This window comes from Triticum dicoccoides, chromosome 5A (genome assembly GCF_002162155.2).
Source record: "Triticum dicoccoides isolate Atlit2015 ecotype Zavitan chromosome 5A, WEW_v2.0, whole genome shotgun sequence".
NCBI classification, from domain to species: domain Eukaryota; kingdom Viridiplantae; phylum Streptophyta; class Magnoliopsida; order Poales; family Poaceae; genus Triticum; species Triticum dicoccoides.
Window position 1 is genome coordinate 63,115,150 of NC_041388.1, and position 72,089 is coordinate 63,187,238.

Genomic DNA, 72,089 nt, shown 5'->3' on the forward strand with positions numbered 1-72,089 from the left:
CGGCCGCTATCCAGCATGCATCTAGAGTATTAAGTTCATGAAAACAGAGTAATGCCTTAAGCAAGATGACATGATGTAGAGGGATAAATTCATGCAATATGATAAAAAACATCTTGTTATCCTCGATGGCAACAATACAATATGTGCCTTGCTGCCCCTACTGTCACTGGGAAAGGACACCACAAGATTGAACCCAAAGCTAAGCACTTCTCCCATTGCAAGAAAGATCAATCTAGTAGGCCAAACCAAACTGATAATTCGAAGAGACTTGCAAACATAACCAATCATACATAAAAGAATTCCGAGAAGATTTAAATATTGTTCATAGATAATCTTGATCATAAACCCACAATTCATCGATCTCAACAAACACACCGCAAAAACAAGATTACATCGAATAGATCTCCACAAGAGAGGGGGAGAATATTGTATTGAGATCCAAAAAGAGAGAAGAAGCCATCTAGCTAATAACTATGGACCCGAAGGTCTAACGTAAACTACTCACACTTCATCGGAGAGGCTATGGTGTTGATGTAGAAGCCCTTTGTGATGGATGCCCCCTCGGGCGGAGCTCCACAACAGGCCCCAAGATGGGATCCCATGGATACAGAAGGTTGCGGCGGTGGAATTAGGTTTTTGGCTCCGTATCTGATCGTTTGGGGGTACGTAGGTATATATAGGAGGAAGGAGTACGTCGGTGGAGCAACAGGGGACCCACGAGGGTGGAGGGCATGCCTGGGGGCGTAGGCGTGCCCCCTACCTCAGGGTTCCCTGTTGGTTGCTTGGCGTAGGGTCCAAGTCTCCTAGATCTTGTTTGTTCCAAAAATCATGTTCCCGAAGGTTTCATTCCGTTTGGACTCCATTTGATATTCCTTTTCTTCGAAACCCTAAAATAGGCAAAAACAACAATTCTGGGTTGGGCCTCCGGTTAATAGGTTAGTCCCAAAAATAATATAAAAGTGGATAATAAAGCCCAATAATGTCCAAAACAGTAGATAATATAGCATTGAGCAATCAAAAATTATAGATACATTGGAGACGTATCATAAACCATGGAACAAAATGATAATATTTGGAACACTAAGGTTTCCACAGTTTCCATGACCAATTAAGCAACGACTAGCAAATATTGCAAAGTAGCGTAAAACAGGAAAATGTATGCTAGTGATTCTTGCATCAGAAACTTTCCTAGTTTCCCCTATAGTAATAGTGTCAATAAACCCATCCACATCTCTATGACGTGGTTCCTCTAAGCTACCCTCGAAAGGTATTTTACAAACCCTGAAAAATTCATATAGTGACATCCTCTTAACCACATCATATAAATGAAACTCTATTGAAGGAGGTGATTCCTTAGGATAATAGTAGAAGTTTTGCACAAAAGTATTGGTGAGTAAGAAATACTGTTCGCGTTGGTCGCGGAGGAAGTCGTGAAGCTTGCATTCTTAGCCAACTCATAAAAATCATCATAAATCCCGGCTGCTCTCAAGAAATCATCGGAAGGCCATTCACACGGCCGAACCTCCGTGGTGCGAGGCAGATTATATTTGGGCCTCTCTGCTTCTTCATTTTGCTTTTCCTTCGAGCTTCGACTCGATGAGCCCCTCAAACACCTCTCATTATTTTCTGAAAAATTCTGAAATTTTTGGTAACTTCAAATAAAAGTGAACCAAGCTCAACAAAATTGATAGCAACTACTCCTACAAGTGCCTAGAGCCTATATCATGCATTAGAATTACTTGGAACCATATAAATTTGACATGCAAGCTCAAGAACATGGTCACCTAGGCAGCACAAATTTGCAATGAATAAAGCACTAGAACAAAAACTAATTGGACCAATGGAGGAGTCACATACTAAGGAACAATCCCCCAAAGCAGTTTTGTGAGAGGTGCTATGAGCAAGGAGATCGAAAATCGCAGCAAAATGAGCTAGAACTCGTGCTTGAGCTGGATGGTGATTTTTTTGGGAGGAAGAAGAAGTGTGTGGGTGCAGGAATAAGTGGAGGGGAGCCACCATGGGCCCACGAGGCAGGGGGCGCGCCTAGGGGGTGGGCGCGCCCTGGACCCTCGTGGCCAGGTGTCAGCTCCCCCTGCTGTGTTCTCAGTGCCAAATATTCTCAAATGTTTCAGAAAAAAATCATATTTAAATTTCAGGGCATTTGGAGAACTTTTATTTTTGGAGTATTTTTTATTGCAAGGATAATTTAGAAAATAGACATAAATTACTATTTTTGCTTTATTTAAACTAAATAACAGAAAGTAAAAAGAGGGTACAAAGAGTTGTGTTTTCTAAATTCATCCATCCCATGCTAATCAAAAGGAATCCACTAACAAGGTTGATCAGGTCTTGTTAACAAACTCATTCCGAATAACATGGAACCGAAGAGTTTTCGAATAACACTAGGTTACCTCAATGGGGATATGCACATCCCCAACAATAAGAATATCATATTTCTTTTTGACAGTAGGAAGAGGAAATTCAAAACCTCTAAAAATAATCGATGGAATTTTCCAATAGAATTGATAATGTGGACTTGAGGTTGTTTCCTCGGAAAGTGTACCGTATGCTCATTACCATTAACATGTAAAGTGATATTGCCTTTGGTGCAATCAATAACAGCCCCTGTAGTATTCAAAAAAGGTCTTCCAAGAATAATAGACATACTATCATCCTCAAGAATATCAAGAATAACAAAGTCCGTTAAAATAGTAACGTTTGCAACTACAACAGGCACATCCTCACAAATACCGACAGGTATAGTAGTTGATTTATCAGCCATTTGCAAAGATATTTCAGTAGGTGTCAACTTATTCAAATCAAGTCTACAATATAAAGAGAGAGGCATAACACTAACACCGGCTCCAAGATCACATAAAGCAGTTTTAACATAGTTTCTTTTAATGGAGCATGGTATAGTTGGTACTCTGGTATCTCCAAGTTTCTTTCGTATTCCACCCTTAAAAGTGTAATTAGCAAGCATGGTGGAAATTTCAGCTTCCGGTATCTTTCTTTTATTAGTAACAATATCTTTCATGTACTTATCATAAGGATTCATTTTAAGCATATCAGTCAAACGCATACGCAAAAAGATAGGTCTAATCATTTCAGCAAAGCGCTCAAAATCATCATCATCCTTTTTCTTGGATGGCTTAGGAGGAAAAGGCATGGGTTTCTGAACCCAAGGCTCTCTTTCCTTACCGTGCTTCTTATCAACAAAGTCCCTTTTATCATAACATTGCTTGTTTGATTGTGGGTTATCAAGATCAACAGCAGGTTCAATCTCTACATCATTGTCATTACTAGGTTGAGCATCAACATGAACATCATCATTAACATTTTCATTAGGTTCATGTTCATTACCAGATTGTGTTTCAGCATCAGAAGTAGAAATATCATTGGGATTCTCAGGTGGTTCAGCAATAGGTTCACTAGAAGCATGCAAAGTCCTATCATTTTTCTTTTTCTTCATTTTAGAAGGACTAGGTGCATCTATATTATTTCTCTGAGAATCTTGCTCAATTGTCTTAGGGTGGCCCTCTGGATACAAAGGTTCCTGGGTCATTTTACCACCTCTAGTCATAACTCTAATAGCATTATCATTTTTCTTACTATTTCATTCATTGAGCAAATCATTCTGAGCTTTAAGTACTTGTTCTACTTGAGTGGTAACCATAGAAGCATGTTTACTAATGAGTTTAAGTTCACCTTTAACTCTAGACATATAATCACCCAAGTGTTCAATCATATAAGCATTTTGTTTCAATGGTCTACCAAAATAAGCATTGAAGTCTTCTTGCCTAACCATAAAGTTATCAAACTCATCCAAACATTGGCTAGCAAACTTAGTAGGAGGGATTTCAGCTTTATCATATCTATAGAGAGAATTTACCTTTACTACCTGTGTCGGGTTATCAAGACCATGTGTTTCTTCAATAGGTGATGGATTAAAACCGTATATTTCTTCAATAGGCGGTAAATTAAGACCATAAATTTCTTCAATAAGAGGTAAATTCTTAACATCTTCAGCTTTAATACCCTTTTCTTTCATGGATTTCTTTGCCTCTTGCATATCTTCTGGACTGAGAAATAGAACACCCCTTTTCTTCGGAGTTGGTTTAGGAATAGGCTCAGGAGCTGGCTCAGTAAGTGTCAAATTATTTTCATTTGTCAACATATTATTCAATAGAATTTCAATTTCATCCGGTGTTCTTTCCCTGAAAACAGAACCAGCACAACTATCCAGGTGGTCTCTGGAAGCATCGGTTAGTCCATTATAAAAGATATCAAGTATTTCATTTTTCTTAAGAGGATGATCAGGCAAAGCATTAAGTAATTGGAGAAGCCTCCCCCAAGCTTGTGGGAAACTCTCTTCTTCAATTTGCACAATATTATATATATATCCCTTAAGGCAGCTTGTTTCTTATGAGCAGGGAAATATTTAGCAGAGAAGTAATAAATCATATCCTGGGGACTACGCACACACCCAGGATCAAGAGAATTAAACCTTATCTTAGCATCACCCTTTAATGAGAACGGAAATATTTTAAGGATATAAAAGTAGCGAGTTCTCTCATCATTAGTGAATAGGGTGGCTATATCATTTAATTTAGTAAGATGTGCCACAATAGTTTCAGATTCATAGGCATAAAAAGGATCAGATTCAACCAAAGTAATTATATCAGGATCAATAGAGAATTCATAATCCTTATCAGTAACAAAGATAGGAGAAGTAGCATAAGAAGGATCATATTTCATTCTAGCATTCAGAGTTTTTTGTTTAAGCTTAGCTAATAATTTCTGAAGATCACTTCTATCATTACATGCAAGAAAGTCTCTTTTAGTTTCTTCATCAATAACATAGCCCTCAGGCACAACAGGCAATTCATATTAATTAGGAGAGCCTTCATCATCACTTTCATCAATATTATCAGTTTCAATAATTTCATTCTCTCTAGCCCTAGCAAGTTGTTCATCAAGAAATTCACCAAGTGGCACAATAGTATCAAGCATAGAAGTAGTTTCATCATAAGTATCATGCATAGCAGAAGTGGCATCATCAATAATATGTGACATATCAGAATTAATAGCAGAAGCAGGTTTAGGTGTCGCAAGCTTACTCAAAACAGAAGGTGAATCAAGTGCAGAGCTAGATGGCAGTTCCTTACCTCCCCTCGTAGTTGAGGGATAAATCTAGGTTCTTGGATCTTTCAAGTTTCATAATGATAAGCAGATATAAATCCCAAGTGACTCAAAGAATAGAGCTATGCTCCCCGGCAACGGCACTAGAAAATAGTCTTGACAACCCACAAGTATAGGGGATCGTACCAGTTTTCGAGGGTAGAGTATTCAACCCAAATTTATTGATTCGACACAAGGGGAGCCAAAGAATATTCTCAAGTATTAGCAGCTGAGTTGTCAATTCAACCACACCTGGAAACTTAATATCTGCAGCAAAGTGTTTAGTAGCAAAGTAATATGATAATAGTGGTAACGATAGCAAAAGTAATGTGTTTGGTATTTTGTACTGATGATAACAATAGCAACGGAAAAGTAAATAAGCGAAGAACAATATATGGAAAGCTCGTAGGCAATGGATCAGTGATGGAGAATTATGCCGGATGTGGTTCATCATGTAATAGTCATAACATAGGGTGACACGGAACAAGCTCCAATTCATCAATGTATTGTAGGCATGTATTCCGAATATAGTCATACGTGCTTATGGAAAAGAACTTGCATGACATCTTTTGTCCTACCCTCCCGTGGCAGCGGGGTCCTAATGGAAACTAAGGGATATTAAGGCCTCCTTTTAATAGAATACCGGACCAAAGCATTAACACATAGTGAATACATGAACTCCTCAAACTACGGTCATCACCGGGAGTGGTCCCGATTATTGTCACTTCGGGGTTGCCGGATCATAACACATAGTAGGTGACTATAGACTTGCAAGATAGGATCAAGAACTCATATATATTCATGAAAACACAATAGGTTCAGATCTGGAATCATGGCACTCGGGCCCTAATGACAAGCATTAAGCGTAGCAAAGTCATAGCAACATCAATCTCAGAACATAGTGTATATTAGGGATCAAACCCTAACAAAACTAACTCAATTACATGATAAATCTCATCCAACCCATCACCGTCCAGCAAGCCTACGATGGAATTACTCACGCACGGTGGTGAGCATCATGAAATTGGTGATGGAGGAAGGTTGATGATGACGATGGCGACGGATTCCCCTCTCTGGAGCCCCGAACGGACTCCAGATCAGCCCTCCCGAGAGAGATTAGGGCTTGGCGGCGGCTCTGTATCGTAAAACACGATGAATCTTTCTCTCTGATTTTTTTCTCCCCAAACACGAATATATGTAGTTGGAGTTGAGGTCAGTGGAGCTCCAGGGGGCCCGCGAGGCAAGGGGGCGTGCCCAGGGGGCAGGCACGCCCCCACCCTCGTGGCTTGGGTGTGGGCCCCCTGGCCTTGATTCTTTGCCAGTATTTTTTATTATTTCCAAAAATAATCTCCGTGGTGTTTCAGGTCATTCCGAGAACTTTTGTTTCTGCACATAAATAACACCACGGCTATTCTGCTGAAAACAGCGTCAGTCCAGGTTAGTTCCATTCAATTCATGCAAGCTAGAGTCCAAAACAAGGGCAAAAGTGTTTGGAAAAGTAGATACAACGGAGACGTATCAGCGTCGGGAGGGGATAAGGCCACCACGCCCCCGCCTCCTCGGTTCCTTCTCCCACTCACCCCCGCTCTCCCTCTCGGTTCCTGCGCCTCCCCTCCCCTCAGATCCACCTCACCGCTCCTCACTCTCCTCCATGGCCGAGTGCCTTCCTCACCGCCGCTCGTAGTAGACGCGACCACCGTCACCCGTTCACCTCTCCGACGAGGCCAACAGCTCCGCCTCGCTCCTCTGCTTTGACTACATGGTTGGATCGAGCCTCGTAACCCCTCGTGCCGCCGCATTCCTCCTCGACTCTGGCTCGGCTTCTGCGTCGTCCTCGCCTTCGATCTACGCCGCCGGTCCTCCCCGAGCCCTATTCCCAAACCCCACGCTCCCCCGGTGAGCCTCTGCACAGGATGTGCCCTCTCCTGCCTCCTCTGGTTGCCTATAGCACCTGATCCACGCTCACCCGAACGTGTCGCCGCCCGTGTCGTCGCCGGCAAAGCTCCGGTAACCAAATGGCCCCGGGCTTATGTCCATCTTGCTCGCGCGTGCACGTAGGTCTTGCCTACCCTTTTACTTCGCCCATTTGCACGCCGTATCGTCGTGCCCAACCCCTGCCCGAGAGCTTCTCCGCTGATAAGCTCGAAACGCTCGACTCCGGCCACTGCAGCCTCCAGCACCGTCATAGATCGCTCTGTCATCGTCTTGTCATTCGAACGAGCCTGGCCGCGCCCAAAATGATGCAGTGTGGACTAACCTTGCCGCTCTCCCGATCGCTTCGCCATTGGAATGGTCGCCGGAGCTAACTTCGGCGCGATTTCGGCCGGCGCTGTCCTGGCGCTGGTGGGACCCGACCCTGTGCCACTGCCACTGGGCCCCGTTGACCTCGATCAGCGCTGGCATGGCTCCCCTGTGTCTATGACATGCGGGCCCCATGGCATAAATGAATAAAAATAAATAGATAAATTGCTAATTAATTAAATTAGTTAATTAAAACCTTAATCTCTCACTGTCTACTAGTCCCACCCGCTAATTAACCCATTTAGTTAGTCTAAATCCCACTATTAGTGCCCAAACAATGACATGTGGGTCCCACTGGACCCACCTGTCTAGTTTGACTGGTCAATCGACCAGTTGACCTGTTGATGTCACCCTGATGTCATGCTTACATCATCATTTGCTATTCTGGATAATGTTAGAATTAAATAGATAAATAAATTCAGAAAAATAATTAAAACTTTAGAAAAACATAGAAAATAAACCGTAGCTCAGATGAAAATGTTTTCTACATGAAAGTTGTTCAGAACGACGAGACAAATCCGGATACGCAACCCGTTCGTCCGCCACACATCCCTAGCATAGCAAACACACAACTTTCCCCCTCCGATTCATCTGTCCAAAAACACAAAACACCGGGAATACTTTCCCGGATGTTTTCCCCCTTCACCGATATCACCACCTACTACGTTAGGGCACACCTAGCACCGTTACCTGTCATGTCATGCATCGATATGCATCTGTTTGCATTGTATTCATTGTTTCTTCCCCCTCTACTCTCCGGTAGACTATGAGACTGACGTCGCTGCTGGTGCCCCGATCGACTATGTTGTTGGCGACCCCTCCTTCTTGCCAGAGCAACTAGGCAAGCCCCCCTGATCACTAGATATCGCCTATTCTTCTCTCTACTGCCTGCATTAGAGTAGTCTAGCATGTTACTGCTTTCCGTTAATCCTATCCTGATGCATAGCATGTCATTGTTGCTACAGTTATTGATATGTTACCTGCAATCCTAAATGCTTAGTATATGATGCTAGTTTATCATCAGTGGCCCAACATTATTGTCTATCTGCCATGCTATACTATCGGGCCGTGATCACTCGGGGGGCGATCACGGATATATATTTATATACATAATATATGATACTTGTGGTGACTAAAGTCGGGTCGGCTCATAGAGTACCCGCGAGTGATTCATGGATTGGGTCCGAAAGGACGTTTGTCCCGACGGATACTTGTGGTTGAGATCGCCTAGGAGAGAGGTGGGCCTGGCCCTGGTCGGCGTCTGTGGTTAATTCAATTAACACGCTTAATGAGATCTGGGTATTTGATCTGAGTCTAGCCATTGGCCTATACGCACTAACCAACTACGCGGGAACAGTTATGGGCACACGACGTCGTGGTATCAGCCGAAGCCTTCATGATGTCAACGACTGAGCGGCGCGCGCCGGATTGGACTGGAATGCCTGCTCTTGTATTAGGGAGGCTAGGTCTGCTTCCGGCCGCCCATGCAACATGCAGTGTGCAATGCGCGATGGGCCCATACCCCTGTGCCATAGGATTTAGACCGGCGTGCTGACCTCTCTGATGTGCCTAGGTGGGGCTGCGACGTGTTGATCTTCCGAGGCCGGGCATGACCCAGGAAAGTGTGACTGGCCAAAGGGGATCGAGCGTGTTGGGAATGTGGTGCACCCCTGCAGGGAAGTTTATCTTTTTGAATAGTCGTGTCCCTTGGTAAAAGGACGACCAAGAGTTGTACCTTGACCTTATGACAACTAAAATCGGACACTTAATAAAACACACCCTTCCAAGAGCCAGATACAACCGGTGATCACTCTATCACAGGGCGACAAGGGGGGATCACCGGGTAGGGTTATGCTATGCGATGTTACTTGGTGAAATTACCATCTACTCTCTTCTACATGCTGCAAGATGGAGGTGGCCAGAAGCGTAGTCTTTGACAGGACTAGCTATCCCCCTCTTATTCCGGCATTCTGTAGTTCAGTCCACATATACTACCCCCTTTCATTGATACCAATGCATATGTAGTGTAGCTCCTTGCTTGCGAGTACTTTGGATGAGTACTCACGGTTGCTTTGCTCCCCCCTTTCCCCCCTTTCTATATCCGATTGTTGCGACCAGACGTTGGAGTCCAGGAGCCAGACACCACTGTCGATGACGACTGCTACTACTCGGGAGGTGCCTACTACTACGTGCAGGCCACTGACGACGACCAGGAGTAGTTTAGGAGGATCCCGGGCAGGAGCCCGTGTCTCTTTCGATCTGTATCCCAGTTTGTGCTAGCCTTCTTAAGGCAAACTTGTTTAACTTATGTCTGTACGCAGATATTGTTGCTTCCGCTGACTCGTCTATGATCGAGCTCTTGTATTCAAGCCCTCGAGGCCCCTGGCTTGTAATATGATGCTTATATGACTTATTTTACTGTTAGAGTTGTGTTTTGATATCTTCCAGTGAGTCCCTGATCTTGATCGTACACGTTTGCGTGTATGATTAGTGTACGATTGAATCGGGGGCGTCACAAGTTGGTATCAGAGCCGACTGCCTGTAGTAATCCCCTTCCACACTCCTTGCCCGAAGTCGAGTCTACACATTGCAAAACTTTTACTAACATGGACGTGTGTCTTACGGGCCCACATCGCCATTTGGGTGGTATTAAGATCTTTTACTCCTCGATCCTTACTCTGGGACTCTAAACTCTCTTCTACTCGGGTTAAACGAATTTACTAACTCTAACATTAGGATCCCATGACCACATTCACCCCAAAGTTGGATAAGCCCCAGCTATTCCTTAGAGTAGTATATTGAACATTATCCACACTGTCATTTGACTCCTTTGAAACATCTTTGTTTTCATATGGAACCCACGAGGCACGTCGTGCGCCACACGGCGGCCATTGGTATCTCAGGATCACCTGTTGTGTTAGCTGAGATGATGACCTATCTGGGTTATCGCTGGCACCCTGAGTACACCGTCTATGAGGAGTACCAGGACTTTAACCAGGAGCAGTACCGAGCCATCGCCCACCTCTACTCTCGGGAGTATGACTCCACTACTGTGATGCACACTGCTCATGGTGTTGGAGTGACTATCGACATGGCAGTCCATGATGCTGCTTATGCTGCTCTGACACGTCTTCGTGGGGAGTATAGGGAGTTGGACACCTCCCCTCTTAGGCACATTGCTATTGCATCTGATGTTGGTGTGGGGGGATACTACAGTGCTGCCTACTCCACCATCACCCGGGAGCCCTTCTACCATCAGAACCTGGTTCTGCATGCTGATGGACTGGGTAGAGCTAACCGAGCTCTTCGCCACGAGTTGTACACCACCCGTCAGCACCTTTACCATGCTCTGACGCTGTTGCACCCCTTTGTCCGATCTGGTGATCTGTCGCGTTCTGTGATCTACCCTGCCAGGACCGTGATGCCCCAGGGTGTCGGCTGGCCATATGTGGGAGGATACTCTCCCGCACTTGGTCCTCTTCTGCCACCTGCGCATCGGGTTCTGCACCATAGTATTCGCGGACCCCAGGCTACTAACATCGAGGACTTCCTGTCGCGTCACTACTAGCTGTCCGGCTACACCTACCTCCACAGTTCCTCCTGGGACTGATGTAGGCTTAGATGCATTTGATGCGAGCCTGCGTGCCACCTATGATGTTCTTAGTCTGTGTACTGAACTCTGTGTACCGAACTCTATGCATGATCCCTTTTGTAAGATATGCCAACTACTATGTAATATCTATCATGTTCCTTTCATTATGCATGTTTCATCATGAATGATTCTTGTCCTTGCAAATTTCTTAATGCTGAATTACCCATGTTATATATTAGCAGGATGGTTAGACCAGGTGGTCGTGGTCATGGTGGCTATGCCCCACCTCCGCCTGAGTACATGGCTGGTATGATCCAACAGCTCGAGATGAATCGCCAGTTCATGGAGAATATGATGGCTCAGTTTCCTCGTCCCAATATGAACCAGCAGCCAGCCCAAGTGACTGCAGGATTTCATGCGCATCAACCCAACTGTGTATCGCAACTCAACTCAGCCTCTGGATGCTGATGACTGGCTCCATGACATCACCTATGAGATGGAGTATGCTGATGTAGCCCCTGCAATCTATGTCACCTTTGCTTCCTTCTTCCTGATAGCACCCGTTGCTCAATGGTGGGACAGCCACGGGCGTACTCTGCCGGTTGGAACAATCATCACCTGGCCAGATTTCCAAGCTGCTTTCCGTGCCCGCTTCATTCCTCAAGGAGTCATGGACCGAAAGAAGCGTGAGTTTTGCAGCCTCACCCAGGGCAGCAAAACTATGGAAGCTTATCAGCAGGAGTTTCTAGACTTGTCCCGCTATGCTGAAGAGGACATTGCAACTGATGCACGCAGACAGGAGAAGTTCCGTGATGGCATTCAAGCTGACATCAAGGTCGCACTTCTAGTGCATGACTTTGCTGATTTTGCCACCTTGGTGAACAAGGCCATCAATGTCGAAACTGGTCTCCAGGAACACCAGAGCTCTCACAGGCGCAACCGTGACACGGGCTCATCTTCGGGCCCGTCCTCGCAGAAGCGTAGGATATGGATTCCCAACAGCATGTACCAGCCAACTGCACCTGCTCCAAGGCAGACCTATGTTGCACCGTGTCTGCCTCCTCCACCACCTAGGCAGCCAAGGCTTCCAGCTCCACCACCCCGAGCTCCTGCACCCGCTCCCAATAATGGTCTGTGCTTCAGGTGTGGTCAACCAGGACACCATGCTAGGGAATGCAACCAGAACCAGAATCAACTGGCCCTCCCTGCAGCTGGCCGTGGAAGCAACCAGCCCCGCAACAACAATGCCAAGTCTTATGGTCGTGTTCATGCCAACCACGTTGATCTCAATGTAGCTCAAGACCATCCTGCTACTGTGATGGGTACACTCCTCGCAAATTCAGTACCGACATCCATTTTATTTGATACAGGTGCATCGCATTCATTCATGTCAGAATATTTTGCATGCTTGCACGACATTAAATGTGAGGACATGAACGCTTTGCTTTTGGTACACACCCCTGCGGGCCAATGTCGGACCTCCATGATTTGCAACAATGTCCCCATTGAAATTGAAGGAATGGAATTCCTTGTCTCTCCCATCGTACTGAAGTCCTGTAGCATTGATCTCATTCTAGGAATGGATTGGTTGAAAGTGCATACTGCTTCTAAGTTTGCGCCACTAAGACCGTCCATCTGCTCCACCCTTCTGATGAAATAATTACTTACCTGGCTCATCTAGTTTAGAATGCCGAGGCACGACTTTATGCCTTGAATGCATTGAACACTACACCACTCGAGGGTATTGAAAACATTCCTGTCGTTCACAAATTCCAAGACATCTTTCCTGAAGAACTTCCAGGGATTTCCCCCGCTAGAGCTGTCGAATTCATCATCGACTTGAAACCAGGCACCACTCCTATAGCCAAACGACCCTACAAGATGCCGCCACATGAACTCGCTGAGCTTAAAGAGGAAATTGACAAATCTCTTCGCAAAGGTTTCATTCGCCCTAGTTGCTCTCCTTGGGGAGCACCTTCTCTCTTTGTTAAGAAGAAGGATGGGACAAACCGATTGGTCCAAGATTATCGACCTATTAACCAAGCCACCATTTAGAACAAATATCCCCTCCCTCGGATCAATGGTCTGTATGATAAACTGGCTGGATCATCAGTGTTCTCCAAACTCGACTTGAGGTTGGGCTACCACCAGATCCGTGTTCATGAAGATGATATCCCAAAGACCGCCTTCGTGACTCGATATGGATCATACGAGTACACCGTCATGTCATTCAGCTTAACGAATGCTCCAGCCACCTTCTCTCGTATGATGAACTACATATTCATGGATTACCTCGACAAGTTCGTCGTGGTTTATCTAGATGATATCCTTATATTTTCCAAGAACAAAGAAGAACATGTTGAACATCTTCGTCTTGGGCTGGAAAAACTTTGAGAGCATCAACTCTATGCTAAGTATTCCAAGTGTGAATTCTGGCTCCCCGAAGTAACCTATCTTGGGCATGTCATCTCCAAGGATGGTATTGCCGTCAACCCTAAACGAGTCCAGGTTATTATCGATTGGACTCCTTCGAAGAATGTCAAGCAAGTTAGAAGTTTTCTCAGACTCGCCAGCTATTGTCGTCGATTTGTCGAGAACTTCTCCAAGATTGCCAGGCCTCTGACTAACCTGTTGCATAAGGGTGTCAAGTTTCAATGGACAGACAAGTGTCAGGAAAGTTTCCAGGCGCTCAAAGACAAGTTGACTTCTGCACCAGTGCTTGCTCCACCTGATACTAAGAAGGACTTCGTCATTTACTGCGATGCTTTTCGTCAACGATTAGGCTGTGTCCTAATGCAAGAGCGTAGAGTGATTGCTTATGCATCTCGTCAACTGCGCCCTCACGAAGAGAACTACCCAGTTCACGACCTCAAGCTTGTTGATGTCATTCATGCACTGAAGCAGTGGCGACATTACATTCTCGGTAATCGTTGCGAGATTTTCACCGACCACCAAAGTCTGAAGTATCGGTTTACTCAGCCAGACCTGAACCTCCGTCAGTAGAGATGGATGGAGACTGTTGCAGACTTTAACGTGGGTATATCCTATACCCCAGGCAGGGCTAATGTAATGGTTGATGCCTTGAGCCGCAAGTCTTACTACAACCACCTCCAGGTTCACAAAGTCCAGCCCTCGCTTATTGAAGAATTCAGAAAGCTGAACCTCCATATAGTTCCTCCGGGTGCACTTGCTCCCCCTCCCCCCGAGTGCCGCAAGATGAACCTCCACATTGTTACCAAGGGTTCTCTCAATACCCTAGTTGCTATATCAGATCTCGTGAACAGCGTCAAAACGATACAGAAGTATGACTCTCAAGCCCACAAGATCAAGCGCTACCTCGTAGAAGGAAAGCCCTCATTCTTCACTATTGCTGATGATGACACCTTGTACTTCAAGGGCCGCCTAGTGGTGCCATGTTCAGAGAAAAGCCAGGACATGAGATAGGAGGTTATGCAAGAAGCTCATGATACGCCTTTGTCCATTCATCCTGGTAGTACAAAGATGTACCGAGACATCCGTCAGAGATTCTGGTGGTCTAATATGAAGCAAGACATTGCCTGTTATGTTGCTGAGTGTGACGTTTGCCGTCGTATCAAAGCAGAGCATCAAAGGCCTGCTGGAACTCTACAACCTATCACTATTCCTAAATGGAAGTGGGATCATGTTGAGATGGACTTTGTAACTGGGTTTCCCAAATCGCAGAAAGGTAATGATGCTATTCTTGTCGTCATTGACCGGCTTTCTAAATTTGCACATTTTCTGGAGGTCAAAGAAACAATCATTGCTAGTCAGCTTGCAACTCTCTACATGTCCAGAATTGTTTCACTTCACTATATTCCACTGGTTATCAGTTCAGACTGTGGCAGCTTGTTCACTTCAAGATTCTGGGAAAGTTTCCAAGAAGCTATGGGAACTCATGTGTCGTTCAATACTGCCTTTAATCCTCAGTCGTGAGGACAAGTTGAACGTGCCAACCAAGTTCTCGAGAACATGCTTCGAGCTTGTGTAATTTCCTTCGGCAAGAAATGGGAGGAATCTCTTCCATATGCCGAGTTCTCTTATAATAATAGCTATCAAGCTAGTGTGAAGATGGCCCCCTTCGAAGTGTTATATGGACGAAAGTGTCGGACCCCTCTGAACTGGAAAGAAACTGGGGAACGTCCACTCTTCGGTCCGGATATTATCCAACATGCCGAAGAACAAGTCCGCATTATTCATGAGAATCTCAAGACTGCTCAGTTATGTCAGAAGAGTCAGTATGACCGTCATCATAAAGACATGGTCTATCAACCTGGCGAAAAGGCCTATTTTCGAGTTACACCAATGAAGGGTGCTCATAGCTTCGGGATCAAGGGCAAGCTAGCTCCTCTCTATATCGGCCCCTTCACTATTCTCGAAAGGCGTGGAAAAGTGGCATATCAATTGGAGCTTCCGTCAAACCTTTCTCAGGCTCACGATGTGTTCCACGTGTCACAGCTCCATCGTTGCTTCAAGGACCCAATCCGAGCAGTGGATCATGAAGTGCTCAAATTGCAACAGGATCTCTCCTATAAAGAGCATCCAGTCCGCATTCTCGACCAAGCTGAACGTCGAACACGTCAGAAGGCGATCAAGTTCCTCAAGGTCCAGTGGTCGCACCATTCTAAAGATGAAGCCACTTGGGAGCGCGAGGACCACCTGCGTGATGAATACCCCACACTGTTTCCTTCTACCTCCTAAAATTTCGGGACGAGATTTTTGTAGTGGAGGAGTTTTGTAATGCCCGGATAATTAAGCTACAGTAAAACTCTGCTAATGATGCCACGTCACCTCCATTACTGTTACTAATCTCTCGTTCGTTCAAAACCGGTCCAAAAATCAAATTCAAAATATGGCAAACAATAAAAGTTTTCAAACATCAAAACTAAAATGTTTGGTGTGTGCCAATTAATATTTAGGTGTTTAAGGTGAAGGTAACACACTTTTACAGAATGCATACATATTTTAAATTGAATTAAAACAGAAAAGGAAAATGAAATAAAGAAAAAGAATAAAACCAGAAAACAAAACAAAAAAGAAAAGAGGAACAAAAAACCCAAACCCCCCTAGGCCACATGGCCCAGCTAGCCAACAGCCGGCCCGGTCCCCCTGCCGCCTCATTCCCTGTTCCCCCGACCCGGGTCGGGACAGGGGCGCGCTCCCGCCCGACCACCTCGCCGGCACCGGCGTCGGGAGGGGATAAGGCCGCCACGCCCCCGCCTCCTCGATTCCTTCTACCACTCACCCCCGCTCTCCCTCTCGGTCCCTGCGCCTCCCCTCCCGTCAGATCCACCTCGCAACTCCTCGCTCTCCACCATGGCCGAGCGCCTTCCTCGCTGCTACTCGCAGTAGACGCGACCACCGTCACTCGTTCACCTCTCTGGCGAGTCCAACAGCTCCGCCTCGCTCCTCTGCTTCGACTACATGGATGGATTGAGCCCCGTAACACCTCATGCCGCCGCATTCCTCCTTGACTCCAGCTCGGCCGCTGCGTCGTCCTCGCCTTCGATCTACGCCGCCGGTCATCCCCGAGCCCTCTGCCCAGACACCACGCTCCCCCGGTGAGCCTCTGCACCGGATGCGCCCTCCCCTACCTCCTCTGGTCGCCTATAGCACCCGATCCACACTCACCCGAACGTGCCGCCGCCCGCGTCATCGCCGGCAAAGCTCCGGTAACCAAACGGCCCCGGGCTGATGCCCATCTTGCTCGCACGCGCACGTAGGTCTTGCCTAGCCTTTTACTTCGCCCATTTGCATGTCGTATCGTCGTGCCCGACCCCTTCCTGAGAGCTTCACCGCTAATGAGGTCGAAACGCTCGACTCTGGCCACTACAGCCTCCGCCTCCGCCACCGTCACAGATCGCTCCGTCGTCGTCTTGCCGTTCGAACGAGCCCGGCTGCACCCAAAATGATGTGGTGTGGACGAATCTCGCCGCTCTCTCAATCTCTTCGCCATTGGAATGGTCGCCGGAGCTAACTCTGGCGTGATCCCGGCCGGCGCTGACCTGGCGCTGGTGGGACCCGCCCCTGTGCCACTGCCACTGGGCCCCATTGACCTCGGTCAGCGCTGACGTGGCTCCCGTGTGTTTATGACATGCGGGCCCCATGCCATAAACGAATAAAAATAAATAGATAAATTCCTAATTAATTAAATTAGTTAATTAAATCCTTAATCTCTCACTGTCTACTAGGCCCCATACGCTAATTAACCCATTTAGTTAGTCTAAACCCACCTGTTAGTGCCCCTGACAATGACATGTGGGTCCCACTGGACCCACCTGTCTAGTTTGACTGGTCAACCGACCAGTTCACCTGTTGACGTCACCCTGATGTCATGCTTATGTCATCATTTACTATTCTGGACAATGTTAAAACTAAATAGATAAATAAATTCAGAAAAATAATTAACACTTTAGAAAAACATAGAAAATAAACCGTAGCTCAGATGAAAATGTTTTCTACATGAAAGTTGGTCAGAATGACGAGACAAATTCGGATACGCAGCCCATTCATCCGCCACACATCCCTAGCATAGCAAACATGCAACTTTCCCCCTTCGGTTCATCTGTCCGAAAACGCAGAACATCGGGAATACTTTCCCGGATGTTTTCCCCTTCACCGGTATCACCACCTACTACGTTAGGGCACACCTAGCGCTGTTACATATCATGTCATGCATCGATATGCATATGTTTGCATTGTATTCATTGTTTCTTCCCCCTCTTCTCTCTGGTAGACTACGAGACTGACACCGCTGCTGGTGCCTTGATCGACTACATTGTTGATGACCCCTCCTTGCCAGAGCAACTAGGCAAGCCCGCTTTGATCACCAGATATCGCCTATTCTTCTCTCTACTGCTTGCATTAGAGTAGTGTAGCATGTTACTGCTTTTCGTTAATCCTATCCTGATGCATAGCCTATCATTGTTGCTACAGTTATTGATACCTTACCTACAATCCTAAATGCTTAGTATAGGATGCTAGTTTATCATCGGTGGCCCTACATTCTTGTCTGTCTGCCATGCTATACTATCGGGACGTGATCATGGGTATATATTTATATACATAATATATGATACTTGTGGCGACTAAAGTCGGGTTGGCTCGTAGAGTACCCGGGAGTGATTCACGGATTGGGTCTGAAAGGACGTTTGTCCCGACGGCCCTCTGAGTGGATCTTTGTGGCGGAGCGACAGGGCAGGTTGAGACCACCTAGGAGAGAGGTGGGCCTGGCCCTGGTCGGCGTCCGTGGTTAATTCAATTAACACGCGTAACAAGATCTGTGTATTTGATCTGAGTCTGGCCATTGGCCAATATGCACTAACCAACTACGGGGGAACAGTTATGGGCACTCGACGTCGTGGTATCAGCCGAAGCCTTCGTGACGTTAGCGACTGAGCGGCGCGCACTGGATTGGACAGGAACGCCTGCTCTTGTATTAGCGAGGCTAGGTCTGCTTCCAGCCACCCACGCAACATGCAGGTGTGCAATGGGCGATGGGCCTAGATCCCTGTGCCATAGGATTTAGACCGGCATGCTGACCTCTCTGATGTGCCTAGGTGGGGCTATGACGTTTTGATCTTCCGAGGCCGGGCATGACCCAGGAAAGTGTGTCCGGCCAAAGGGGATTGAGCGTGTTGGCAAATGTGGTGCACCCCTACAAGGACGTTTATCTATTCGAATAGTCGTGTCTCGCTTGGTAAAAGGACAACCTAGAGTTGTACCTTGACCTTATGACAACTAGAATCGGATACTTAATAAAACACACCCTTCCAAGTGCCAGATACAACCGGTGATCGCTCTCTCATAGGGCGATGAGGGGAGGATCACTGGGTAGGGTTATTGAGGGAGTCCTGGATTAGGGGGTCTCCGGACAGCCGGACTATATCCTTTGGCCGGACTGTTGGACTATGAAGATACAAGATTGAAGACTTCCTCCCGTGTCTGGATGGGACTCTACTTGGCGTGGAAGGCAAGCTAGGCAATACGGATATGGATATCTCCTCCTTTGTAACCGACCTTGTGTAACCCTAACCCTCTGCGGTGTCTATATAAACCGAAGGGTTTTAGTCCCTAGGACGAGAACCATAACATACAATCATACCATAGGCTAGCTTCTAGGGTTTAGCCTCTCCGATCTCGTGGTAGATCTACTCTTGTACTACCCATATCATCAATATTAATCAAGCAGGACGTAGGGTTTTACCTCCATCAAGAGGGCCCGAACCTGGGTAAAACAGTGTGCCCCCTGCATCCTATTACCATCCGGCCTAGACGCACAGTTCGGGACCCCCTACCCAAGATCCGCCGGTTTTGACACCGACATTGGTGCTTTCATTGAGAGTTCCTCTGTGTCGTCACCGTTAGGCTCGATGGCTCCTCTGATCATCAATAACGATGCAGTCCAGGGTGAGACTTTTCTCCCTGGACAGATCTTCGTATTCGGCGGCTTTGCACTGCGGGCTAATTCGCTTGGCCATCTGGAGAATATTGAAAGCTACGCCCCTGGCCATCAGGTCAGATTTGGAAGTTTGAACTACACGGCCGACATTCGTGGAGACTTTATCTTCGACGGATTCGAGCCGCAGTCGGGTGCGCCGCACTGTCACGATGGGTATGACCTAGCTCTGCCGCCGAACAGTACCCCAGAGGCCGCGCCCGCATTAGCTCCGACCCTTAGCTCGGAGCCAACTGCGCCAATCAAGGACGGGTGGCTAGACACTGCCTTAGGGGTTGTAGTCTCAATGGTGATCGAGCCGAACACCAGCCTAATCCTCTACGAAGCCCATGACTCCAAGGTGTCGGACTCTTTTCCGGACTCCGAACCGTCCGCACCCCTGCCAATCGAATCCGATTGGGCGCCGATCATAGAATTCACCGCCGCGGATATCTTTCAACACTCGCCCTTTGGCGACATTCTGAATTCACTAAGGTCTCTCTCTTTGTCAGGAGAGCCCTGGCCAGACTATGGCCAACAGGATTGGGATGCGGATGACGAAGAAATTCGACGCCCACCCCCCACCCACTTCGTAGCCACTGTCGATGATTTAACCGACATGCTCGACTTCGACTCCGAAGACATCGAAAGTATGGACGATGATGTAGGAGACGAACATGAACCAGCACCTATAGGGCACTGGAAAGCCACCTCGTCATATGACATATACATGGTGGATACACCCAAAGAAGGCAATGGCGATGAGATAGCGGAGGATGACCCCTCCAAGAAGCAACCCAAGCGTCAACATCAGCGGCGCCGCTCTAAGTCCCGCCAAAGCAAAAGTGGTGATACCGGCACAGGAGATAATAACACTCCGGATAGTGCCGAAGACAACAACAATCCCCTCCAGCAAGATTTAGAGCAGGAGGATGGAGAAGCTAGCCCTCCTGAGAGAGCGGCGGATGGATAGGAGGAAGATGACAATTACATGCCCCCCTCCGAAGACGAGGCAAGCCTTGGCGACGATGAATTCGCCGTACCAGAGGATCCCGTCAAACAAGAGCGCTTCAAGCGCCGGCTTATGGCCATGGCAAATAGCCTCAAGAAAAAGCAGCAGCAGCTTCAAGCTGATCAAGATCTGCTAGCTGACAGATGGACTGAAGTCCTTGCGGCCGAGGAATATAAACTCAAGCGCCCCTCCAAAAATTACCCAAAGTGTAGGTTACTACCCCGACTGGAGGAAGAAGCGTATGATACGGCTGATCGGCCACCTTGTGGCTGCGATAGAGAGGCACTCCAGCCAAAAACTCAACCTCCACCCCGATGCCATTCACATAAAAAGGCCTAGGGAGATACGCCAGACCTGCGGGATATATTGGAGGACAAAGCAAAGCATGCAAGATCGATCTACGGATCACGAAGGTGCACCACTCTGCGAGACGATAAACATAATGCCAGATACAGTAAAAGCAAATCCGGTCGGGCCGAACACAGCAGGCAAGACCATTCGTGCTGCGTCGCGATATAGCCCAATACAGAGGCGCCGCACACCCCTTATGCTTCACAGACGAAGTAATGGATCATCAATTCCCAGAAGGTTTCAAACCTGTAAATATTGAATCATACGACGGCACAACAGATCCCGCAGTATGGATCGAGGATTTCCTCCTCCACATCCACATGGCCCGCGGTGATGACTTACACGCCATCAAATACCTCCCACTAAAGCTCAAAGGAGCGGCGCGGAATTGGCTTAACAGCTTGCCAGCAGACTCCATTAGCTGTTGGGAAGATCTGGAGGCCGCATTCCTCGACAAATTTCAGGGCACTTATGTGCGACCACCAGACGCCGATGACTTGAGCCACATAATTCAGCAGCAAGAAGAGTCGGCCAGGCAATTCTGGACTCGGTTCCTTACAAAGAAAAATCAAATCGTCGACTGTCCGGATGCAGCGGCCTTAGCGGCTTTCAAACACAACATCTGAGACGAGTGGCTACCCAGCACCTTGGTCAAGAAAAGCCGAAATCTATGGCAGCTCTCTCGACGCTCATGGCCCGCTTTTGTGCGGGAGAAGACAGCTGGCTGGCTCGCAGTAATAACATATCAAAGAACCATGGTACCTCGGATACCAAGGACGACAATAGCAGGTCACGTCACAACAAACATCAGCGCCGCATTAACAGCGAAAATACCAAGGATACGGCAGTCAATGCCGGATTCAAAGGCTCTAAACCCGATCAGCGGAAAAAGCCATTCAAACAAAGTACGTCGGGTCCGTCCAGCTTGGACCATATACTCGATCGCTCGTGTCAAATACACGGCACCCCAGACAAGCCAGCCAATCACACCAATAGGGATTGTTGGGTGTTCAAGCAGGCCGGCAAGTTGCTTGCCGAAAACAAAGACAAGGGGCCGCATAGCGATGACGAGGGGGAATCACGGCAGCCACACACCGGAGGACAGAACAGGTTTCCCCCACAAGTGCAGACGGTGAACATGATATATGCAACCCACATCCCCAAGAGGGAGCGGAAGCGTGTGCTCAGGGACGTATATGCGTTGGAGCCGGTCGCCCCAAAGTTCAACCCTTGGTCCTCCTGTCCGATCACCTTCAATCGCAGGGACCACCCCACTAGTATCCGTCATGGCGGATTCGCCGCACTGGTCCTAGACCCAATCATTGACGGATTTCACCTCACTCGAGTCCTTATAGATGGCGGTAGCAGCCTGAACCTGCTTTATCAGGACACAGTGCGCAAAATGGGTATAGAACCCTCAAGGATCAAACCCACAAAAATGACCTTTAAAGGCGTCATTCCAGGTGTAGAGGCCCATTGCACAGGCTCAATTACACTGGAAGTGGTCTTCCGATCCCCGGATAACTTCTGAAGCAAAGAGTTAATCTTCGACATAGTCCCGTTCCGCAGTGGTTATCATGCGCTCCTTGGGCGAACCGCATTTGCTAGATTCAATGCGGTGCCACATTATGCACACCTCAAGCTCAAGATGCCAGGACCTCGCGGAGTTATTACAATCAATAGAAACACAGATCGCTCTCTCCGAACAGAGGAGCACAATGCGGCCCTCGAAGCAGAAGCGCAAAGCAGCCTCTCAAGGCAATCAACCAGTTTGGTGCTTCAAAGCCCGGACACCTTCAAGCGCGCTCGGAGCAATCGGCAAATGGACCGCCTGGCACGGTCTGAGCTCGCGTAACAATACGGCGCCCACCCAAATCCCAGCCCAATGGCAAAACTCGTGCCACGCGTACATAATTACACACTAAAAATACCAAGGGCGCAGGTGGGGAGGGGGGACAAAACTGCGGCACGCCCCAAGACGCGGCTTAAACCGCACTAGGGGCTTCCCGTTTTGTAATTTTTCTCTTTTTTCAGGACCTTAATCTCTGGAAACACTGTCCGACAGCACTATTGCCGAACACATGATGCAGCAACCAAGGAGGCAACCAGTTATGTCATACCACGGAATTCCCAGGTAGATTACAGTAATGAGCAAAATATTCGATTTCATATCATTCCTCAGCTTGCCCTTGGAAGGGACATAGTCCTACTCTTTGCTTATCGCACTACCTGTATCACTCTGTTTTAACGCGATCTTTTGACTAAACAATGCATGACATTACGACTACTATTGCATTCCTATTATATATATATATATATATATATATATATATATATCCATGTGTTCATTAATGACGCCTTGCAACCATACACTTTGGTACGGCCAACACACCAGGGGCTTACGTACCCCACAATACGGTGTGAAAAGTCCGAACACTTTCACAAGTGCGGCACCCCGAACTTATAGCATTATATGCATCAGCTCTGAATCATGTCTTTGGTCAAATGTTGGGTTTGCCCGGCTCCTATGTTTTGGTACCTTACGTTCCGCTCTATCGGCTAAGGTAGCGCTAGGAGAACTACTGCGATTGTGCCCCGGTTCTGCTGGGTTCAGCACCTCAGTAGAGAAAGCTAAAACTGGCTGTCATGATAAGGCGAGAGACTGGTCACTGTTCGGCGAGGTTTTCGAGTCCCTAAAGACTTATGCCGCTTAGGGCGAGGGGCCGGCCCTGTCTGGCTTAAAGGCGTGTATCGCGCCCCGAATTCGGCCTTCCGAATACCAGGGGCTTCGCCGAAATTTAAAATTATAGAATTCTATGGCTAAGTGAGAGTGATAAAGCATTATTGGTCTGGTTGCCTTGTTCGTTGTGCTGAGCACCTCCCTCGAAGGACCCAAATATGAGGAAAAGAGTGCTCAGGTTTATCCCGAACACCCCAGCACTCGTGGCATGGGGGCAGAAGCCGAGGACTGGCCATCTCTCAGATTGATAAACGGCCAAACAGAAGGTAATATTTTAAATTCAAACAAGTGTTGCATAGCGCATATGAAACAAGTTTTCATAAATACAGGATAAAACGAGCAAGTCTCACTCAAATATTACATCTTCGGAACACTCATCCGCTATGAGACGAGCACCCAGTAGAACACCCTCGTAGTACATCTCGGGGTGGCGGTGCTCCTTGCCCTCCGGCGGCCCCTCCTTGATCAACTTCACGGCGTCTAGCTTGACCCACTGCAATTTCACACGAGTGAAAGCCCGGTGTGCACCTTCAATGCAGACAGATCGCTTGACGACCTCCAGCCGCGGCTAGGCATCCACAAGCCGCCTCACCAGGCCGAAGAAGCTGTTCGGTAGGGCGTCGCCAGGCCATAGCCGGACAATAAATCTCTTCATGGCCCGATTGGCCGCCTTATGTAGCTCGACCATCTACTTCAGCTGGTCGCTCATTGGCACCGGGTGTTCGGCCTCAGCATACTGAGACCAGAACAGCTTCTCCGTTGAGCTTCCATCCTCGGCCTGGTAAAATTGTGCGGCATCGGACACGCTGCGGGGCAAATCTGCGAATGCTCCTGGAGAGCTCTGGATTCGGGTAAGTAATCGATAATTTACTCTTATATGCTTGCTTTGCATATAGAAAGCCTTACCCGCCGCTATCTTCTTCATTGCGTCGATCTCCTGGAGGGCCTTTTGGGCTTCGGCCTTGGCACTTTTTGCGCTCTTGAGGGCCGCGGCAAGCTCAGACTCCCGCGTCTTTGAGTCAAGCTCCAACGCCTCGTGCTTCGCCACGAGAGCCTGGAGCTCTTGCTGCATCTCGCCCACCCGAGCCTCGTGCTTCTCTTGCTCGGTGTGCTCCTTGGCCGCTTTATCTTCGGCCTTGGTTAGCGCTTGCTTTAGGGTCGCCACCTCAGTCGTGGCCCCTGGCAAATATACGATGATCCTATCATTTTGCAATCGCGTCTTCATTTATATATACATATCTATAGACAGAGTATTACTTACCCTTGTTCTCCTCGAGCTGCCTCTTGGCAAGGCCGAGCTCTTTCCTGGACCCCTCGAGGTCCTGCTTCAGTACGGCAACCTCCACAGTCAGTGCGGCGAACGCCAGCAGCGAGGCCTGCATACGCATATTGGCATACTTATATTAGACTCCTGCGATATTATTTGATCCTCTCTTCGGATTTTCTTTGTGAACACCGAACAAAGCATCAGGGGCTACTGTCTATGCGGTAATATTTCTACTACATTTTAAAACACTTACCTCAAAGCCTGTTAGAAGGCTGGCAAAGGCTTCAATCAACCCGCTCTTGGCGGACTAAACCTTCTAGACCACCGCACTCATAACAGTACGGTGCTCCTCGTCGATGGAAGTGCTGCGAAGCGCTTCCAGCAGATTGTCCGGCGCCTCTTGATGGACAGAGGTGATCGGCACAGGCGTCTTGCCCCTCTTAGAAGGAGGCCGCCTGCCCGAGCCTGGAACCACTGGAGGTTCCGGCGCGGTGTTCGGCTGAGGACCGAACTCGGAGCTCTCAGGGGCCCCGTCCCCTCGGCTCCCGGAGTCCGGAAGGTCGCCTTGAGTCGCCTCCGAGACTGTCTCCCCTCAGTCCAATGCCTCTTGAGACAGCACATCGGCGTCGTAGGCAGGATTAGGGGAGGTGGCGGTCAGGACTGGATCGGTATCCATGTCCGACGAGTCCAGGGAGCCGTTCGATGATACATCAATACTGGCTCGTGGCGGCCTGCATAATCATGTTCGGCGTTAGGGAAAGCAGTGTGACAAAGGAATGCTATGAGTTACTCTGGTATCCGAATACTTACGATCTCTCGGGGGCTTGGCCCTGGGCAACCACTTGTCTTCGCCTTCGTCGGCGACGGTGGAACTCTCCGGAAGGAGAGTCCTTCCCTTCTTGGACCCTTTGCCCCCCCCCCCCCCAAGTTGGGGCATCCTTCCTTTTCTTATCTCCCCCAGCTAGAGGGGGAGCATCTTCTTCTTCTTCCTCGTCTTCGGGGGAGGAGTGCGCCGCAGAGTCATCGGACGGGGAGTCCGACGACGCCTGGCATCGGGAACTCTTTCGGGTTCCCTTGGCCTTCTTGGTCTTCTCCGGCACCGTATAAGGGGCTGGAGTCAGCATCTTCGCCAGAAGAGCGTCTACTGGGCCTTCGGGCAAAGGAGCCGGACAGTCGATCTGTCCGGTTGTCTCCTTCCAGTCCTGTCAAAGGTACGGGAGTTTAGATCCCGCATGGAGTCAATCTATAAGAAATAAGTATCCTGTGAAAGGTAAAGCAGCTTACCGCACTGGCTTGGCACTTCGCGCTGAATCCGCGATCCTCAGTAGTGGGAGGAGGGACCTCGGCGCTTTTGAACAGCACACTCCAGTCATCTTCGTGAGTTGTGTCGAAGAGCCTGTTCAGAGTTCGGTGTTGCGCCGGGTCGAACTCCCACAAGTTGAACTCCCATTGTTGTCACGGGAGGATCAGGCGGTGGAGCATGACCTGGACCATGTTGACAAGTTTGAGCTTCTTGTTCACCATGTTTTGAATACATGTTTGGAGTACGGTCAGCTCTCCCGAACTACCCCAGGACAGGCCCTTCTCTTTCCAGGAGGTGAGCCGCGTGGGGATGCCAGATTGGAACTCGGGGGCCGCTGCCCATGCAAGGTCGCGCGGCTCGGTGATGTAGAACCACCCCGATTGCCAACCCTTTATGGTTTCCACAAAGGAGCCCTTGAGCCATGTTACGTTGGGCATCTTGCCCACCATGGCGCCTCCGCACTCCGCCTGGCGGCCGCCCACAACCTTCGGCTTGACATTGAAGGTCTTCAACCGTAAGCTGAGGTGGGGCTTGATGCGGAGGAAGGCCTCGCACACGAAGATAAACGCCGAGATGTTGAGGATGAAGTTCGGGGTCAGATCGTGGAAATCCAGGCCGTAATAGAACATGAGCCCCCAGACGAATGGGTGGAGAGGGAATCCCAGTCCATGGAGGAAATGGGTGAGGAACACTACCCTCTCATGGGGCCTGGGGGTGGGGATGAGCTACCCCTCATCTAGGAGCCGGTGCGCGATGTCGTCGGGCAGGTATCCAGCTCTCCTCAGCTTCTTGATGTCTCCATCCGTGAAGGAGGAGACCATCCACCTGCCTCCCGCTCCGGACATGGTTGGAGAAGGTTGAGGTGGGAAGTGCGGACTTGGGCACTAGAGCTCGAGTGTGCGAAAACGGATGAGCGAAGGAGGAAGAAGGCATGGATAGAAAGGTGAATCCTTATCCCTTTATATGGGCGGACGAAACTAAGCGTCCCCACTAGCCTGGTAAAACTCGCTTATCCCCCAAGCACTATAATCGATGGCGCAGTTGGGTTACCCATGCCCGTATTGATGAGAATCACGTAATAAGGGGACACGATCTCTGCTTTGACAAGACGTGTCGAAAAACTGCCTCGCCTTGTGTGCGGGTTTAGTTAAAGGAAACAGTTCAAATAATCACCGGGCCATGACATAACGTCATGCTGTCAAAACAACTAAGAAAATTAGATTTGTGAAAATATTATTCTCTCTACGGTGATATGTGGAACTTATTTTGCAGGGTCGGACACTATCCTCGTATTCAAATTCTTCTGTGATGTATTCTGAGAAGGAACCCGCCTTGCAATGCCAAAGACAATACTGCACGCTGGACTCATCGTCATTGAAGCCTGGTTTAGGGGCTACTGAGGGAGTCCTGGATTAGGGGGTCTCCGGACAGCCGGACTATATCCTTTGGCCGGACTGTTGGACTATGAAGATACAAGATTGAAGACTTCGTCCCGTGTCCGGATGGGACTCTATTTGGCGTGGAAGGCAAGCTAGGCAATACGGATATGGATATCTCCTCCTTTGTAACTGACCATGTGTAACCTAACCCTCTCCGGTGTCTATATAACCGATGGGTTTTAGTCCGTAGGACGAGAGCCATAACATACAATCATACCATAGGCTAGCTTCTAGGGTTTAGCCTCTCCGATCTCGTCGTAGATCTACTCTTGTACTACCCATATCATCAATATTAATCAAGCAGGACGTAGAGTTTTACCTCCATCAAGAGGGCCCAAACCTGGGTAAAACATTGTGCCCCCTGCCTCCTGTTATGATCCGGCCTAGACGCACAGTTTGGGACCCTCTACCTAAGATCCACCGGTTTTGACACCGACAGTCATGCTATGCGATGTTACTTGGTGAAATTACCATCTACTCTCTTCTACATGCTGCAAGATGGAGGCGGCCAGAAGCGTAGTCTCCGACAGGACTAGCTATCCCCCTCTTATTCCGGCATTCTGCAGTTCAGTCCACATATACTACCCCCCCTTTCATTGATACCAATGCATATGTAGTGTAGCACCTTGCTTGCGAGTACTTTGGATGAGTACTCACGGTTGCTTTGCTCCCCCTTTTCCCCCTTTCTATATCCGATTGTTGCAACCAGACGTTGGAGTCAAGAGCCAGACGCCACTGTCAATGACGACTGCTACTACTCGGGAGGTGCCTACTACTATGTGCAGGCCGCTGACGACGACCAGGAGTAGTTTAGGAGGATCCCAGGCAGGAGGCTTGCGCCTCTTTCGATCTGTATCCCAGTTTGCGCTAGCCTTCTTAAGGCGAACTTGTTTAACTTATGTCTGTACTCAGATATTGTTGCTTCCGCTGACTTGTCTATGATCAAGCTCTTGTATTCGAGCCCTCGAGGCCCTGGCTTATAATATGATGCTTGTATGACTTATTTTACATTTAGAGTTGTGTTGTGATATCTTCCCGTGAGTCCCTGATCTTGATCGTACACGTTTGCGTGTATGATTAGTGTATGATTGAATCGGGGTGTCACATCATATCTACTATCTGATTCATGCTCGACCTTTCGATCTCAGTGTTCCGAGGCCATATCTACATATGCTAGGCTCGTCAAGTTTAACCTGAGTATTCTGCTTGTGCAAAACTGGCTTGCACCTGTTGTATGTGAACATGAGCTTATCACACCCGATCATCACGTGGTGTCTCGGCACGACAAACTGTAGCAACGGTGCATACTCAGGGAGAACACTTGTACCTTGAAATTTAGTGAGAGATCATCTTATAATGCTACCGCCATACTAAGCAAAATAAGATGCATAAAGGATAAACATCACATGCAATCAATATAAGTGATATGATATGGCCATCATCATATTGTGCCTTTGATCTCCATCTCCAAAGCACTGTCATGATCACCATCGTCACCGGCTTGACACCTTGATCTACATGTAGCATCGTTGTCGTCTCGCCAACTATTGCTTCTATGACTATCACTATCGCTCGGTGATAAAGTAAAGCAATTACATGACAATTGCATTTCATACAATAAAGCGACAACCATATGGCTCCTGCCAGTTGCCGATAACTTTGTTACAAAACATGATCATCTCCTACAACAATTTATATAATCACGTCTTGACCATATCACATCACAACATGCCCTGCAAAAACAAGGTAGACGTCCTCTACTTTGTTGTTGCAAGTTCTACGTGGCTGCTACGGGCTTAGAAAGAACCATTCTTACCTACGCATCAAAAACCACAAAGATTTTTTGTCAAGTGTGTTGTTTTAACCTTCAACAAGGACCGGGCTTAGTCACACTCAATTCAACTAACGTTGTAGAAACAGACACCCACTAGCCACCTGTGTGCGAAGCACGTCGATAGAACCAGTCTCATGAACGCGGTCATGTAATGTTGGTCTGGGACGCTTCATCCAACAATACCACTGAATCAAAGTATGACATGCTGGCAAGCAGTGTGACTATTATTTCCCACAACGCTTTCTGTTCTACTCATGCATATAACATCTACACATAGACCTGGCTCGAATACCATTGTTGGGGAACACAATATTTCAAAAAAATTCCTACGATCATGCAAGATCTATCTAGGAGATGCATAGCAATGAGAGGGGAGAGTGTGTCTATGTACCCTCGTAGACCGAAAGCGGAAGCGTTTAGTAACGCGGTTGATGTAGTCGAACGTCTTCGCGATCCAACCGATCAAGTACCGAACGCACTACACCTCCGCAATCTGCACACATTCAGCTCAGTGACATCCCTCGTACTCTTGATCCAGCTGAGGCTGTGATGACCCACAAGTATAGGGGATATATTGCAGTCCTTTCGATAAGTAAGAGTGTCGAACCCAACGAGGATCACAAGGAAATGACAAACACTTTTCAGTAAGGTATTCTCTACAAGCACTGAAATTATCGATAACAGATAGTTTTGTGATAAGGTAATTCGTAACGGGTAACAAGTAACAAAAGTAAACAAGGTGCAGCAAGGTGGCCCAATACTTTTTGTAGCAAAGGACAAGCATGGACAAACTCTTATATAAAGGAAAGGGCTCCCGAGGACACATGGGAATTATTGTCAAGCTAGTTTTCATCATGCTCATACGATTCGCGTTCGTTACTTTGATAATTTGATATGTGGGTGGACCGGTGCTTGGGTACTGCCCTTCCTTGGATAAGCATCCCACTTATGATTAACCCCCCTCGCAAGCATCCGCAACTACGAAAGAAGAATTAAGGTAAACCTAACCATATCATAAAACATATGGATCCAAATCAGCCCCTTACGAAGCAACACATAAACTAGGGTTTAAGCTTCTGTTACTCTAGCAACCCAGCATCTACTTATTACTTCCCAATGGCTTCCCCTAGGCCCAAATAATGGTGAAGTGTCATGTAGTCAATGTTCACATAACACCACTAGAAGAGAGACAACATACATGTCATCAAAATATTGAACGAATACCAAATTCACATGATTACTTATAACAAGACTTCTACCATGTCCCCAGGAACAAATGTAACTACTCACAAATCATATTCATGTTCATAATCAAAGGGGTATTACTATACATAAAGGATCTGAACATATAATCTTCCACCGAATAAACCAACTAGCATCAACTACAAGGAGTAATCAACACTACTAGCAACCCACGGGTACCAATTTGAGGTTTTGAGACAAAGATCGGATACAAGAGATGAACTAGGGTTTGAGAGGAGATGGTGCTGGTGAAGATGTCGATGGAGATTGACTCCCTCCCGATGAGAGGATCGAAGGTGATGACGATGGTGACGATTTCCCCCTCTCAAAGGGATGTTTCCCCGGCAGAACAGCTCCGACGGAGCCCTAGATTGGTTCCGCCAAGGTTCCACCTTGAGACAGCGGCACTTCATCTCGAAAGCTTCGTTCTGATTTTTCCAGGGCAAAAGACACCTTATACCACAAGATGGGCATCGGGGGGCTTCCAGGTGGCCCACGAGGCAGGGGGCACGCATAGGGGGTAGGGTGCGCCCTCCACCCTCGTGGATGGTGGGTGGCCCCCTCTGGTGCTTCCTTCGCCCAATATTTTTTATATATTCCAAAACTGACTTTTGTCGAGTTTCAGGACTTTTGGAGTTGTGCATAATAGGTCTCTAATATTTTCTCCTTTGCTAGCCCAGAATTCGAGCTGCCAGCATTCTCCCTCTTCATGTAAACCTTGTAAAATAAGAGAGAAAAGGCATAAGTATTGTGACATAATGTGTAATAACAGCCCATAAAATGCAATAAACATTGATATAAAAGCATGATGCAAAATGGACGTATCAATTCCCCCAAGCTTAGACCTCGCTTGTCCTCAAGCGGAAGCCGATATCGAAAATATGTCCACATGTTTAGAGATAGAGGTGTTGATATAATAAAATACGGACATGAGGGCATCATGATCATTCTTAGAATAGCAACATATATATATATATATATATTGTCATATGATTTCTTATGCTAAAGTAACAATCTATTCACAATGTCAAGTATGAATCAGAAACTTCATTAAAAACTAACAAACTATGATCTCAATCATTGAAGCAATTCCAATTTATCATAACATCGGAAAGAATCAACATAAGAGCTTTTCAGCAAGTCCACATGCTCAACTATCATTTAGTCTTTCACAATTGCTAACACTCATGTAATACTTATGGGTATGAAGTTTTAATCGGACACGGAGAAAGATAGGGGCTTATAGTTTTGCCTCCCAACCTTTTACCTCAAGGGTAACGTCAACAATAATGCTTTATTAAAACCCACATCCAATTAGATATACATATCAGGATCTTTCCAACACATAGTGCTTGCCAAAGGATAAAGTGTAAAAAGGAAAGTTGAAGATCACCATGACTCTTGTACAAGGTATAAGACAAAAAATAAAAGATAGGCCCTTCGTAGAGGGGAGCAGAGGTTGTCATGTGCTTTTATGGTTGGATGTACAAAATCTTAATGCAAAATAACGTCACTTTATATTGCCACTTGTGATAGGGACCTTTATTGTGCAGTCTGTCACTTTTATTTCTTCCATATCACAAACTCGTATAAAGCTTATTTCTCCACACTAATAGATCATACATATTTAGAGAGCAATTTTTATTGCTTGCAACAATGACAACTTACTTGAAGGATCTTATTCAATCCATAGGTAGATATCGTGGACTCTCATGGCAAAACTGGGTTTAAGCATATTTGGAAGCACAAGTAGTATCTCTACTTTGTGCAAAGAATTTGGCTAGCATAAGGGGGAAAGGCAAGCTCAACATGTTGGGTGATCCATGACAATATAATTTATTTTGGATATAAGAAAACATAACCCATTATGTTGTCTTCCTTGTCCAACATCAACTTTTTAGCATGTCATATTTTAATGAGTGCTCACAATCATAAAAGATGTCCAAGATAGTATATTCATATGTGAAAACCTCTCTTTCTTTATTACTTCCTACTAATTGCAATGATGACCAAAACTATGTTTGTTAACTCCCAACGACTTTTATTCATCATACTCTTTACATGTGAAGTCATTACTCTCCATAAGATCAATATGATCTCTTTATTTCTTTTTATTCTTTACTTTTTTTCATTCCCGCAAGATCATAGCAAGATAACCAAGCCCTCGACTCAAGACTAATCTTTATTATATATAGCTCACGGACTCGATTACATAGATAAGGATCAACACAAAACTCAAAGCTAGATCATGCTAAACTTTATTCTACTAGATCAAGATATAACCAAAAGGATCGAACTAGGAAAAAGGTAAAGATAGAAGTGTGATGGTGATACGATACCGGGGCACCTCCCCCAAGCTTGGCAGTTGCCAGGGGAGTGCCCATACCCATGTATTTATGTCTCTTTCTTAGGAGGTGGTGATGATGGAGTTGTTGATGATGTAGGCTTGTCATCCATATTCCATGGCATATGCTCACCATCATAGAAGGATGATCGAGTCTTTGGGATCCTCAAATCTGTAGCCAAACGCATCCTCTTGAATCTATATTCATACTCATAGTTTTGGTTTTGCAGGTCATAGATCTGGGCTTGGACATGCTCGATTTTCTCGTGAAGCTTGAAGATGGTCTCCCTAATGTTCTTGGCATCCAGCTTGTGGTTGTTGGTGAACTCCGCGATCATCATGTGGTTGGCATTGAGTCCGCGTTCCACCATCCCCTGGCACTTGAAAACTTGTTGCTCCATTGCTTCAAGTCTTATCTCGTGTCCCTTTAGAACTACTTCTTATTTTCCTATTTTCTTAAATATTCCAAATGGAGAAAAATTGCTATTAGAACTGTTTTGGAGTCGGTTTACTTACCGTACCACATACCTATTTCTTTTCGGAGTATGAAACGTTCTGGAAAGTGTCCCTTATGTACTCCTCGGGGGTTACGGTATCAATAACATTGGTTTCAACATTTATTGGATTACTTGAGATATAATGTTTGATTCTTTGACCGTTCACCACCTTTGAATTTGTGCCTCCAAAGTTGTTGATTTTTATGGCACTGGAACGATGGACCTCCTCGATAACGTAAGGACCTTCCCATTTAGAGAGGAGTTTTCCTGCAAAAAAATCTTAAACGAGAGTTGTATAACAGAACATAGTCACCTACATTAAACTCACGCTTTTGTATCCTTGTGTCATGCCATCTTTTAACTTTTTCTTTAAACACTTTGGCATTCTCATAGGCCTAGGTTCTCCACTCATCAAGTGAGCTAATGTCAAATAGTCTCTTCTCACCGGCAAGTTTGAAATAAAATTGAGCTCTTTAATGGCCCAATATGCCTTATGTTCTAGTTTGAGAGGTAAGTGACATGCTTTTCCATAAACCATTTTATACGGAGACATACCCATAGGATTTTTATAAGCAGTTCTATAGGCCCATAATGAATCATCAAGTTTCTTGGACCAATTCTTTCTAGATCTATTAACAGTCTTTTGCAAAATTAATTTAATCTCTCTATTACTCAGTTCTACTTGACCACTAGACTGTGGGTGGTATGGAGATGCAATTCTATGATTAACATCATACTTAGCAAGCATTTTACGAAAAGCGCCATGAATAAAATGTGAACCACCATCTGTCATTAAGTATCTAGGGTCTCCAACCACGGAAAAATAACTTCTTTAAGCATCTTAATAGAGGTATTATGATCAGCACTACTAGTTGGAATAGCTTCTACCCACTTAGTAACGTAATCAACGGCAACTAAAATATGTGTATACCCATTAGAGGAAGGAAACGGTCCCATATAATCAAAGCCCCGAACATCAAATGGTTCGATAACAAGTGAATAGTACATAGGCATTTCTTGATGTCTACTAATATTACCAATTCTTTGACATTCATCGCAAGACAAGACAAACTTATGGGCATATTTGAAAAGATTCGGCCAATAAAAACCAGATTGCAATACCTTATGTGCAGTTCTATCTCCAGCGTGGTGTCCTCCATAAGCCTCGGAGTGACACTTGCGTAGGATCTGTTCCTGTTCATGCTCAGGTACACAATGTCTAATAACACCATCTACTCCTTCTTTATAATGGTGTGGGTCATCCTAGAAGTAATGTCTCAAATCATAGAAAAATCTTTTCTTTTGCTGGTATGTGAAACTAGGTGGTATAAATTTAGCAACAATATAATTAGAATAATCAGCATACCATGGAGCAGTACGAGAAGCATTTATGATAGCTAATTGTACATCAGGAAAACTATCATCAAAAGGGAGTGGGCCATTAAGAACATTTTCTAACCTAAACAAGTTGTCTGCAACGGGGTTCTCAGCTCCCTTCCTATGAATAATATGCAAATCAAATTCTTGTAGCAAGAGAACCCATCTAATAAGTCTAGATTTAGCATCTTTCTTTTCCATAAGGTATTTAATAGCAGCATGATCAGTGTGAACAGTTACTTTAGAATCAACAATATAAGGTCTAAACTTATCACAAGCAAATACAACTGCTAAAAATTTTTTTTAGTAGTAGCATAATTTCTCTGGGCACTATCCAGAGTTTTACTAGCATATTGGATAACATTTAATTTCTTATCAACTCTTTGTCCTAGAATAGCACCTACAGAATAATCACTAGCATCACACATAATTTCAAAGGGTAAATTCCAATCAGGTGGCTAAACAATAGGTGCAGAAATCAAGGCTTTCTTAAGTATTTCAAAGGCTTCTACACAATCATCATCAAAGACAAAAGGAAGATCTTTTTGTAAGAGATTAGTAGAGGCCTAGAAATTTTTGAGAAGTCTTTAATGAACCTCCTATAAAAACCGGCATGACCAAGGAAACTTCTTATACCTTTAATGTCCTTAAGACACGACATATTTTCAATAGCATCAACTTTAGCTTTATCAACTTCAATACCTCTTTCAAAAATTTTATGCCCCAAGATAATACCTTCATTAACCATAAAGTGGCACTTCTCCCAATTCATGACAAGATTAGTTTCTTCACATCTCTGCAAAACTCGATCAAGGTTGCTTAAGCAATCATCAAAAGAAGTTCCATACATGGAGAAATCATCCATGAAAACGTCAACAATCTTTTCACAGAAGTCATAGAATATAGTAGTCATACATCTTTGAAAGGCAGCAGGTGCATTACATAAACCAAAAGGCATACGTCTATAAGCAAAGATACCGAAAGGGCAAGTAAAAGTGGTATTTTCCTGATCCTCTTTCGTCACAGGTATTTGAGAGAAACCGGAATAATCGTCTAGAAAGCAAAAATGTGTATGTTTGGATAATCTTTATAGCATTTGATCAATAAAGGGTAAAGGGTAATGACCCTTTCTAGTATCTTTATTTAATTTGCGGAAATCAATTACCATTCTATAACCTGTAACAATTCTTTGTGGGATCAATTCGTCTTTATCATTAGGAACAATAGTAATACCTCCCTTCTTAGGGACACAATGGACATGACTTTCCCACTGACTATCACCAACAGGATAAATTATACCTGCCTCCAAAAGCTTTAGTATTTCATTTCTTACCACTTCTTTCATCTTAGGATTTAACCGTCGTTGGTGATCAACAACCGGTTTAGCATCTTTCTCCAATTTTATTTTGTGCTGGCATAGAGTGGGACTAATGCCCTTAAGATCATCAAGAGTATATCCAATAGCAGCACAGTGCTTCTTCAGAGTTTTCAATAATCTCTCTTCTTCCTGCTCTGAAAGGTTAGCACTAATAATAACAGGATATATCTTATTTTCATCAAGATAAGCATATTTAAGAGTATCAGGTAATGGTTTAAGAATATCTGAAAGGTTAGCACTAATAATAACAGGATATACCCTTGGGCGGAGGAGCATCCCCTAGAATTTCAACAGGCAAGTTGTGTTTCAAAACAGGTCCATGTTTAAAGAATACTTCATATATTTCCCTTCTTTCATTCATAAACATATCATTTTCATGGTCTAGCAAATATTGTTCTAAAGGATCATTAGGATGCACGGCAATAGAAGAAAGACCAATAATTTCATCTTTACTAGGTAATTCTTTATCATGGGGTTGTCTAGGAAATTTAGTGAAATTAAAATCATGAGGCATATCCCCTAAACCAACAGTAACAATATCCTTTTTGCAGTCTATCTTAGCATTAACGGTATTCAAGAAGGGTTTACCAAATATAATGGGACAAAAGTCATCTTGTGGGGAACCAAGAACAAGAAAATAAGTAGGATATTTAACTTTCCCACACAAGACTTTAACATCTCTAACAATCCCAATTGGTGAAATAGTATCTCTATTGGAAAGCTTAATTGTAACATCAACACCTTCTATCTCAGCAGGTGCAATATCATGCATAATTTCTTCGTATAAGGAACGAGGTATTGCACTAGCACTAGCACCCATGTCACATAAGCCATGATAGCAATGATCTCCTATTTTAACATAAACAACAGGCATGCCTACAACAGGTCTATGTTTATTTTTAGTATCGGGTCTAGCAATTCTAGCAGCTTCATCACAGAAGTAAATAACATGCCCATCAATATTATCGACCAAGAGATCTTTAACCATAGCAATACTAGGTTCAACTTTAATTTGCTCAGGGGGTGTAGGTGTTCTAGCATTACTCTTACAAACCACAGTTGAAGCTTTAGCATGATCCTTTATTCTAACATGGAAATGTGGTTTCTCAATATAAGCGGTAGGAACAATAGGATCAACATTATAAGTGATAGTCTTTTCTTCAACTTTAATAGGTTCAACTACTTTTACTTCAATGGGAGGATGATATTTAAACCACTTCTCTTTAGGGAGATCAACGTGAGTAGCAAATGATTCACAGAAAGAAGCTACTATCTCAGGGTCAAGTCCATATTTAGTGATAAATTCATGAAAAGCATCGGTATCCATAAAAGATTTAACACAATCAAACTTAGGTGTTATACCTGACTCCTTACCTTCTGTGACGCCCCGAGTCCGATGTGCCAAGTGTCTTCTAGTTATTCACCGTCGTTTCCATGTCATTCGCTTGCGTGTTCCATCTTGCCATGTCACCATGTGCATTGCATCTGCATGTTTTCAAAACTTGCATCCGTCCGGGTTCCCCTAGTTTTGTCTGTTATCCGTTCCGAGCCTAGAAACACTTGCACGCGCCCGTGGCACATCCAAAATATTAATTATAAGTGGCCGGAAAATGTTCTCGGTATGGGATGAAAGTTGGTGTGTGGTCTTATTATAGTGTAGATAGACCGCCTGTCAAGTTTCATCGCATTTGGAGTCTGTTCGATGCCCCAACGAATAACTATAGCGGCAGTATAGCCGGTCTTTTCGTCGGACGTTTTCGGTCTCCTGAAATCGTGCCAGGCTACATCTCTCCCCTCTTCTCTCAGACCAACCTGCTCTCCACAGTCCACCTAGACCCATGCCTACCCCTCTTTGCACAGTGCATCGGACCTCCTCACGCGTGTGTCCGAAAGTTGTCCCGAACCCGTACCGCTTAGTCATCACCATTGCATTCAGATCATCCCCAAACATCTACAAAACATCTCCGTTTTGTTAATTGGACTTTCTAACCTATAGTTTCTCAGCCGTCTGATTTTAATCGGATGATCCAAACTCTTCTCCTTTCCATATATAGTCCACCCCTAGTCTAATTTGAGACCAAACCCTAAAACCTAGGGATCTGTTCCATCCATTCTGTGCCTGCCGCCGCCACACTCCCGCATCCACCTCGGGATCCTCCCGGATCGGATCGAACCAACCGACCAGTGCCACATCGCCTCCTCCTCCATCCTCTGTTGCTCCCTCGCTCGACCCCCTGCATCCCGCGCCTTCCCGCAGCCGAGAAGAAGGAGCTCAAGCTCCTGAGCTACTCCCGCGACCCAGGGCCTCTGCCGCGCCGGAGCCTGCCGCCGCCGGTGACAGCAGCAGCAGCCCCAACCTCCCCCTTTTCTCGCCGGAGCAAGCCAGGCTCTTCTTCCCCGCGCCACTCAGCCTGTTCAGCGCCGCACCCGAGCTCCTCCCGCTCGATCCGGGGCGTCCCCCGCGCTAACAGACCCCTTCTTCCTCGCCTCGTTGTCGGCGAGCCTCACCACCATCAATGGCCGAAGCCCCAGAGAACTTGTCGCCGGTCTTCCCTGCCTCGGCCAAGTGGGGATTCAGCGCCTCGCCGCCCAGATCCAGCCGTCTCCGCGTCGCCAGCGCGCCCGATGCCTCCTTCTCGCGCGCTCGTCGCCCTCGCCTTCTCTCTTCTTCTCCTTTTCCGTTCCGCTTCTCTGACTATATTACTCTTTGTGTGTGTGTGTGTGTGTGTCCTTGCCTCAAACAGGAGCACCAACCAGCGCCACCATCATCGGAGATGGGCTCCCGCTGGCCAGATCTGACGCACCCCATGTCCCCGGCCTCGTCCCCGTCTCCAGGGCGTCGCGTCGCACCACCTGCGCCGCCCACAAGCCCCTGCTTCACCCCTGCATCCCCTGCTTTGAGCAGGAGGACGAATGCGCGCCTCAGGCGTTGACTGCGACCACTCCATGCGCCTAGGCCGCCTCTTCTTCGCCTGGTTGACTAAGGCCTAGTCGCGCCAGATCCGGCCCAAAGCCTATAGTGAGCCTCAGCCCAGCCACTGTTTGTCCCTGTGCACTGTTGTGCCGTGTTCAGTTTCAGCCCGATAGTGTTTTTTTCCTCCATTGCGATTTTAGCTATTTATCCAGAGGTTTGGCAGTTTTACATAAAAGACCCTCATGTTCATACATTTAATATCTCAAAACTATGCATCACATGTAAAAACTTTATATATGAAATATGACTAGAATTTCATCTAGTTTCATAATATCCAACTTTCATGCATGTTTAAAATGTTTAAAATGTTGTTTGTTTAAATTTTCTCAAATGCCATGTTAAAATGTTTTAATTCATAACTTAATAACTGTAGCTCCTTTTTAAATAAACGTTATATGTAAATGGGGTAGAAAAATGCCTAGTTTAACATGGTGTACTTGCTTTTCATGTTTAACAACTCTAAATATGTGTTTAGGGCAGAACAGTACCAAACATAAAATATGCATATGGGGATTTACCGGAACTGTTGTTCGTTGTTTCCGGCCTCATTTAAACTTGCCTAGATAGGTAGTTTTACTTTGCTTCACCCCTTTCCATGCTAAACAACATTTAATATTGTTGAGTACATAAACATGATTGAACTAAATAACTTGTTGTGGTGTTTCATCAATATGCAACTCGTTGCATATTGAGCTCCACTTAATTTGTAGTTTTGCTTGTGCACTTTGCCAAGCCATGCCATGTATCATTAAACCGGACATGCATCATACTTGGTTGTGCATCATGTCATGTTGATGTGATGGTTGTTTACTATGTTGTTTGCTTCTTTCCGGTGTTGCTTCTTCGGATTAGTTCTGATAACTTCATGTTTGTGAGGACCCGTTCGACTATGTCCATTTGTCTTCTTCATGGACTCGTTCTTCTTCCTTGCGGGATCTCAGGCAAGATGCCCATACCCTTGAAATCTCTTCTATCTTTGCTTGCTAGTTGCTCGCTCTATTGCTATGACGCGATACCTACCACTTGCTATATCATGCCTCCCATTTTGCCATGTCAAGCCTCTAACCCACCTTTCCTAGCAAACCATTGTTTGGCTATGTTACCGCTTTGCTCAGTCCCTCTTATAGCGTTGCTAGTTGCAGGTGAAGATGAAGTTTGTTCCATGTTGGAACATGGATATGTTGGGATATCACAATATCTCTTATTTATTTTAATGCATCTATATACTTGGTAAAGGGTGGAAGGCTCAGCCTTATGCCTGGTGTTTTGTTCCACTCTTGCCGCCCTAGTTTCCGTCATACCAGTGTTATGTTCCTTGATTTTGTGTTCCTTACACGGTTGGGTGTTGTGGGGACCCCTTGACAGTTCGCTTTGAATAAAACTCCTCCAGCAAGGCTCAACCGTGGTTTTACCATTTGCCTCACCACCACCTACTTTTCCCTTGGGAGTCGCGCTCCCGAGGGTCATCTTTATTTTAGACCCCCCCCTGGGCCAGTGCTTGTCTAAGTGTTGGTCCGAACCAAGCTGCCTGCGGGGCCACCTCGGGGAAACTCGAGGTCTGGTTTTACTCGTAGCTTGTCTCATCCGGTGTTGCCCTGAGAACGAGATATGTGCAGCTCCTATCGGGATGTCGGCGCATCGGGCGGTCTTGCTGATCTTGTTTTACCATTGTCGAAATGTCTTGTAACCGGGATTCCGAGTCTGATCGGGTCTTCCTGGGAGAAGGAATATCCTTCGTTGACCATGAGAGCTTGTGATGGGCTAAGTTGGGACACCCCTACAGGGTTTTGAACTTTCGAAAGCCGTGCCCGCGGTTATGGGCAGATGGGAATTTGTTAATATCCTGTTGTAGACAACTTGACACTTAACTTAATTAAAATGCATCAACCGCGTGTGTAGTCATGATGGTCTCTTTCCGGCGGTGTCTGGGAAGTGAACACGGTTCCTGTGTTATGTTTGAACGTAAGTAGTTTCAGGATCACTTCTTGATCACTTCTAGTTCACGACCGTGCATTGCTTCTCTTCTCGCTCTTATTTGCGTATGTTAGCCACCATATATGCTTAGTGCTTGCTACAGCACCACCTCATTACCCTTTCCTTCCCATAAGCTTAAATAGTCTTGATCTCACGGCTGTGAGATTGCTGAGTCCTCGTGGCTCACGGATACTTCCAAACAGCTTGCAGGTGCCGATGATACTAGTGCAGGTGACGCAACCCAGCTCAGGTGGGAGCTCCTTGAAGTCCTTGTTTGTTGTGTTGTTTTCCTTTCCGGACGATCAGTAGTGGAGCCCAGTTGGGGCGATCAGGGATCTAGCATTTGGGGTGATCTTTCTTTATTTTGGTTCCGTAGTCGGACCTTGTTTGTATTCTGGATGATGTAATGCTATATTCATGTATTGTGTGAAGTGGCGATTGTAAGCCAACTCTTTATCCCTTTCATATTCAGTACATGGGATGTGTAAAGATTACCCCTCTTGCGACATGCCTAATATGCGGTTATGCCTCTAAGTCATGCTCCGACATGTGGGAGATATAGCCGCATCGTGGGTGTTACAAGTTGGTATCAGAGCCTTCCCCGACTTAGGAGCCCCCTGCTTGATCGAATCGTTGGCGTTGTTGAGTCTAGAAAAATGTTTTGAGTCTTATAGGATTATATATATCAGAGAGTAGGATTATTTTTACTCCTCAGTCCCTTCGTCGCTCTGGTGAGGCCTCCTGACGTAGAGTTTTGACTCTTCTCTTCTCAAATTTCACGAAAAAATTTTAGGATCACACGGGTATCTTGGAATCGTTCCGATGGTTTTGTGACGAGAACATTGTTCTTGGTGTCTCCTGACATTTAGGGGTTGTGGCAGTGTCCCGGGGAGTTGAGCTCCGAGGTGTTGTCGTCACAATTTTATCGTTGCAGTTCCGGAATACCTGAGTTCGCCGACATCAAAAATCTCCTTTATGCAGTTGTTGGTGAGATAACCTATACGCCACCCAGTACTGGGGCGGGAGTTCGGGAGTATTGCCATAACTCATATAATGGATGCTTTTCGAAGGTTGAGGTAAATGATTTCTGAAGGTTTCTTGGTTATGTGTTGAAGGATGGATACAGCTGGATGTAGGATTTGCTAGTTTTGGGTGAGATATTATGCTTCCCCTGTATCCCCAACACCTGATTGCATAACCAGAAAGTTTCGGAAGTTTATAAGTGGGAATTCAAGTAGCTCCTAGGATATCTTTCCGACAGATGCATGATATGAGATTGGGGTTCGACGTCTAGTGGTCCGCCTATCCATGGTTGGTTTTACAGTGGTCTCGTTGTGTCTTAAGAGTCCTTGGCTATGCTGACTCGGGGATGCTTCGTAGGTCATGTGCACTGCATTGTACATGATGGTGATGTACGATCAAGCCCGTGTGGGCCCCACCACGAAAACTTTGGACGGAATCTCTATCATATGTTTGTTCCGGCTTATTCTGCAAGCCAATCCTTTGTTTTTTTATTGTGGTAATCGAGTTGCTTCGAAGTCAAATGTTGATTCCATACCCTTCCTAAGTGGTGTTCTCATACTCCTATGTGAATACTAATCCTTCTTTATCATCGAGGTTGTCATGTCAATCCTTTTTCAACTGGCGTGTTTCTCTTCAAGTGCATCCGATCATTTCAACATCCGCAAGATCAATTATCACTTCTTCTCAACGGTGCTCATTTCATCTGTCCCAAGCTGACTTTGTTTTTCCCGCCCTCCCACCCTTTTTCCTTCAAGGAATCCGATGTCTTAATCAAGTATCCTTTTATTGATGGGAAGTCTCTCCATTCTTTTCTGTCAATGTTCTTACCCGGTGGTTCTCATGAATATGCTCTACAAGTTCATCATTCTTCATTCCTTTTTCTTCTCCGGTGGATTCTATTCAAGCTTTTGGTGTTGATCATATCCCTTAACTCGTTTGAAATGTTTTCCCATGCCGGTGCACCTCATAATCATTCATCTCGCTATTCATTTGTTTGGGAGTGCTGAAAATATCTCAGAAGGCTTGTCTTTTCATTCAAGATCTGTTCAACCTATTTCGAGGTTGTTATCTCATTCAAGCATTTTAATTCAACCGATGCAATCTCTCTTTTAAATTGTTCAACGGTGTATCTTTTGAGTGGGCCCTAACCCACAGGTATTTTTTCCAGGACCTTACCTGACTCTTCTAATCTTCCCAAGTTACTCTCAAATTCATTTCAAAGTTTGACGTAAGGATGAGTTATCATCAGTCAAATGTCTTTCTTCAAGATCTTTAAAATTCTTTTCATTGTTGATTCAACCTTTATATTCTTCTTTATTCCGGAGTGTCTCAACAATTTGGTGGTGTTCTTCTTGTCATTCTCGGATTTGAAGACCGAAGAGGAGTTCCTCTTAAATCCTTACCCGTTATCCCAAAGATTCATGGTGCTAGCTTGCTGCCATCCTCTCATAATTGTTTTCGATTGTGAGAATTCTTTTCACCGATCCGGAGCAATTAAAGATTCTTTTCAGTTTGATTCTCCGAAGGCCATCATTTCAGGATTATTCATTCTCAGCTTTCAGCTTTTGTTCTCGAAATCCTACCGGTGCATCATCCAAATATTCGCTAATCAGCTCAGGATCTCTTCATTCACTTGCATCTAAATTCCCTCAAGTATCATCTTTTGTTTTCCAATTCTTCCCGGTGAATTATGTATTTGCTACTTCCATTTTCAATTCTTACGGTGCTTCGTTCAAGAGTTCCCTTCCTTGGTTATCACATCAATTCATTCATTGTTTCCAAATCCCACCGGTGGTTCCATCAATACCTTCCCAAGTTGGCACTATATCTATCTTAATCCTTTCTACAAGAATAAGTAGTATGCCAAATCCATTGCTTTCATCAATTTATATTGGTGAAGGATAAGAATAATGTAATTTTTATTCTTGTTTCATCGAGTAAATTCAATTCCTTATTCCGGAGGTTCATCAAAGTTCTTGGTTTCAATTGCTCATTTTTCATTTCCCGGAGTTCCAAGCTCTTTCAATTATATCTTTTCATAGCTCCATTTAATCATTGCTAAGCTTCTCCCAGAGTTCTTTTCAACTTTCCTTTCGTTTGATCATTCTTTTATTACCGGAGTTCTTTATGAAGGCTCTTCATGATGGTTCATAAAGGATTTAATTCCTTCTTGAAGAGTTCATCGAGATTCTTTTCAAAGGAGTTCAAGCATTCTTCATCTTGCATTTCGAAGTGCAATTCTTTCTACCGTATCTTTTGAGGTGGTGTTATGTCATTGTTGATAATTTCCCTTCGTGTTTCATGATTCACAAGTTTTCAAGAGTGACATATCTAAATCCATCATTTTCTATTCGCTCAAGACTTCTTCTTAACCAATTAATCTCTTCTTTGGAGTTATCTTGGGTTATATTTCACCTTAAGCCTTCCCTAAGGATTGTTGCTATTATGGTGCTTATAAATGACCCAAGTTCTTCATTTATCCTCCCAGTGAAATAAGTTCTCGTCTCCTTGTTGATATCAATCGAATCTGTTGTTTTTTGTTAGTGGCAGAATTTCACCTCAAGATTTTGAGATGTTTTTCATAAGGCCACAACAAGCTTATCCTTTCGTTGTTGATAATCCAACAACTCCGTTCTAGCATCTCGTGTAAGCGTGCTCTTTTCAGATCCTGTTTTCCTCCATTCAGTAAATTCATTTCTTTCATTTCTTCCGGAGGCATTGTGATGTTGCACTCTTCGACCCATCATCCCATTTGTTGTCAAAGATCATGTTATTTCCTTTTGTTTATCCATTCAACCGGAGTGTCGTGTTTTCATTCAAGTTATCTCATCTTATCAAGTTTTTCCTTCCTTCTCAACCGGAGTGCTGTCTGAGATCTTTCTTACCCCTTGTCCCATTCTTTCAATAATTCCGGAGGCAGTGTGTTGTTGATTTAATCAAGTATCCTCTCATCTTGTCAAAATATTGTTCTATTCCTTCCATTTTCAGTCGGAGTGTTGTCCAAATTATATCATTCTTATTCCTTCTCTATCTTGTTTTAACCGGAGTGTTGTGTCTATCATTCCTCTTCTAACTGGACTCTCATCCAAGTGCTTTCATTTTGCCAAGCTCATATTCCTTACCTTCTTTCTCCAACTGGAGTGTTGTCGTAATTGATCCTTATCGTTCCTTGTACATCTCGTTTTAATCGGAGTGCTTGCATGTACTTGTTGTCCATTGCAACCCTTTTTCTTATGTCTTTCAACCAACTATCATCAACTACAAGAAGTAATCAACACTACTAGCAACCCACAGGTACCAATCTGAGGTTTTGAGACAAGGATCAGATACCAGAGATGAACTAGGGTTTGAGAGGAGATGGTGCTGGTGCAGATGTTGATGGAGATTGACCCCCTCCCGATGAGAGGATCTATGGTGAGGACGATGGTGATGATTTCCCCCTCCCGGAGGGATGTTTCCCCGGCAGAACAGCTCTGTGGGAGCCCTAGATTGATTCCGCCAAGGTTCCGCCTCGAGACGGCGGAGCTTCATCCCGAAGCTTTCTTCTGATTTTTTCCAAGGCAAAAGACACCTTATACCAGAAGATGGGCATTGGGGGCTTCCAGGTGGCCCACGAGGCAGGGGGCGCGCCCTCCACCCTCGTGGATAGTGGGTGGCCCCCCTCTGGTGCTTCCTTCACCCAATATTTTTTATATATTCCAAAACTGACTTTCGTGGAGTTTCATGACTTTTGGAGTTGTGCAGAATAGGTCTCTAATATTTGCTCCTTTTCCAGCCCAGAATTCCAGCTGCCGGCATTCTCCCTCTTTATGTTAACCTTGTAAAATAAGAGAGAAAAGGCATAAGTATTGTGACATAATGTGTAATAATAGCCCATAATGAATAAATATTGATATAAAATCATGATGCAATATGGACGTATCAGGTCGAGGGTGAGTTCCGTCAGCACGACGGCGTGTTGACGGTGATGATGAAGTTACCGACGCAGGGCTTCGCCTAAGCACTATGACAATATGTCCGAGGTGTAAAACTGTGGAGGGGGCACCGCACATGGCTAAAGATCAACTTGTGTGTCTATGGGGTGCTCCCTCCCCCGTATATAAAGGAGGGGAGGAGGAGGAGGGCCGGCCTCAAGGGTCACGCCCAAGGGGGGATTCCTACTCCTAGTAGGAGTAGGTTTCCCCCTTTCCTGGTCCAAGTAGGAGAAGAACGAAGGAGAGGAAGAAGAGAAGGAAAGGAGGGTCAGCCCCCTAGCCCTAGTCCAATTTGGTTTGGGCTAGGGGGGCACCTCTTGGCCTGCCTACTCTCTTCCACCACTAGGCCCATAAGGCCCAATAACTTCCCGGAGGGGGTTCTGGTAACCCCCGGTATTCCGAAACTTATCCGAAACGACCCGAACCATTCTGGTGTCCGAATGTTACCTTCCAATATACGAATCTTTATGTCTCGACCATTTCGACACTCCTAGTCATGTCCGTGATCTCATTCGGGACTCCGAACAAACTTCGGTACATTAAATCAGATAACTCATAATACATATCGTCATCGAACGTTTAAGTGTGCAGACCCTACGGGTTCGAGAACTATGTAGACATGATCGAGACACGTCTCCGGTCAATAAGCAATAGCAGAACCTGGATGCTCATATTGGTTCCTACATATTCTAAGAATATCTTTATTGGTCAAACCGCATAACAACATATGTTGTTCCCTATGTCATCGGTATGTTACTTGCCCGAGATTCGATCATCGGTATCATCATACCTAGTTCAATCTCGTTACCGACAAGTCTCTTTACTCGTTCCGTAATGCATCATGCCATGACTAACTCATTAGTCGTATTGCTTGCAAGGCTCATAGTGATGTGCATTACCGAGAGGGCCCAGAGATACCTCTCTGATACACGGACTGACAAATCCTAATCTCAATCTATGCCAACTCAACAAACACCATCAGAGACACCTATAGTGTATCTTTATAATCACCCAGTTACGTTGTGATGTTTGATAGCACACAAGGTGTTCCTCCGGTATTCAGGAGTTGCATAATCTCATAGTCATAGGAACATGTATAAGTCATGAAGAAAGCAATAGCAGTAAACTAAACGATCATAGTGCTAAGCTAACTGATGGGTCTGGTTCATCACATCATTATCTAATGATGTGATCCCATTCATCAAATGACAACACATGTCTATGGCTAGGAAACTTAACCATCTTTGATTAACGAGCTAGTCAAGTAGAGGCATACTAGGGACACTCTGTTTGTCTATGTATTCACACATGTACTAAGTTTCCAGTTAATACAATTCTAGCATGAATAATAAACATTTATCATGGTATAAGGAAATATATATAACAACTTTATTATTGCCTCTAGCGCATATTTCCTTCAATGCCATAGAGCCAGTCGCCCCAAAATTCAACCCATGGTCGGCCTGTCTGATCACTTTTGATCGCAGAGACCATCCGACCGGTATACGTCATGGAGGTTCGGCAGCATTGGTCCTTGATCCAATCATCAATGGATTCCATCTCACGCAAGTCCTCATGGACGGCGGCAACAGTCTTAACATGCTTTATTAGGACACCGTCCGTTATTGATCCATCAAGGATCAAGCCTACTAAAACCACCTTTAAAGGAGTAATACCCGGCGTAGAGGCCTGCTGCATAGGGGCAATAACACTAGAAGTAGTCTTTGGCTCACCGCATAAATTCCGAAGTGAAGATTTGATCTTCGACATCGTCCCCTTCCGCAGTGGTTATCATGCACTGCTCGGACGAACCGCTTTCGCCCATTTCAATGCAGTCCTGCACTATGCTTATCTAAAGCTTAAGGTGCTCGGACCATGCGGTGTCATAACAGTCAATGGAACTACGGAGCACTCCCTCCGTACTAAGGATCATACCCCGACCCTCGCAACTGAGGTACAGGGTGGCCTTATCAAGCCGAATAATTCACCGGCCATCAATCCCCCGAATACTGTCAAACGAGTCCGGTCTACCCTGCAGAACGACAGTTCAGTTCATCCAGAACTAGATTAGCAATTCGGCCTCCGTCAAAACCCCCACCTAATCGTTGCATATGTACCACGCGTACATAACTACGCACTAAAGATACCATGGGCAAGGACGGAGGTACACTAAGGACAAAGTCCACAATACGAGTCGACCCTATTCGGACCTTAATATTCTTCCTTTTTCTGCTTTTCTCCTTTTTTATTTTTCAGGTTCTTTAAAACCCAAATCACTTTTCGGTGGTACAAAGGGCCCTTTCCCAGGCCCCTTCTGTATACACGGTCGTTGATCCTCTCAAAGGATCCTACACCAAGGTAAAAAGCAACGCAGACACGCATGCGCCAGGTTGTCCAAAGGATCTTCAAGACCACCTTTTTTAGGACTTGTATACAGCTTTCCCTTGTTCTCAAATTGGCATGTAAAATAGCCTTGATTATTATGGCACTCTCTGTAAGAGCGCGTTTGACGTATCAATCAGACTATGGCGGAAACAGTTTTGTCCAACCCTATTCGGTATTGGCTTATTTCATAATCTGTATTCCATCTTCACGAAGATTGACATATACACCTCGGCATAAATTGCCAGGGGCTCTATTCGGCCACATATATTTTTCAAAAACAAAAAGTCCGAACACTTACAGTATGCTTCGGCGTCCTGAATACTACATTATATGCATCGGCTCTGAATCATTTCTTTGGTCAACCGTTGGGCTGCCCAGCTCCTGTGGTTTCCACCTTACGTTCCGCTTGTTCGGCTAAGGTAGTAAAGGGAGAACTACTCCGATTGTGTTTCTAGTTTGTCTGGTCAAACACCTCGGTAGAGAAAGCCGAAAACTGACTGTCATGGTATAGCGAGAGCTGATCAGCGGTTTGGCGACTTACTAAAACTTTTACGATTTTTTTTGTATTATACGAAGGACTGGCCTCCACCCGGTCACGCGCCTAAAGCATCCAAGTTCGGATAGCCGCACACGCACCAGGGGCTAGCTCATAGTCCCATTGTCAAGCTCCTATGGCTAAGTGAGAGTGATAAAGCCGCATAGTCTGATTGTCTGGTTCGCTGCTCGGTCACTTCCTTTACGGACAAAGACGTTGGGTCAAGTGTGGTCATGTGCTATTCCGAACACCCCCGTAGTATCTATGTGGGGGCTGAAGTCGACGATCGGCAAACTTTTAGATATAAAAACGGCTGCAGAGGAGGAAAATAATTTTAGATAAAGGCACAAATATATTATACAACCTTGTTTCATAACACAAAGTCTGGGCAGCCCGGATACATTCATTCAAACATAATATCCTTCGAGCATTGACCCTCTATTAAACAGGTACCCTCTAGGACGTCTTCGAAATATCGCTCCAGCTTGCGATAGTCCTTGCCTTCAAGTGGGCCCTCAACTACCATGACGGCGGCCTTCATCTTCGCCCAGTGCATCTTGACACGGGCAAAAGCCATCTGAGCACCCTCAATGCATGAAGAGCGCATCACAGCTTCAATTCAGGGTAGGGCGTCGGTGAGCTGCCTGACCAGGCCGATGTAGTTGCTTGGAATGGGTTCGGCTGGCCATAGCTGGACTACGATGTCCTTTATGGCCAGGCCGGACATCCTATGCAGCTCCGTCAGCTGCATCATCTGGTCGTTCAATAGCGTTGCATGCTCCGGCGCCAGGTACTGCGACTAGAAGAGTTTCTCCGTTGTGTTCCCCTCTTGGGCCCGGAAAAACTTCGCAGCGTCGGCGACACTCTTTGGAAGATCCGCAAATGCGTCTAGAGAACTCCATAATCGAGTAAGTAGGGCATATTTTTGACTGCCAAATTTACTTTGCAAAAGAAAGGGCTTACCAGCCGCTATCTGTTCAGCCTACTTGATCTCCTCGCGGGCCGCCCGGGACTCAGTCCACGCCTCCCTGCCCTTTTGGAGAGGCTTGGAGAGTTCGACTTCTTGGGCCTTATTATTCTCCTCCAAGGCCTCACACTTACCAGCAGTGTCCTTGAGCTCTTGCTCGACTTCAGTCACCCTCTCCTCATACTGGCGGCAGGTGGCCTGCTCGACCTTTAAGTCTGCAGCCGCTTTATCAGCAGCCGCTCTACTCACCCTCGCCTGCTCTTTGGCTTGCGACAGGGCGCCCTTGAGGGTCTTGACCTCGCCCGCACTGCCTGCAATCATTTACATGAGAAAGTGTGTGAGTTTAAACTCCGCATTCGCATATAATTTTAGTTGTGCAAAACATACCTTGCGCCTCATCAACCCACTTATTAATGCGGTCAAGGTCATCATCGGCCAGCTTCAGCTTCTGCTTGAGTTCGGAAACTTCAGTGGCCTGGGCGGTTGCCGCCAACAGGGAAGCCTGTTCATTCAGTAGATATGTACATTACCTTCTGCGATAATCATTTGATCCTCTGTTCCGGTTTTTTCCAAAACCGAACAGAGTCTCAGGGGCTACTATCTGTATACAGGCATATTTCCATCATATGAAAAGGCGTCTTACGTTGCATACCTCAAACCTCGTTAGTAGGCTGGTGAAGGCTTCATTCAGCCCACTCTTGGCAGACTAAATCTTCTCAACCACCGTACCCATCAGGGTACGGTGCTCCTCCATGACGGAAGCACATCGAAGCACTTCCACCAAAGTGTCTGGCGCCTCCGGATTGATGGAGGTCGCCGATGGAGTCGATGCTCCCCCTCCTTCAAAGGGGGTTGCTCGCTCGATTCTGGAGCCGTATGGGTCTCCGGAATGGTGTTCGGCTGGGGGCCGGATTGGTCATGGCCCCCGTCGTCAGTCTCCATAGGGGTTGGTTCCCCCATGTTTTCGGCAGCCGAGGTGTTACCCTCTGACACCGTCTTGGCGGCCTCCTGCACGTCCCCATGGCCTGGAGAGGCTCTTCGGGACAACACTTCGGTGTCATCCGTAGCGGTTGGCGGGGAGGCTCGCGGAGGCGTCTCGCTCTCCACCATCCCCGGCTCCAGCGAGTTCCCCAAATATGATGATAATTGGGGGAGATCGTGGGCCGGACTGAGGCACACAATACAAATGTGTTAGAATGACAATCATAAAAACCGGATATACATACAGTATCCTTGGATACTTACGATGCGGCTAGGGGCTTCGACCTGGGGCGCCGCTCGGGGATGGCTTCGGCATCCGAATCCGAGTCGTCCGAGAGGGATATCTTCCCCCTCTTGGACGCCTCCGCCGCTGGGTCTATACAAGCCACCCTTTTCTTCTTCCTCCCCTTAAGGTGAGAATTGCTCTCTTCTTCCTCCTCCTCTTCGTCTTCATCTCCTTCGTGGGAGGAGAGAGCTTCAGTATCTCCGGACACAGCGTCCGAAGGGCCTTTACAGCGGAGGACACCTCTGGCCTCCTTGCCCTTCTTCTTGGCCTTCTTCTCTGGCGTCTGATAAGGCGCAGGGACCAGCATCATCGTTAACACAAGAATGGCTGGGTTTTCGGGTAGCAGCGCCAAACACCTAATCCGCTCCGCCTTTGCTGTCCAGCCCTGAATAAGGGATGGGCATCTCAGTATACCCTTTGACTTATGGACCGAAATTATGTTGGGAAGTAAGAAGCTTACCTCAGGAGCCGGATTCGCGCTGTCAAGACCGATATCTTCGGTCTTCTTTGGCCATGACTTCTGGGCCTTAAAAAAAGTTTCCATATCTCTTCGTGCGTTGTACCAAAGAAGCACTATAGAGTCCGGGGGGTGTTTGGATTAAACTCCCACATGCGGAGAGGCCGACATTGGCACGGGAGGATCCAGCGAAAGAGCATCACCTGAATCATGTCGGTGAGAATGGTGTGCTTATTTATCATACTCTTGATGCGCTTTTGCAGCATCATCACTTTGTCAATCGACCCCCAGTCCAGACCCTTGTTGGTCCAAGACATGAGACGCATAGGGGGCCCAGACCTAAATTCAGGAGCGGCCGCCCATTTGGTACAGCAGGGTTCGGTGATGTAGAACCACTCCTACTGCCACACCTTCACTGTCTCCACGAAGGATCCTTTGGGCCAAGTGGTGTTGGGGAGTTTGCTCACTATGGCGGCGCCGTAATCGGCGTGTTGCCCGTCAACCACCTTCGGCTTCACGTTGAAGACTTTGAGCCATAGGCCGAAATGGGGTGGAATGTGGAGGAGCGCCTCGCACATGATGATAAACGCCGAGATGTGGAGGAAGGAGTTTGGGGCTAGATCGTGGAAATCTAGCCCGTAATAGAACATGAAGCTGCAGAGAAAAGGGTGAAGTGGAAACCCTAGGCCACGAAGAAAGTGAGGGATGAACACAACCCTCTCGCAGGGCTCTGGAGTGGGGATGACTTGCTCTTTGGCCGGGAGCCTGTGTGCGATTTCCGCGGTCAAGAACTTCACCTCCTGGAGTTCCTTAATGTCCTTCTCCGTGACGGAGGAGGCCATCCACTTGCCATGTGAGCCGGATCCGGATATGGCCGGAGAGGTTGGGCGGTGGAAAAGATTGAAGCTTGGGCGCTGGGGCTCGAGGATGTAAGAAGGCGTGGGGTAAACAGATGGATCTTTATCCGATTATATAGGCACTGAATATCAAGCACCCCCCACAAGCCTTAAAACTCACTTGTTCCCAAAGGGTCGTGCGAATGGCACGGTTGGATTGCCCAAACCCGTATTGATGAAAATCCCGCAATAAGGGGACACAATCTCTACTTTGACAAGACGTGTCAATGGAGGCTGCACCTTGAAACACGAAGCGGGAGGCCAAAAAACAGTTCAAAATAATAAAAAGGCCCGACGTGACGAAAAAGTTGTCAGAAGGCATACCTTATTTTTATTAAGTATTGTACCCTAGTGGTTGAGGTTTGTAACTGTTATACAGAGCCGAATACAGTTCTCTTGATCAGAAGACTACTTTGAAGTATGCGGAGAAGGAACCCGCCTTGCAATGTTGAAGACAATCTACGAGCCGAACACATCGTCATTGAAGACTAGTTTAGGGGCTACTGAGGGACTCCTGGACTAAGGGGTCCTGGAGAGTCCGGCCCGTGCGTTGTGAGCCGGACTGATGGGCCATGAAGACACAAGGTAGAATGCCTTTCCCCGTGTCCGGAAGGGACTCTCCTTTGCATGGATGGCAAGCTTAACATCCGGATGTGTAGTTTCCTTTCTCTGTAAAACCAACTTTGTACAACCCTGGGCTCCCCCGGTGTCTATATATATAAACCAGGGGGTTTAGTCTGTAGAGGCTATCAGAATTCATATAGGCTAGACATCTAGGGTTTAGCCATTATGATCTCGAGGTAGATCAACTCTTGTAACCCCTATACTCATCAAATAAAATCAAGCATGACGTAGGGTTTTACCTCCATTAAGAGGGACCAAACCTGGGTAAACATCATGTCCCTCTTGTCTCCTATTACCTTCGATCCTCACACGCACAGTTCGGGACCCCCTACCCGAAATCGGCCGGTTTTGACACCGACATGCATGATGAAATATTTTGTGTGATGAAGATAGAGCATAGCCAGACTATATGATTTTGTAGGGATAACTTTCTTTGGCCATGTTATTTTGAGAAGACATGATTGCTTTGTTAGTATGCTTGAAGTATTATTGTTTTTATGTCAATATTAAACTTTTGTTTTGAATCTTATGGATCTAAATATTCGTGCCACAATAAAGAAGATTACTTGGATAAATATGTTAGGTAGCATTCCACATCAAAGATTTCGTTTTTATCATTTACCTACTCGAGGACGAGCAGGAATTAAGCTTGGGGATGGTTGATACGTCTCCAACATATCTATAATTTTTGGTTGTTCGATGCTATTATATTATCTGTTTGAGATGTTTTATATGCATTAATATGATATTCTATATTATTTTTAGGACTAACTTATAAACCCAGAGCCTAGTGCCAGTTTCTATTTTTTCCTTGTTTTTGAGTTTTACAGAAAAGGAATATCAAACAGAGTCCAAACGAGCTCAAAATTTAGGGTGATTTTTTATGGACCAGAAGAAGCCCACGGAGCATCGGAGTTGGACTAGAAGCTTCACGAGTAAGCGGCAAGGGTGGAGGGCACCCCCCTAAGGCGCGCCCATGCCTTGTCGCTGCCTCATGGACCCCCCCTGACTTGTTCCCGATGCCAAAAATTCCTATAAATACCAAAAACACCAGAAAGAAACCTAGATCGGGAGTTTCGCCCTCGCATGCCTCTATACCCATGAAAAACCAACCACGAGCCCATTCCTGCACCCTGCCGTAGGGGGAAACCATCACTGGTGGCCATCTTCATCATCCCAGCGGCCTCCATGACAAGGAGGGAGTAGTTCACCCTCGGGGATGAGGGTATGTACCAGTAGCTATGTGTTTGATCTATCTCTCGTGTTCTTGATTTGGCACGATCTTGATGTACTGCGAGCTTTGTTACTATAGTTGGATCATATGGTGTTTCTGCCCCTCTACCTTGTTGTGCTGAATTGAGTTTTACCTTTGAGGTTTCATTATTATCGGCTTGAATACTTTTATGGATTCGAGATCACATGATATATGTCTTGCATGGGATACCCGTGGTGACAATGGGGTGTTCTATTGATTCACTTGATGTATGTTTTGTCACTCAACTCTCAGATTCCTGAGGTGACATTGGGGTAATCAATACATAGGGGTTGATGCACATTTCCATCCTTGTCTCTCTGGTAGGAATCTTGGGGCACTTTTTGAGGTTCTTTATGTTGGATAGAATATTATTAATCTGAAGTTGTTTGATGCAAATCATATAATTGACCCATGGATACTTGTGGTGACATTGGAGTATCTATGTGACATTAGGGTTGATTGATGTGTGTCATATGGTGTTATTTTACTACGAACTCTAGGGCTGTTTGTGACACTTATAGGAATAGCTTAATGGATTGATTGGAAAGAATAACTTTGAGGCGGTTTTGTACCCTACAAGAAATTTCATCTTATGTTCTCCATGATAGAAACTTTGGAGTGACTTATGTTGCATGTTGAGGGATTAACATATGATTTAATTATGTTATCATTGTTGAGAGAACTTACACTAGTGAAAGTATGAACCCTAGGCCTTGTTTTCAAGCATTGCAATACCGTTTTGCTCACTTTGGTTACTAGTTACCTTGCTGTTTTTATATTTTAAGATTACAAAAAATTATATCTACCATCCATATCACACTTGTATCACCATCTCTTCGTCGAACTAGTGCACCTATACAATTTACCATTGTATTGTGTGTGTTGGGGACACAAGATAGTCTTTGTTATTTGGCTGCAGAGTTCTTTGAGAGACACCATCTTCATCCTATGCCTCCCACAAATTGATAAACCTTAGGTCATCCACTTGAGGGAAATTTGCTACTGTCCTACAAAACTCTGCGCTTGGAGGCCCAACACGAGTCTACAAGAAGAAGGTTCCGTAGTAGACATCAGTTGCTAACGATCGTTGATCCCAACCCTTATGCATCTTCATATTGATCTTTGCGATCGTAGGTGCGGATTTTTTCGTTTTCTACTACGTTTCCCAATAGGTAGAATTAGGTCAAATAGAGTTGCATGGGACTCACGAGCTCAGGGAGTGCCCCTGGGGCATGCCAGGTGAACTCGTCGCTCTCTAGTAGATCTTCTGGCCTCCTTCCGAACGTTCTAGTGTCCCTTCTGGTCTAGAAAAAATCACCGTAAAGTTTCAACATGTTTGGACTTCGTTTGGAGTTGATTTTCTGAAAATCCAAAAATAATCAAAAAAACAACAAATGGCACCGGGAACTGGGTTAATTGGTTAGTCTCCAAAAAGATATAAAATTGCATATAAAGTATGCAAGATTGGTAATATAATAGCTTGAAACAATAAAAAATTATAGATACATTGGAGATGTACCAGCATCCCCAACCTTAATTTCTGTTCATCCTCGAGTAGGTAAATGAAAAAATAGAATTTTTGATGTTGAATGATACCTAGCATGTTTATGATGTAATCTCTTTACAGTATAATATTGAGAAACGATGAAGTAATAGTATCAACATAATAATATCCATGAATATATGAAACATAATCATTACTTTTTCAAAATATAAGGTGCTCAATGAATGTTATCCCTACTCATTTTATCATGTTAGCATGGAATGACTCCGTCTTCACTGCATAGATATAAATCACGACACCTGATAACCCACAAGTATAGGGGATCACAACAATTTTTGAGGGTAGAGTATTCAACCCAAATTTATTGATTCGACACAAGGGGAGCCAAAGAATATTCTCAAGTATTAACAGTTGAGGTGTCAATTCAACCGCACCTGAAAGACTTAATATCTGCAGCAGAGTATTTAGTAGCAAAGTAATATGGAAGTAATGGTAACTGTGGCAAAAGTAATAGTATTGGTTTTGTAGTGATTGTAACAGTGGCAACGGAAAAGTAACTAAGCGAAAATCAATATATGAAAAGATCGTAGGCAATGGATCAGTGATGGATAATTATGTCTGATGCGATTCCTCATGCAACAGTTATAACATAGGGTGACACAGAACTAGCTCCAGTTCATCAATGTAATGTAGGCATGTATTCCGAATATAGTCATACGTGCTTATCGAAAAGAACTTGCATGACATATTTTGTCCTACCCTCCCGTGGCAGCGGGGTCCTATTGGAAACTAAGGGATATTAAGCCCTCCTTTTAATAGCGTACCATAACAAAGCATTAACACTTAGTGAATACATGAATTCCTCAAACTACGGTCATCACCGGTAAGTATCCTGATTATTGTCATTGCGGGGTTAACGGATCATAACACATAATAGGTGACTATTGACTTGCAAGATAGGATCAAGAACTCACATATATTCATGAAAACATAATAGGTTCATATCTGAAATCATGGCACTCGGGCCCTAGTGACAAGCATTAAGCATAGCAAAGTCATAGCAACATCAATGTCAGAACATAATGGATACTAGGGATCAAACCCTAACAAAACTAACTCGATTACATGATAAATCTCATCCAACCCATCACCGTCCAGCAAGACTACGATGGAATTACTCATGCACGGCGGTGAGCATCATGAAATTGGTGATGGAGGAAGGTTGATGATGATGGTGGCGACGAATTCCCCTCTCCGGAGCCCCGAACGGACTCCAGATCAGCCCTCCCGCGAGAGATTAGGACTTGGCGGCGGCTCCGTATTGTAAAACGCGATGAATCCTTCTCTCTGATTTTTTTCTCCTTGAACGTGAATATATAGAGTTGGAGTTGAGGTCGGTGGAGCTCCAGGGGGCCCACGAGGCAGGGCGCGCGCCTCAGAGGGGTGGGCGCGCCCCCACCCTCGTGGACAGGGTGTGGGGCCCCTGGCCTTGATTCTTTCACCAGTATTTTGTATATATTCCAAAAATATTCTCTGTGAAGTTTTAGGTCACTCTGAGAACTTTTATTTCTGCACAAAAATAACACCATGGCAATTATGCTTAAAATAGCGCCACTCTGGGTTAGTTCCATTCAAATCATGCAACTTAGAGTCCAAAACAAGGGCAAAAGTGTTTGGAAAAGTAGATACATTGGAGACGTATCAACTCCCCCAAGCTTAAACCTTTGCTTGTCCTTAAGCAATTCAGTTGACAAACTGAAAGTGATAAAGAAAAAAAACTTTTACAAACTCTATTTGCTCTTGTTGCTCTAAATATGTAATGCCAGCATTCAAGTTTTCAGCAAAGATTATGAACTAACCATATTCAAAATAACATTTAGGTCTCATGTTTACTCATATCAATGGCATAATCAACTAGCGAGCAATAATAATAAATCTCGGATGAAAACACTTTCTCAAAACAATCATAATATGATATAACAATATGGTATCTCGCTAGCCCTTTCTTAGACCGCAAAACATAAATGCATAGCACCTTTGAAGATCAAGGACTGACTAAACATTGTAATTCATGGTAAAAGAGATCCAGTCATAGTCATACTTAATGTAAACTAATAGTAATGCATGCAAATGATAGTGGTGCTCTCCAACTGGTGTATTTTAATAAGAGGATGATAACTCAACATAAAAGTAAATAGATAGGCCCTTCGTAGAGGGAAGCAGGGATTTTTAGAGGTGCCAGAGCTCGATTTTTGAAATAGAGATAAGTAATATTTTAAGTGGCATACTTTCATTGTCAACATAACAACCGAGATATCTCTATATCTTCCATGCTACACACATTATCGGCGGTTCCCAAATAGAATGATAAAGTTCATACTCCCCCTACTACCAACAAACATCAATCCATGGCTTGTCCGAAACAACGGGTGCCTCCAACTAACAGCAATCCTGGGGGAGTTTTGTTTGCAATTATTTTGATTTGATTTGAGCATGGGACTGGGCAGCCCGGTTACCAGCCATTTTCTCATGAGTGAGGAGCGGATTTCACTCCTCTTGAGAATAACCCGCCTAGCATGGAAGATACAGATAGCCCTAGTTGATACATGAGCTATTCGAGCATACAAAACAGAATTTCATTTGAAGGTTTAGAGTTTGGCACATACAAATTTACTTTGAACGGCAGGTAGGTACCGCATATAGGAAGGTATGGTGGACTCATATGAAATAACTTTTGGGGTTTATGGAAGTGGATGCACAAGCAGTATTCCCGCTTAGTACAAGTGAAGGCTAGAAAGAGACTGGGAAGCGACCAGCCAGAGAGCGACAACATTCATAGACATGCATTAAAATTAATCAACACTGAGTGAAACCATGAGTAGGATATAATTCATCATGAACGTAAATATCGTGGAGGCTATGTTGATTTTGTTTCAACTACATGCGGAACATGTGCCAAGTCGAGCCACTCGAATCGTTCAAAGGAGGATACCACCCTATCATACCACATCACAACCATTTTAATAGCATGTTGGCACGCAAGGTAAACCATTATAAATTCCTAGCTACTTAAGCATGGTGTGAGCAACTATAATCTCTAATTGTCATTGCAAGCATGTTTCATTCATAATAGGATGAATCAGGAATGATGAACTAATCATATTTACAAAAACAAGATAGGTCGAGTTCATACCAGCTTTTCTCATCTCAATCAGTCCATCACATATCGTCATTATTGCCTTTCACTTGCACAACCGAATAGTGTGGATAATAATAATAGTGCATGTGCATTGGACTAAGCTGGAACCTGCAAGCATTCAATACAAGGGAGAAGACAAGGTAATATGGGCTCTTGGTTAAATAAAAAATAATGCATATAAGAGCCACTAACATTTTCATTATGGTCTTCTCCTCCCGACCCCCAAAGAACAAGAAAAGAAATAAAACTATTTACACGGGAAAGCTCCCAACAAGCAAAAGAAGAACGAAAAATCTTTTTGGGTTTTCTTTTAATTACTACTACTACAAGAATGGAAAGTAAACTAGCTAAAAGCTACAACTAATTTTTTTTGTTTTTACTTAAGGTTTTTCAAACACACAAGAAGAAAGATTGAAAAGAAAATAAACTAGCATGGATAGTACAATGAAAAAGTATGAGCACCGACAACTGGCATGAGTGTGTGAACATGAATGTCATGTCGGTGAGAAATACGTACTCCCCCAAGCTTAGGCTTTTGTCCTAAGTTGGTCTATGCCCATGGATCAAAGTGACCCTCTTCGGTGTGTGGAGGAATGTCATCTGGGTGCCACTGGTTGGCGATCTCCTCTGGATTCCACTGATAAACAGACTGTCGATAAGGGTCAAGTGGTGGTTCCGGCTCAGGCTCTGGAGCTGGTGTCAGGCTCCAGTATACATAAACAGCCTCCAGCAAGATGAGGTACGTGCCTGAAAATATGTCAAACAAGGAGGGAGCAGGCAAGGTAATAATCTCAAAGTAATTTTTATTAAATATCAATCTATATTTAAGCATCTTCTTCTTATCCTTAACAATAAAATCATGCGCTACCATACTCTTATAATGTAGAAAAATAGGAGGCAACAACTTTTCATCTTTCTCAAAATGCCTAATAGGTATGTTAATGTGTGCGGCAAGGCACGAGGCAAAGATGCCTCCAAAGACGGGACCCTTTGTGCGGTTCAGATTTAACCGTTTAGCAACAATAGCGCCTAAACTGAAGGTGGTATCACAAAACAAAGCATGGCGCAAAATAACAATATCAGGGGCACTAAGCTTTCCACTGTTCCCACTCCCAATTAAGCATCTACTAGCAAATATTGCAAAGTAACGTAGAACGGGAAAATGTATGCTAGTAATTCTTGCCTCAGAAACATTCCTCGTTTCCCCTACAGCAAACATATCAATAAACCCCTCCACATCATTCTGATGTGGTTCCTCTATGCTGCCCGCAAAGGGCATCTTACAGTCCCGACAAAAATCATATAATGACATCTCCTTAACCTCATCATATAAGTGAAATTCCACCGAAGGTGGTGATTCTTAGCATGAAAGTAAAAATTTTGCAAGAAAATATTAGTTAGGAGGAGATACTGTTCGCGCTAGTCGTGGAGGAAGTCGACGAGGCCTGCATTCTCAGCCAAATAATAAAAATCTTCATAAATCATGGCTTCTCTCAAGAACTCATGACAAGGCCATTCACATGGCCGAAGTTCCGCAGTGCGAGGGAGATTATATTTGGGCTTCTTATTTTCTTCACTTTGCTTATCCTTCCAGCTTCGGCTCGAAGAGCCCCTCAACAATCTTTTCATCATTTTCTTTCTCTGGAAAATTTCTGAATTTTTTAGTAACTCATAATAAAAGTGAGCCAAACTCAACAAAATTGATAGCAACTACTCCTACAAGTGCCTAGAGGCCATATCATGCATTAAAACTACTTGGGACCATATAAATTTGACATGCAAGCTCAAGAACAGTGTCACCTAAGTAGCAAAAAATTGCAATAAATAAAGAACTAGAACAAAAACTAATTGGACCATTGGAGGAGTCACATACCGAAGAACAATCCCCCAAAGCAGTTTTGTGAATGGAGCTTTGAGATAGGAGATCAAAAATGGCAACAAGATGATCTAGAACTTGGGTTCGAGCTGGTGGATGATTTTTTCTGGAGAAAGACGAAGTGTGTGGGTGCAAGAATAAGTGGAGGGGGGCCATGTGGGGCCCATGAGGTAGGGGCGCGCCCAGGGGGTGGGAGCGCCCTGGACCCTCGTGGACAGGTGGTGAGTCCCCCTTGTGTGTTCTCAGTGCCAATAATTCTTAAATATTCTATTAAAAATCATATTTCATTTTTGGGGCATTTGGAGAACTTTTATTTTTAGGGTATTTTTATTGCATGGATAATTCAGAAAACAGACAAAAAATACTAATTTTGCTTTATTTAATCTAAATAACAGAAAGTAAAAGGAGGGTACATAGAGTTGTGCTTTCTAACTTCATCCATCTCATGCTCATCAAAAGGAATCCACTAACAAGGTTGATCAAGTCTTGTTAACAAACTCATTTCGAATAACATGAAACCGGAGAATTTTTGAATAACACTAGGTTAGCTCAACGGGCATATGCACATCCCCAACAATAAGAATATCATATTTCTTCTTAACAGTAGGAAGAGGAAATTCAAAACCTCCAATAGTAAATGATGAAGTTTTTCCAATAGAATTTATACTGTGGACTTTAGGTTGTTTCCTTGGAAAGTGTACCGTATGCTCATTACCATTAACATGAAAAGTGGCATTGCCTCTGTTACAATCAATAACAGCCCCTGCAGTATTCAAAAAGGGTCTACCAAGGATAATTGACATACTATCATCCTCGGGAATATCAAGAATAACAAAGTCCTTTAAAATAGTAATGTTTGCAACCACAACAGGCACATCCTCACAAATACCGACAGGTATAGCAGTTGACTTATCGGCCATTTGCAAACATATTTCAGTAGGCATCAACTTATTCAAATCAAGTCTACGATATAAAGAGAGAGGCATAACACTAACACCGGCTCCAAGATCACGTAAAGCAGTTTTAACATAGTTTCTTTTAATGGAGCATGGTATAGTTGGCACTCCTGGATCTCCTAATTTCTTATTCCACCTTTAAAAGTATAATTGGCAAGCATGGTAGAAGTTTCAGCTTCTGGTATCTTTCTTTTATTAGTAACAATATCTTTCATATACTTAGCATAAGGATTCATTTTAAGCATATCAGTCAAACGCATACGCAAAAAGATAGGTCTAATCATTTCAGCAAAGCGCTCAAAATCCGCAACATCCTTTTTCTTGGATGGTTTAGGAGGAAAGGGCATGGGTTTTTGAACCCATGGTTCTCTTTCTTTACCGTGCTTCCTAGCAACAAAGTCTTCTTATCATAACGTTGAGTCTTTGACTATGGGTTATCAAGATCAACAGCAGGTTCAATCTCTACATCATTGTCACTGCTAGGTTGAGCATCAACATGAACAACATTATTAACATTGTCACTAGGTTCATGTCCATTACCAGATTGTGTTTTAGCATCAGAAATAGAAATATCATTGGGATTCTCAGGTGTGTCAACAACAGGTTCACTAGAAGCATGCAAAGTTCTATCATTTTTCTTTTTCTTCTTCTTAGAAGAACTAGGTGCATCAACATTAGTCCTGTGAGAATCTTGCTCAATTCTCTTAGGGTGGCTGATACGTCTCCAATGTATCTATAATTTTTTATTGTTACATGCTATTATATTATCTGTTTTGGATGTTTAATGGGCTTTAATATACCTTTTTATATTATTTTTGGGACTAGCCTATTAATCGAAGGCCCAGTGCAAATTGTTGCTTTTTTTGCCTATTTCAGTGTTTCGTAGAAAAGGAATATCAAACGGAATCCAAACGGAATGAAACCTTTGTGAGAGTTATTTTTGGAACAAACATGATCTAGGACACTTGGAGTGGACGTCAAGAAACAAGCAAGGAGGCCACGAGGCAGGAGGGCGCGCCCTAGGGGGGTGAGCGCGCCCCCCACCCTCGTGGGCCCCTCGCAGCTCCACCGATCTACTTCTTCCTCCAATATATACCCATATACCCTGGAAACATCCAGGAGCACCACAAAACCCAATTTCCACCGTCGCAACCTTCTGTACCCGTGAGATCCCATCTTGGGGCCTTTTCGGCGCTCTGCTGGAAGGGGAATCAATCACGGAGGGCTTCTACATCAACACCATAGTCTCCCCGATGATGTGTGAGTAGTTTCCCACAGACCTTCGGGTCCATAGTTATTAGCTAGATGGCTTCTTCTCTCTCTTTGGATCTCAATACAAAGTTCTCCTCGATTCTCTTGGAGATCTATTTGATGTAATTCTTTTTGCAGTGTGTTTGTCGAGATTCGATGAATTGTGGGTTTATGATCAAGATTATCTATGAACAATATTTGATTCTTCTCTAAATTCTTTTATGCATGATTTAATATCTTTGCAAGTCTCTTCGAATTATCAGTTTGGTTTGGCCTACTAGATTGATCTTTCTTGCAATGGGAGAAGTGCTTAGCTTTGGGTTCAATCTTGCAGTGTCCTTTCCCAGTGACAACAGGGGCAAGAAGGCACGTATTTTATTGTTGCCATCGAGGATAAAAAGATGGGGTTTATATCATATTGCTTGAGTTTATCCCTCTACATCATGTCATTTTGCCTAATGCGTTACTCTGTTCTTATGAACTTAATACTCTAGATGCATGTTGGATAGCGGTCGATGTGTGGACTAATAGTAGTAGATGCAGAATCGTTTCGGTCGACTTGTCGCGGATGTGATGCCTATATACATGATCATGCCTAGATATTCTCATAACTATGCGCTTTTCTATCAATTGCTCGACAGTAATTTGTTCACCCACCGTAGAATTTGCTATCTTGAGATAAGCCACTAGTGAAACCTATGGCCCCGGGGTCTATCTTCCATCATATTATTTTCATATCTACTTGTTATATCTATCGTTGTTTATTTTGCTATCTTTATTTTCCAATCTATACCATAAAAGTACAAAAAATATTTATCTTATTATCTCTATCAGATCTCACTCTCGTAAGTGACCGTGAAGGGATTGACAACCCCCTTACCGCGTTGGTTGCAAGGTTCTTGTTTGTTTGTGCAGGTATTAGGTGACTTGCGTGTTACCTCCTACTGGATTGATACCTTGGTTCTCAAAAACCGAGGGAAATACTTACGCTACTTTTTTGCATCACCCTTTCCTCTCCAAGGGAAAACCAATGCATGCTCAAGAGGTAGCAGTGGCCCTCAGGATACAAAGGTTCCTGAGTCATTTTACCCCCTCTAGTCACAACTCTAACATCATTATCATTTTTCTTATTATTTAATTCATTGAGCAAATCATTTTGAGCTTTAAGTACTTGTTCTACTTGAGTGGTAACCATAGAAGCATGTTTAATAATAAGTTTAAGTTCACCTTTAACCCTAGACATATAATCACTCAAGTGTTCAATCATATAAGCATTACGTTTCAATTGTCTACCAACATAAGCATTGAAGTTTTCTTGTTTAACAATAAAAATTATCAAACTCATCTAAGCATTGGCTAGCAGACTTATAACAAGGGATATCACCTTCATCAAATCTATAGAGAGAATTTACCTTTACTACATGTGTTGGGTTATCAAGGCCATGTATTTCTTCAATAGGTGGTAAATTCTTAACATCTTCAGCTCTAATACCTTTTTCTTTCATAGATTTCTTTGGCTCTTGCATATCTTCAGGACTGAGAAATAGAGTACCCCTTTTCTTCGGAGTTGGCTTAGGAGTTGGTTCAGGAAGTGTCCAATCATTTTCATTACTCAACATATTATTCAATAGCAATTCAGCTTGTTCAACAATTCTTTCCCTGAAAACAACCAGCACAACTATCCAGGTGGTCTCTGGAAGCATCAGTTAGTCAATTATAAAATATATCAAGTATTTCATTTTTCTTGAGAGGATGATCAAGCAAAGCATTAAGTAATCGGAGAAGCCTCCCCTAAGCTTGTGGGAGACTCTCTTCTTCAATTTTCACAAAATTATATATTTCCCTTAAGGCAGCTTGTTTCTTATGAGCGGGGAAATATTTAGCAGAGAAGCAATAAATCATATCCTGGGGACTACACACACAACCAGGATCAAGAGAATTAAACCATATTTTAGCATCACCCTTTAATGAGAACGGAAATAACTTAAGGATAAAGTAATAGCGAATTTTCTCATCATTAGTGAACAGGGTGGCTATATCATTTAATTTAGTAAGATGTGCCACAACAGTTTCAGATTCATAGCCATACAAAGGATCAGATTCAACCAAAGTAATTAACTAAGGATCGACAGAGAAATCATAATCCTTATCGGAAATATAGATAGGTGAAGTAGCAAAAGCAGGGTCATATTTCATTCTAGCATTCAAAGAATTTTGTTTCAGCCTAGCTAACAGTTTCTTAAGATCATATCCATCATTGCAAGCTAAGAAGTCTCTAGCAGTTTCTTCATCCATAACATAACCCTCAGGCACAACAGGCAATTCATATCTAGGGGGAGAATCTTCATCATCACTTTCATCAATATTATCAGTTTCAATAATTTCATTCTCTCTAGCCCTAGCAAGTTGTTCATCAAGAAATTCACCTAATGGCACAGTATTATCAAGCACAAAAGTAGTTTCATCATAAGTATCATGCAAAGCAGAAGTGGCATCATCAATAGTATGCGACATATCAGAATGAATAGCAGGAGTAGGTGTCGCAAGTTTACTCAAAACAGAAGGTGGATCAAGTGCAGAGCTAGATGGCAATTCGTTACCTCCCCTCGTAGTTGAAGGAAATTTTTTGGTTCTTTTATCTTTCAAGTTCTTCATAGTGATCAGCAGATATAAATCCCAAGTGACTCAAAGAATAGAGCTATGCTCCCTGGCAATGGCACCAGAAAATAGTCTTGATAACCCACAAGTATAGGGGATCGTAACACTTTTCGAGGGTAGAGTATTCAACCCAAATTTATTGATTCGACACAAGGGGAGCCAAAGAACATTCTCAAGTATTAACAGTTGAGTTGTCAATTAAACTGCACCTGAAAGACTTAATATCTGCAGCAAAATATTTAGTAGCAAAGTAATATGGAAGTAACGGTAACAGTGGCAAAAGTAACAGTATTGCTTTTGTAGTGATTGTAACAGTGGCAATGGAAAAGTAACTAAGTGAAAATCAATATATGAAAAGCTCATAGACAATGGATCAGTGATGGATAATTATGTCGGATGTGATTCCTCATGCAACAGTTATAACATAGGGTGACACAGAACTAGCTCCAGTTCATCAATGTAATGTAGGCATGTATTCCGAATATAGTCATATGTGCTTATGGAAAAGAACTTGCATGACATCTTTGCCCCTACCCTCCCGTGGCAGTGGGGTCCTATTGAAAACTAAGGGATATTAAGGCCTCCTTTTAATAGAGTACCAGAACAAAGCATTAACACTTAGTGAATACATGAACTCCTCAAACTACAGTCATCACCGGTAAGTATCCCGATTATTATCAATTCGGGGTTAATGGATCATAACACATAATAGGTGACTATTGACTTGCGAGATAGGATCAAGAACTCACATATATTCATGAAAACATAATAGGTTCAGATCTGAAATCATGGCACTCGGGCCCTAGTGACAAGCATTAAGCATAGCAAAGTCATAGCAACATCGATCTCAGAACATAATGGATACTAGGGATCAAACCCTAACAAAACTAACTCGATTACATGATAAATCTAATTCGACCCATCACCGTCCAGCAAGCCTACGATGGAATTACTCACGCACGGCGGTGAGCATCATGAAATTGGTGATGGAGGAAGGTTGATGATGACGATGGCGACGGATTCCCCTCTCCGCAGCCCTGAACGGACTTCAGATCAGCCCTCCCGAGAGAGATTAGGGCTTGTCGGCGGCTCCGTATCGTAAAATGCGATGAATCCTTCTCTCTGATTTGTTTTCTCCCCGAACGTGAATATATAGAGTTGGAGTTGAGGTCGGTGGAGCTCCAGGGGGCCCACGAGCCAGGTGGGCATGCCCCCACCCTCGTGGATAGGGTGTGGGCCCCCTGGCCTTGATTCTTTCGCCAGTATTTTTTTATATATTCCAAAAATATTCTCCGTGAAGTTTCAGGTCATTCCAAGAACTTCTATTTCTGCACAAAAATAACACCATGGCAATTCTGCTGAAAATAATGTCAATCCAAGTTAGTTCCATTCAAATCATGCAAGTTAGAGGTCAAAACAAGGGCAAAAGTGTTTGGAAAAGTAGATACCTTGGAGACATATCAGCACCCCGGTGTCAAACCTAGCAATTCGATCATACTTCTAACGCGCTTCAACATTTTCAACCCCACACAATACATGAGCGTGAGTTATGGATATAGCACTATAGGTGGAATAGAATGCGGTGATAGAGATTAATAGGAGAAGTCAAAAGGGAAGAAAGTCTCGCATCAACTCGGCGGATCAACAGGTAATGGAGAGGCCCATCAATCGATATCAATGCAAGGAGTAGGGATTGTCATGCAACAAATGCACTAAGAGATATAAGTGTATGAAAGCTCAACGGAAACTAAGTTGGTGTGCATCCAACTTGCTTGCTCATGAAGACCTTGGGTATTTGAGGAAGCCCATCATCAGAATATACAAGCCAAGTTCTATAATGAAAAATTTCCCACTAGTATGTGAAAGTAATAACTCAGGAGACTCTCTATATGAAGAACATGGAGCTACTCTGAAGCACAAGTGTGGTAAAAGGATGGTAACATTGCCCCTTCTCTCTTTTTCTCTCATTTTTTTATTGGGCTCTTTTTGGCCTCTCTTTTTTCGTCTAGAGTCTCATCCCAACTTGTGGGGAATCATGGTATCCATCATCCTTTCCTCACGGGTACAACACTCTAATAATGATGATCATCACACTTTTATTTACTTACAACTCGATAAAAACTATACAATATGACTCTATATGAATGCTTCTGGCAGTGTACCAGGATGTGCAATGATCTAGCATAACATGTATAATAATGATGAATGGTGAATGTGCCACGAATATCATGTCATCTCTATATCATCATGCAAAGCAATTTGATGATGAACACACAAGCCATGTGACAGAACGGTGAAGTTGCATGGCAATATATCTCGAAATGACTATGGAAATGCCATAATAGGTAGTTATGGTGGCTGTTTTGAGGAAGATATAAGGAGGCTTATGTGTGATAGAATGTATCATATCATAGGTTTGGATGCACCGGCGAAGTTTGCACCAACTCTCAACGTGAGGAAGGGTAATGCATGCTATCGAAGAGGCTAACAAATTGCGGAAAAGTAGGAGGGTGTATAATCCATGGATTCACATTAGCCATAAAGAACTCATACAATTATTGTAAAAGCCTATTAGTCGTCAAAGTAAAGTACTACTCGCATGCCCCTAGGGAGGAGGTTGGTAGGAGTTAACCATCGCGAGCTCCCGATTATGACAACACTCAAGGATTTGAATCAGAAATAAAAATGCTCAAACCTCCCCACCATGCCATGACCAACGCTTAGATGAGAAGTTAATAACAAGATGTAATACCGTTTTTTTACTAATCAATGATCATGAACCAATATCCTTTCCTATTACGACATCAATATAATTAAACCATACGTTTCATATTTAATTATCTACATGAAAGTTTTTATTATGCTCCCTTGAATACCTATCCTTTTGCACTCGTCTTATAACACGTGCATATTGCCAACTACTAAGTTAAAGACTCTCAAAAAGATTTAGGTGAAGCATGAGAGTGCAATCATTTTTATAAAATATAACCACCAGCGAGCTCTGACAGATATAAGTGAAGCACTAGAGCAACTGCCTAGCTCAAAAGATATAAGAGAAGCTCATAGAGTATTCTAACAAATCACGATAAATGTGTGTCCCTCTCAAAAGGTGTGTCCAACAAACAATGATGCCACTCCTTTGGCAAGCTAAAATGCTGTGACGCCCAGATAGTTAAGCTACAGTAACCCTCTGCTAATTATGCCACGTCACCTCGGTTACTGTAGATGAACTCACGTTGATTCAAAACCAATTCTAATTCAATTTCAAAACCAAGGCAAACAACAAAAATTTTCAAACTTTGAAACTAAAATGCTCTAAGCATGTCAAATAAATCATAAGTAATTATGGTGGTGAAACCACACTTTTATAAAAGTGTTTAAATGCACTATAGTTAATAAAACAGTAGCAAAACTATTATTTAAATATTAAAATATTGAACAATTACAAAACTATTTTTAGTTTGGGTAGAAAAATAATGTGGCAGTGGCATAGTTGCTAACATCCATTTAGGTATCACTTTGGCATGTAATGGAACTATTATAAATAGGAACTGAAGGGAAAAGAAATAAGACAAGGAAAATAAAAGTAAAAAGAAAAACAAAACAAAACAAAACAAAGGAAGCCAAGAAAAAAAAGAACAGCACCCCCTCGCCTCTGGGCCACTAGGCCCAGCTCGCCTGGGTTTTCCCCTTCCTCCTACTACAGGGGCAGAGAGGGGGCGTGGCGGCCATCCATGCTATCGGTGGCGCCGTGCCGGCCATCCTGTGGCTCTGCGGTTGGATAAGGGCCCAACCTCGACGCCCCTGTCTTCCTCGGAAACCCTAGCCCCCTCAGTTTTCTTCCTCCTCGCGCCGCTCCTCTATTCCCCTCGCAGAGCCGAACCGCCGTCGCCATGGCCCTGTCGTAGCAATGCCCGTCGTCCTCCCCACGCCGCGAGGAGCTGTGCAGGAGGCCCTCCTCTTCATCATCAACCTCGGTCGTGGAGATCTCAAGCAGGGACGCATCAAGTCGACGCAACCGTTCACTTCTTCAACCTGGATTCCGTCGAACGCCGTCGTCAGTTTCGTCGCCATCAAGCCTTCCCCGGCCTCACCTCGACTCCGTTAGATGCGCTGTGAGCTCCTCTCCCAAATCCGGCTCTGCCCTGTGTCCTTTTCCTCGTTGTAGCATCACACCTGCGTGCTTCCGCCGCTGGGACCGGAGCTCTGCTTTCCGCACGTACTCGCCGCGACCTCCTGCCCAATCCGGCCGTTCCCGCGAGCACTTGGCCACAGCGTAGTTGCGCCTTGTCCACTGCCCGGGGCTCTGCCCGCCAGCACCTTGCCGCGACCAGGCACACCACCGCGTCGGCTCCGATAAAGCCGCCGCTGCAGCTTGCCCCGTCTGTGGGTGCATTCGCCCACGCCCGCGACCATGCGCCGTTCGCCCCTGCTCCGCTCTGCCCTGACCTCAGCACAACCACCGCCACCGCCGCGACTACCGCCTCCGCCGGTCCGTGCACTGCCTCTGCTTGGCCGCCGTTCTTGCTCAAGCTCACTGCGCCCCTCATTCCCCCGCCGTGCCCACGCGCCGGGCGCGTCTTGCTCGCGGCCCAGTCCTCGCCCGCCTGCTGCAGTCCGCTTGGCCCCGCGTGCCACTCTCCCCGGTGGCGCCCACTGCTCACCTCGCACCGCTTCCCCCGCAACACCCCTTCGCGTTGCCTGGTTCGCGGCCGCCCTGCTCCCCATCACCCGCGCGCCTCTGGCGCAATCTCACGCACGCGCTCGCCTGGGGCATGCCCCGCTCGCCCCTGCCGCTGCCACCGGCCGCCACCAGCTCGCTCTAGCCGCCACCGCAGTCGCGCTCACGCTGGCCCTCCGCCCGGCCGCGGCCTTGGCCTCTGCCGCGCTCGCGCGTGCACGCGCGCCTCCCCCCGGTCTTCTCTATCCTGCTAGATCGGGTCGGCCCTTTTCTAATTGGGTTTAGATTAGGCCTAACCCCCCCTAATATTGATAATCCCACCCTATTAAAAATATTAGAAGTAGCAAAAAAAGGGAAAAGAAAATCCCTAGACAATGACAGGTGGGACCCCCGGGACCATGTTGACCAGTCAACGGGTCAACGTTGACGGCTGACTAGGCAGTCAACGGGGCCCATTGTCAGCCCCTGGTACAGTGTTGGGTGCACTGGACCAGGTGCACCTAGCATTTTTCTTTTATTTTATTCAAAATTAAATAAATTCCAGAAATTCTAAAAATGATTTAAAACTTTAAAAAATCATATAAAATAAACCGTAGCTCAGATGAAAATACTTTATACATGAAAGTTGCTCAAAACGATGAGACGAACCAGGATACGCAGCCCGTTCGTTCGCCACGCTTCCCTAGCATAGCGAACACGCAACTTTCCCCCTCCGGTTCATCTGTCTGAAAACCCGAAACACCGGGAATCCTTTCCCGGATGTTTCCCCCCTTTTCCGGTATCACCAAGTACTGCGTTAGGGCACACCTAGCACTGCGTATTTCTATGTTATGCCTTGTGTTGTTTTGATTGCTCTATTATTTATTGTGTTCCCACTTCATTACTTCTTTCCGGTAGACCCCAAGACTGCCAGCGACCCACAGTTCGACTACGGTGTTGACGACCCCTCTCTCTTGCCAGAGCAACCAGGCAAGCTCCCCCCCTTTGATCACCAGATATCGCCTACTCTCCTCTATACTGCTTGCATTAGAGTAGTGTAGCATGTTACTGCTTTCTGTTAATCCTATTCTAATGCATAGCTTGTCATTGTTGCTACAACTGTTGATACCTTACCTGCAATCCTAAATGCTTAGTATAGGATGCTAGATTATTATCAGTGGCCCTACACTCTTGTCCGTCTGCCATGCTATACTACTGGGCCGTGATCACTTCGGGAGGTGATCACGGGCATATGCTATATACTTTATACTATTACATTACTTATGATACTGTTTGGAGTTGGGGGCTGAAGGGGAAAGTGGCTCCATCCAGGTAGTGGTG